General features: G+C 39.2%; 2 protein-coding genes across 2 annotated transcripts; one reads left to right on the forward strand and one right to left on the reverse strand.

Moving 5' to 3' along the window:
• Positions 1–4,352: 4,352 nt before the first annotated feature.
• pth1r (parathyroid hormone 1 receptor) lies at positions 4,353–47,361 on the forward strand. Its single transcript, XM_080033741.1, has 13 exons — positions 4,353–5,540; positions 23,409–23,511; positions 28,789–28,899; positions 29,143–29,264; positions 32,615–32,709; positions 34,426–34,612; positions 38,183–38,336; positions 38,719–38,779; positions 42,002–42,068; positions 42,218–42,312; positions 42,817–42,958; positions 43,907–43,948; positions 44,038–47,361. Exons 1-13 carry the CDS (start codon positions 5,472–5,474, stop codon positions 44,398–44,400), a joined length of 1,611 nt encoding a protein of 536 aa, XP_079889867.1. The 5' UTR covers positions 4,353–5,471; the 3' UTR covers positions 44,401–47,361.
• Positions 47,362–47,624: 263 nt separating this feature from the next.
• On the reverse strand, positions 47,625–58,091 carry tmie (transmembrane inner ear; the record flags this gene model as incomplete). The annotated part of the gene is made up of 4 exons (XM_080034823.1): positions 47,625–47,944; positions 53,279–53,428; positions 54,589–54,706; positions 57,981–58,091. 4 exons carry the CDS (start codon positions 58,089–58,091, stop codon positions 47,625–47,627), a joined length of 699 nt encoding a protein of 232 aa, XP_079890949.1.
• Between the last annotated feature and the right edge of the window lie 7,643 nt (positions 58,092–65,734).

Raw genomic sequence — 65,734 nt, forward strand, 5'->3', positions numbered from 1 at the left:
ATCTCAGAAAAACAAAGGTTTATTATCTCGAAATGCAAAAAATACATTATCCAGCCAGTAAAACAACATGATTAACTTGTATGATTAAAGGTATGATTCCATGTCCAATTATTATCGGGGTCCACACAAATGAATAATCATCATATAAACATTTTTCAATCCTATAGGCAAAAGGGTTTAAAAGAAGGAATGAACAACAATAAAATTAATAATGATCATTACAACATCAATGTTACATCAAAGTGCCCAAACTTAATATTCAGTAAAGGTCAAAGTCTAGAGAGTTCAGATTCCAGAGTTCTTTAGTGCAGAGGGGAGGCTGTTGAGCTGCCTGACAGCCTTGTGAAGAAGCTGTTTGCCACAGTCTGGTAGAACAGGCTCAGGGGCTGGAACATTCTCCCAGATGGCAGAAGGCTGAACAGTCTTTGTGAGGTAGGCTGGGGTCATCCACAATGCTGGTTGCTTTGCGGGTGAGGAAGGGTTCCATCCAGCTGTTCAAGATGCTCTCATGATGGGTAAGAGGGTGTTGACCAGGAGAGGTCCTCACCCCCATGAATTTGGTGCTGCTCACACTCTCCACAGCAGCAACATTGATGGTCAGTGGAGGTTTGAGGGTGTGGCCTCTGCAGAGATCAATAACATCCTCCTTGGTCTTGTCGACTTTGTTATGGTTACGATACTGGACCAAAGAGCAGACAAGAGGCAGTGTAGGATTGATGAAAAAAGGTTTATTGAATGAGGTGGGGAAGATGGTAGTGAATGAGGAAGCCTGGGGGAGAGCGAGGCAGGCAAGCTGGAGTGAGTGATCCGGGTTACTGCAGGCAGAGGAAAACAAAGTTAGGATGTGATCAAAAAACAACTAGAGACGAGAGAGAGAGAGCGAGGTAGCAAAATACACTGGAGCCAGGCACGTATAATTACCACTGTAGTGGGAAGTACGATCAGGCAATCGCTGCAGGAAACCAGGAATAGATGTAGGTGGGTTGATTACTGACTCAGACCAGGTGAGCAGAAACAGACAGGGGGAGTGGGAGTGGCAGTAGAAGGAGGAGGAACGCACAGCAGCCAGCTGTGATCACCACAGACTTTTAGGAAGAAGTTGTTATCTCTGCACTCACCTTCTTCCTGTAATGGTCTTGTAAAAAAATACTATTCAACTTAAAATGCTATCACTAAAAACAACAGATTTACACTGAGAAAACTATAAAACTATAATAAAAAAAACATACCTTAAAGTTCCTTATCAGTGATCATATAGTCAGATTTTTTTGTAGCAAAACATGTCCTGTGTCTTGCGACACATTGATCCATGATTGTATGTAGCAAAAATGTTCTGAAGAGGGACAGATGTTCTTTGTCATCTGGTATGTCTTTAAAATGTTTTCTTCCCCTAAAATATTTTGTATACTATCTATGGTTGTATCATCTGCATACATAACTACTCTTTAAGGGCCAAACAGCTTCCCTGTGGTAGCCTACACCACACATTTTAAAAACTAGGCAAGGCAAGGCAAGGCAAGGCAAGGCAAGGCAAGGCAAGGCAAGGCAAGGCAAGGCAAGGCAAGGCAAGGCAAGGCAAGGCAAGGCAAGGCAAGGCAAGGCAAGGCAAGGCAAGGCAAGGCAAGGCAAGGCAAGGCAAGGCAAGTTTATTTCTAAAGCACATTTCGGACACAAGGCCATTCAAGGTGCTTTACAGATGCAAAAACAAAATACATCAAGTATAGAGCACACATAAAAAAAAGCGAATGAGAAACATGAATATAAATAAAACATTTAAAAATAATAAAAATAAATAAACATTTTAAATTACAGGTTAAAACGGAAACAGTAAAGTCTTCAGACCTGATTTAAAAGAGCCGAGTGTTGAAGCGGACCTCAAGTCCCCTGGAAGTTTATTCCAGAGCTTGGGTGCATTAAACTGAAGGCTGCCTCTCCCTGTCTAGTCCTTACTCTGGGGACTGTCAGTAGCCCAGTCCCAGACGATCTGAGAGCTCTGACTGGTTCGTAAGGGATCAGCAGGTCAGCGATGTATTTAGGCCCTAAACCATTTAGGGCTTTATAGACCAAACATCAACACATTGAATTATGAAGAAAAAAAAAATATATATATAGGGGAGAACGGGGGAATCTGAGGCATCGTGTAATGTGAGCCACCCCCTGTATCTAGGCAACGGAAAACATTTGTGATCATGTGAGATATATGTTTTCAAGCCCCTCTCATTTCCCCATGGCCCTGAAAGAGAGGACCTCATGGTGTAGTGGTAAGCATGTTTTTTTCACCAAAATAGGTATTTTGCATGTAAAAGTACATTTTCTTGCTGTCAACTTAATCAACTGTTGTGCCAAAGCAAATGTATTCACGTAGAAGAACTTCTATCATACGTGTTGATGAACTACCAACATATGAAACCATGTGATGCTGATAACTGAAGATTAGCCTGAAATGCTAAGAGAGTAGTTTTTTCTCAAATTGTGGTGGTAGGGGAAAGTGAGCCAAATGCTGTGCGGGAAAGTGAGACACTGTCTCACTTTCCCCCACCATGAGGCACAAGTTAAGTTTAGTCTTAAACATATTTTAATGTAATATTATTACATGACATATGTTTTATTTTAATGTCATACACATTGTAGAAAAGCCATCATGCCAAGGAAATACACCAGGAAGACGACCTGGGGCAACCACACGGGAAGAGCACCTTCTCATCTTTCCCTGTAACCTTCAGGGCTGGAATGTAGAGTAGGCCTAGTTGTATGACAGGCTGATGTTATAATCCAGTTGGGTCTTCTCCTGTGTTCTGAGTCCCAGGCTGTTCTCGCTGGTTCTGATTTTCCTATGCTTTGACCCCCAGACACTAGCTGGCTCTAAGGGTCCTGTGTTCTGACCAAGCCCCAACCTCAGCGATTTTTACCAGCCTCCAATAAGGAAGTGACCTACAACTGTAGTAACCAGAAAGTGCCACTGGGGGTGGCGCCAAGACGAGCAGTTTTTCTTTGACTCACTTGTTAGATAGGCCGTTTTCAAAGTCTTATTAAACCTATTTACAGCCTGGGCCACAATTCACCCCCCTCATAACAACACTGAGGGGGGTGAATCATGTTATCAGCGATCCATTGACGATGGCTTTTACGCAAGCGATCAACCCAGAGTGAACACGCTCAGAGTTGATTGACCCAACGCTGATCCACTGTTCTGAAACCGAAAACCCTGAGTTGAGCAACTGAGTTGAGCAACTCAGAGCGCAGGATTAAACCCAGAGTTTGTAAAACCTGCTACCTGAAACAGGGCTCAGGATAATCTTCCTGGTACATTAGACTATTTCCCACCTAACAGGTGTCATTTTTACCTGCAGAAATTCTTAGAGCCTTTTTCTGCTTTTTTTTTTTTTTTGTCGGTTTCATATTCAAACAGTTGGACATCCAGTCTTGAGTTGGTAAAAAAGAGCACATTGCACTAACCGCTGGCCTCAGAGCAGTAGGTAGAAAATACCTCAGCATCAGAAATGTACTTACTCAGATTCTTCAAAGCAACACAAACTCTTTTGGAGTATCCCATCGTTTGACCCTGAAAGGTTACCATCAAACATGACTCCAAACTATTATCCTTGTGTTTGAACTGAAGAGACTATTTATTTTATGTTTTTTTGAAGGGGGGCAAGAAAGTCCTGTTTCTCCATAATTTTAATATATTTGTTCAAAAAAAGAAGGGATAATAAAAGTTTACGAATAAACTGCTTTTTCTATTAATATTATCATTACTGTTCTACCCATGCAGTAGCGGTGAATGAAGGACTAACGCAAATGTCAACAAAACACATGCGTAAAATAACAGGTCAGGATCCGCCATGTCTCAAAATATATGGGTGAGTAAAGTATGTTTTACATAGCCTGAGAATGCAACACCATGGACCAGTGTTTCAATTCCAAGCAATGTTTTAAAATTCTTAGCGAAAGTTGTTAACTATAGAGACTCCTTAAATCTTCATGTAAATTACAGGGATGGTGCCATACAGTCCTATGTCCCTGAGATAAAAATGGACATCTCCTGCATTATGTCTCGGTAATCCAATCCTACTAGATGCAACGTTTGAGAGACTGCAGGGGGAAAAAGTGGTTTGGCAAAGGCCCTGCGATCTGTTGAATGTAGAGTTTGTTTGAGGGGTGAGAAAATATGTCATTTCGGAGTCGTGGTTTATTCCAACGTAAGAGAGTGCGCACCAATGAGAGGCCGTTACGCTCCACCCTACCTGCCTCTTTTCCGCACCCCCCTCCCCTTTCCATCCACATACTCACTACTGAACAAGACCTGCCGCTTGCCACATCTGGAGACGCTTCCCAACACGAGAAACTTCAACTTTTGCATTTACTCTGCTGCAGTCAGGCGCGTGCGAATTGTCTATCCGTCAGGGCGACTTTGGCTTTCTCTCGATAGTAAGTAGAGACTCTTTAAGTGAAGTTGGCGTGTTTTTTTCTCTTTCTCTGAGCTTTTAACATCACGTTTCGGAGTTTCATACATTCAGTCGCCGTGATACTGCCACGCTTGATGTTGTCATAGCTGTACGCGATTTCAAGGCACAACATAAGCTACAGATTTCCATGTTATGTTTTCTAGGAATTAGTAGAAAGAACTGTAAGGAATACAATTTTTAAAAAAAATAACAAAAAAGAAAGAGTGTAGTTGCGGTGTTGATTCGCGCAAATATTTTTAACGAATCTATGAAAAGTTTGTAATTTCACGCTCTACACTGTCACAGGGTGTTTATTATTATTATTATTATTATTATTATTATTATTATTGGTAAATGCTGTGTTTAATCCCTGTCGGAGATCCTGCTGGTTCACTGTCGCCTACACGACATTGAAGGGCTGCGTTTATGGTGACATGACTCAAATTGTAAAACAAAATTAAAATAAGCCTATAACAATTCAATGACTGGTGATGGAGTGACACATTTCGTGCTTGTTTTCGTCCAACACTGATCTAACGTTTGGAAGGGAGGACTGGAACAAGCCATAAGCCGCGCAGCTCCATACTGAAGTGTTTAAGTTAGTCTGAGGGGAAATTTAAAAGACCTAAAAATACAGAGTTGGTTTCTTCCCCTACAAAGAATCATTTGAACTTCCCACCGCAGAGCGAGAGCGACATAAATAGTTCTGACATGTGGATGTAATTTCAGAAGGGAGGGAGAGAGACAGATGCAGAGAAATAAAGAGAGCGGGCTGAGCGTGAGCATATAGTCTAGCCTAGATTATAGGAAATTAAAAAAATCGAGGGGGCAGAGCGAGGCGATCACAGAGTTATGATTTCACGAGCCGCTATAAGCATCGCGAGGCCAGATGGGAGTGAGAAAACACAACTCGCTCCACTTTGAAGAGAGTTAAGTAGCGTCAGTAGGCTAATCTCATCCGAGCATCTTCAGCGTCTGTTCGAGCCCCGCAAGGACTCTTGGAGGTAGAGTTGCCTCAGGTCAGGGATGGGATCCGCTCTGCTGCTCCACAATCTGGACTTTATCCTCATCTCGCTACTCAGCGGTTTGTGCCTGGTAAGTCATTTATTTCTATCCTTTTTACAACATTTTTTTACACGCACAGATGCAAATATCCAAAATGTTATCTTCATGCTGCACTTGTGGTCCAGTGGTGCATGCCTCCTCTGTGCACACCTCCTTGACAACATGTCAGTGAGCAGCTAATATCGCAGCTGTTCGTATTAAAGGGTTTTGTTTGGGGAAATTTAAATATAAATTGCCACTCTGGTTTTAAATCAGACAAAAACCTTTGATCATATCTGCAGAATTCACCCTCATCTTTTCATTTCCCTCAACACCTGCTCATTGCAACTCATCTCACCTCTTAATGGAACACCGTTGACCTCGAGAGCAAATGACAAAAATAGAGAACCAGTGTAAAGGTCAAAGACGTGGTGCTGACACCACCCCTGCACCTTTAATTGCCTCTGTGCTGCATGTCACAATCCTTCAGGACTGGCTATGTTGCCATGCAGGCGGAATTGCAAATACAGTGTGTGTGAGCTTAAGCTCCTGTGATTAGTGATTACACTCTTGTTCCATTAAACGCAGCTTCCCACAGCTACTTTACAATACAACACAGTGTTTGTCTAAAGCAGAGCCTGGTAACCTAGTTATAGGCCAGGCATTGTGTTTTCTACAAATAGGCCAGGCATTGTGTTTACTACAGGTTGTCTCATACAGTAGCTTTTTGCAAAGCTCTCACCTGCCTGAACTGAACCAATTATCCCAGTCAGAAGGGGTGTGTGTGTGGAATCATTTCATTCATAAATCCAGTGGCACCTGAAGAAGCTCGCCTCTCTGATCAGCTTTCGCCCGACATTGTGATTTATAACTGCCCTCGCGCATACTGCCACACACACACACACACACACACACACACACACACACACACACACACACACACACACACACACACACACACACACACACACTGTTGCAGGCAGCAGAGCAGCGTACCAAGTTGGTTCTGTGTGTTTTGGCTGAGGCTGTTGTGCATTCAACAGGCAGTTCGCCCAGGCTCTGAGGTACAGTGCATTTTCCCAGTGATGTGGTCCATCACTGTACCGCAGTGGACCTCTAGGCTCATTGGTTTAGATGGCAGAGGAAAACAATTATAACATTGCTGTGTATTTATAGCTGATTCAACATTCAGTCGTTAAAAGGCTCTGTCTGTCAATGGTGTTTACCCATTTTTAACTTTGGTGTTTGCTTAGTCTTCTTGTCCACAAAAAAAAAACTAAATTTTTTTCTTCCAAACTGTGACCAAACTGTGCGTATATTTCACTCAAAGCAAATGTAAGGAGTGGAAAGTCCCTGTCTCTGTTTGATAGAAACAAAAATATTGTTTTAATTGGGATGTACAATTGTCAAACTCCAAGACCAAAGGCTCAGTATATGTTTGATAATCTGTTCTGGTAAAATGCAAATATTCACATTTTTATCTGAATGTAATAGGAGGATACATAACAGGCAAAGAGTCTCTCATTAATGTTTTTAAAAAATATGTTTTTTTTTACTTCAAGCAGGCATGTTGCAGTGACAGCTCACAGACAACGCGCTGCCTCACATAGCCTTTGTTCAATGTGTCTGGCTGCCTCACTTACTCACTTATTACATTTATTAAGCAGAAGCACTACTTTCAGGAACCTCAGTGAGCATTTCATTTCTGCCTCATGACTGTGTTTTCCTCCGTGATGACTTGCATGTGTCTGGACCCTCACTGGAAGGACTTGAGCTGTATCTGTATCTGCCTACCATAGCCAAGCATTAGGTCAGCTCTGGACACCATATAAATGTGGGGGGACTGTCGTGTTTTGTAGTGCACACAAGGCAGTTTCAACTCTTTACTAGATGTGGAAAATGTCTGTTGTTGACGACTTTTGCCAAGCACTGTTTTTGTAGAAAAACAGTGGGCTGGTTCCACAATGTGGATTGCTTGTTTTTCAGATGAAGTAGTTAGTACCATGTTGGGCCTGTAATCATCAATTTCAAACATCATATTTGTGAAAGTAAAACAAAACTGAAAGACTGACAAGGAACTGTTCAAATAGCCTTGGATTAAAGATTGATCAGCAGGAAACCACTCATTTGATGTTCATAGACATGATTCAATCAGTTTGAAACTACAGGAAAACAATGGCAGTCTACAGTTTCATCAAAATGCGTCATGCAAATGTGCCCAAATTTGCCTTTTTTAAAAATTTTAAATTCTTAAATGTGTGGTCCTAAAAAGTACTTACTGCATGGCCCAGGAACCGACCCTTCAGAGTAGCTTCATCCATGTGAAATCACCCTCAATGGAACTGACCAACACAGATTACAGCGCGGGATGATCTCATCCCATTCTGTCTCTGGTAATTAGGGGCAGCGGATTACTTTTCACTGATTCATATGAACTTCCAGTGCATTTGTGAAATGAGCCTTAATATTGAAAGTTGAGTATTGAGTTTGTGTATGTGTGTGTGAAATGAAACATCTCCTTAAATTTATTCCAAAAATGTAATTTCTTCCAAACTGCAGGGACTGTTTAATTTCTCCTTTTTAATTATACTTCCTCCCCTGCTTCATTCAGAGTTATTTAGTTGGAAACTTTCCCTAATAACACATTTTGCATTTGACCCTGCTGTGTAATGAATTTGTAAGTGATTGTATTCAATAATGCTCTTTATTGTCTTTCTGTATGAGAATGTTGTGGCAATATTCTAGTAATATTTTATTGAATCTTATAGGAACATGAACATTTAGCAAAAACATATCTTTGATTTATTTGCTTCACTAAACACTAAAACTCATTAGACTCCATTAGATACAAATGATGTATTAATTTCTTTGATTGTATTCTGCATATTTTAGCTGGAATTGTAAAATCTGTGTAGGTCGCATTATTTCTTTTTTCCACATTGCCCACCTCCAACTGCAATGTTTGAAAAACAGATGCCACCTTAACTAAAATGACAGGTAAATAGGGACTTAGCATGGCTTCTTTTGTTGTAAGATAGATCACCTCTGATCAATACAACTTGGCCATTTAATAGAACAACATGAATAAGGTGTTTAAAATAAAAGGCTTTTCTTCTGTAGTCATGGCTTTTGTATTTATTGTAAGTAAATCCATTTCAAAAGAGCACACAGCACATGGGTGAATACTGGTACTTCATGCTGCATTTACTCAGATAGTTCAGACAGTGGCCTTATTCTTGAGTCCCTCCCCCATGTGGCCTCTTTAAGACACAGAGGTACAACAGAGCCCTGCCAGGACCAATTTGTACATTTCTTGGCGTCATATAATATTCCTTTCATTTAAGGAGAAGCTCACCCCCAGATTTACACAACAGGTATCATCATTTCTGCATTCTAATGTTATGATGGACTCAGTTTGTGTGTGTGTGTGTGTGTGTGTGTCTGTCTGTCTGTAATCCTAAATCCCTGGTGATAGTCTCACCAGTACCAATTGATGGCAGTTCTCTAAAGCGTGGACTGCCAGGTGCTCATGCTATTATTCCAGTTGGCACTGGTGAAAGTAAACAGTGGATTGCCGTTATTGTGTTGTTGAATTGGATAGAAAGATTGTGTGATCTCACTCCTGCAGGCTGCCCAAGCTAATGCCCGGTTGAGTGAACTGGAGAAAATGACTACAACACATTGTTGTTTCAGGTATAGTGGCAATCTAGGACTTTATGATCGATTCACGATTAGTTGTCGCACACCAGGTTAGATACTGGAATTAGAATCACATCAACCAAACACTTCAAATCACTACCTTTCTTCATTAAAATGCTGACAGTCACCACAATACATTAGTAGATAATTAATCATAATTGTCTTTTTACTATAGCTATACTGTGATACTCAATCTAACCTTAAATTTCCCTCGACAGAGCAATCATATTAATTCCCACTAGAGGCTCGATGTGAATTAACACTTAGAAGGGGTGATCTGACCTGACACCTGACTGTGTTGGAGGTACGGATAGTGCTCTCTGGAGAGTCACTACAGTGAGTGGTGCAGTCCCTGAAACACCTGAAAAATAACATGTTTACACTCCCAGTATCTTGAAATTGGTGGACTGTGAATAAATGGAAACCAGTAGCCGTATTTAAAACTGCAGGATTAAGGAGAGGTATTCTATTGAACAGATGACTGATTCATACCCACATTGCTAAACTGTGATTCCTCCATCTAAATTGTCAGATTAGTGAGATCCTGGTATGTAATTTAGTTTTTCTCAGCAGGTAATGTGGATTTAAGCATTATGGAGGTCAAAACTATGTATCGGCTGCTGTACATGTGGATTTTGAGTCACTCGTTGTCGTCACTGGTCAGTTAACATGTTTGCCTGAAATTTCCTGGGATCAGCTTGGGATTCAGCTCACACAAGGCAACTTATAGTGGGAAAGCTTGGCTCACACAAATGTCGTTATGCTCTGTATTTCACCGCAGAGCGTTACAGTAGTTTGGGAGGATTCCTGAGATACCTGCAGAATAATCTAATTTGCGAAACCTTCTCCAAGGAAGGCAAACATCTCGTGCCAATCTGTTTTTTTTTGTATTGACTGACACATTGCTACAGTTTTTAAAGGGCCTGTGAGTCAGGCTCATATTGGTGTGTTAATAGGAGGGTCTTCAGTTTCACCAGCATGGTAAGGTTATACTATGGCTGTGTTTGACTCAGGAAAGGGCTTGTTTTCTTGACTTACGGTGACCTCTATTTTTTTTTCTCTGAGCTTTTCCAGTTGAAGAATGTTGAAGTATGTGTAACTCAATGCCACTTTTACACCCCGCTCAAAAAGTTACACCTCTAAAAGATAGTTAAATGATCTGCCTCTTCTGTTCGCACTTAAACATTCACAAAGATCCGCCGCTTGTCTGTGTACTCGACAAGTGAGTTTGTATAGGGGCCAACGTCAGCTTAATTCCGTCTTTTATTCATGCCTTTATTTTTTCAACCTTGTCGACTTCATGATGCATTCAAATCAAATCGTCTTGTTATGTCCTTTGATCCTGCGAATGATTCAATCTTCAAAAGATAATCAGTAGCAGTTTGAGCAATTTTTATTTAATGATACTTTTGATAGTTTCGCTGCTATACCTCGCCTCTCACTATTCCTTTTTGTCATTCAGTTCATGTCAAAAATGTATAATTTTAATTAAATACATTTTTTTCTGGTAGATGGGCAGTTTCTGTTGAATACCCATGACATGCTGGATGTGGTGATGGCTATCTCAGAAGAAGTTAAAGCCTGTGTCAACTATTTGGCACATTACAGAGTGATAAGCTTGCTCTCGGCTGTCTGTCTTAGATAAGGTGGTCTGGCTTCTGTATTTGTTCTCACTCAGTTTCGAGAATTTTGAAATTGACATTTTCCATCAGGCATTGCACTAGAAAATGTTGGACGAAAGATTGCTACCGTATTATAACTCAACAATCCATAAAGCCAGGTAGACACTGATTGATTGCCAGCGCTATGAGGAGCTGGGGTCCTTTGTGGTCCTTTTTATCAGCTATCTGCTGTATCAATATTGTGATGCATACTTCCTTCCGGGCAATATGCTCGGAATCCGGGAGTACCTCAGTTGAGTTGACATGTGAAAATTCTCAGCTATGTTGATGCCTTTGCCCCTGACCGATTTGGTTCAACTCTACCCTACCCCCCACTGTTAGAAAGGGTTGAGTTTCATATAAACAGAAGCTGCTAGACTTATTTTACTCGCCTAAATGCAGAAAGAATTACGTTTGTCAATCCGCCAAATGATCAAGAGCAGGAAGAGTACAATTTCACACATCTGATCCAGTTGTTTACGTGAGTTGGAAGCAGCTCAAGTCTTGGGCAGGAATACTCCCCCTGGCACAAGGCTTACGACTGAGAGGAGGCGGGATTTCCTAAAAGGACCTTTATTAGTTTCATTGCAAAACTCAGGGACTTACGGGTTTGTAAGTATGCAGCTCCAGATTTTCCAGCAGCCACGAAGAAATCCTCGCCACTGCAGTACAGGGGAAATCTCAGTCGATTTAAATTCAGATAACAGTGTGAAGTTTGGCCCGGACCTTACTGCGTAGGCTCCATGGCATTTCACACCTGAGCCAACGAGAGCACAAACTCTATATGCGGTTGCGAATTTAGAGTTCAAGTCATTGCACATCTGAAGGATGAAGGACTCAAAAGGAATATAATTGTATAGTCCTGGAGGGATTTCATCGATATTTGGAACTGACATGTACAACTTTAGGCTTATGTAATGCACAATGCTCATGTTTTTTTAAAATCACAATCAAAGTCAACACGTAAACTGTATGTACTGTATGGGATGCACATTTATAATTTAATAAACTAACTGTGTGACCTTCAAGCTGGAACATCTGTTAGAGTTTGTGGCTTGTTTCTGCAATTAATTTTTTATTGGTGATGTAACGTGGCATGGTCATTTTTTGGAAGAAACAGACCTCTCTGTGGAATAAGTTTATTTGGTGGGATTATTACTGATGAGTTTTATTATTAAATGGGTGATTTAAATCATAAAGGCTTCAGTTTAGAACTGTAAAAGCCTATCGAAAATCTACATTCAGCATGTAATGTAATAGAAAAACAAATAATAACGTGAATGTGACATGAATCAGTTTAGACAAGTTTGAGAATGAAAATTGGTCAGGGTATATACCGTATGAAGTTGGAGAGAGCTTACCAGTGATCCCCAGACTGCTACTCATTTCTACGAGGCTAGCATCACAAAGCTACATGAGCCGCTATTACCATATCATGCATCTCTGGCTGAACTGTCAGAGGTTGAGTTTCATTGAAGGTTATGCTGTTTTGTCAGGGAATTTTATGAAAAGTAAAAACGACAGTGTTGTAGGAGTCCAATGCCTAATCAGTATTCTTTTAAACAATTCAAATATAGGGTTAATGAAGCTTATTTTGATAAAGCAAGTCACAGACATTTGGTTTTAGTTTAAATGACCCTACGTGACACGGCAGATTTTGTGTTGGCCTGTGTAGATTAAGAAGGGTTTGCTAACAATTATGCAGGTCAGGAAACATTTTTTAATCGGAACGCCAGGTATTGTATGATTTGCCAAGGATCCGTTCTTTTTTAGTTCACTACTTACCCTTATAAACCATTGATGTACTGTCTTTGGGGCGACTGTGGCTCAGGTGGTTAAGCGGGTTGGCCAACGATCCAAGGGTTGGCGGTTCGATCCCCGCCCGGCCACCTGTGTCATGGTTGTTGTGTCCTTGGGCAAGACACTTCACCCACCTTGCCTTGTGTGTATGTGTATGATTGCTGTATGTCTGAGGAGGTGGTCGGAGGGGCCGTTGGCGCTGAATGGCAGCCACGCTTCCGTCAGTCTGCCCCAGGGCAGCTGTGGCTACTCTCGTAGTTTACCACCACCGGTATGACTGTGTGTGAACGAATTGAACCAGGAACCCTGTAAAGCGTCTTTGAGTGCCAGGGCAATAAAGCGCTATATAAAACCTATTAATTATTAATCTATATGTTAACCAAGGAACATCTTGACATTAGGTAACAGTGTAATTCACCATCTTCATATTGCATATTTAAAAATAAAGATTGTTCAAATTGAACCCATGAAAATGGTTTTGTGTTTCAGTTCTCCTTCTTGGAGACTGACATGTAAAAACCGATTCACTTAAGCTGTGTTGTGTTCACGCTGAGCTAAATGGATATTGACTTGCACTGTTCTTGTCCATCACACACTGTTTGCCTTCTGCCACAGACTCTGCCTTTTACCCATGGGCTCAAGTCAATTTCAGTCAAGTGAAAACATGGTTCAAATACCCCCCTACCATTGACCTTGTAGTAAGTGCAGAGTGGAAAGCCCATGCTGACAGGCCAGTTGTAGGCCTCTCAGTTGGAGTACACCGTGAACAGTGTAGTCCATATGTGCTTGGATTTTCTTCACCCACCAGACGGTCTGAGCATCTTCATCCTCTGCCGTGTGCATTAACATGTGTGTCTCGGATATATGTTTAATCCTTCAAATGCAGTTTTAACATATCTGTGTAGTTAATCCATCAATGGCTCAGCACGCAATATAGTGGCTTTATGCAGTAGTAGAAACACCAAGCCTGTGAGCACCATTTTAAAAAAAGGACAATGAAAAAATTTCAAATGAAAGATATGGGTCTGAGACGAAAAAAAGCAACAGTCACACTGTCTACCGAAATAATTTCAGTTTTGACCCGTCACTCAATTGAAGCTGTAATATAATTTCTATTTAATCTGCCTTAAAGCAGCTCCGAGTAACGTTTAAATATCTTTTAAACAGCCTCATGTTTCCTCTGATAATCATAAATTACCTTTAACAGCAAACGAGACCATCAGTGCAAATAAATACGTTTTTATATAGTTTTTATTTCTGCGTTCGGTCTGGTTTTGCCTTTGGTCACATATCCGTATTGGTCGCAGATTTCAGTGTGGCGCAACAACGCGATTTGAGAAGCCTATCCCTCCAGGTGAGGGAAGGGGAGCGGGAGCTTTGTTTGAGACAGTTATTTGTCGTCATAATGACTGATAACGGGGCTGAACCATCAAAGAAAAAAAAGAAAATGCAATGAAGAAAAGCTAAAAGGGAGAGTGGTAGACGAGCGGGAGGGCGTTGCCAAGCAACGTATACACAATTTCACGGGAGCGAACTGCAGTGTTTACTCCTAAATTAATGAGCGATAGCCTACTAAAACAAAGTTTACTTTGCCTCACCATCATCAGATGAGTCGACCATTATTCATCTGAAATAGTCATTATTTACAACAACATAAACACATTACCTCATCGTAATCCATACTAACTGCCGTCTCTCGTTCATTCGCTTTCTGTTTTCTACTTCGGTGACACTGCATCAACTCATTGCAATCAGGTGTGTGTAGCACTTACTGGCATTAGTTGATGCTGTGTCACTAACCACTCTCACGGAGCCGAAAAGAGTCCGGTGCCCTCACACTTTCAACACACGGACATGCAGTATATTGCTTCCTGATTATTTGAATCTTGCACGCCCGGCACGAGCTAGAAAACAGCTTCACGACAGCTGGCGTCGTAAAAATACTACCGCTTTTGTCCAAAGGGGCCGCCAAGGGACCAAGTTACTCGTAGTGGCTTTAATTATTGTGTTTGGAAAAGACAGTGTGCCATGTGAATGCTTTTACAAAAAGTCACGCTATTAATCATGGCACATGTTATTTATGTTGACCCTCACAGCAGTGCTTCAGGGACATTTGCAACACATGCATATTTGAAATATAATTTTGAAGGTCATAGTCATGCTGTCGCGATAATTTTTTACTATTCTTCGTGCAGCTGTAGTTCATTAAATAACTATTAAGAATAACCTTGTGCTCAATATAAACCGGAGTACATAACAAATTTGGTCACTTCTTTCGTCAAAGATTAAAGAGTGTATCAATTCGTTGCTGTTCTTCTTAATTAAAGAGCATTAACGTGACCTACCTTGGCTTCATGATTTTAAATGATGTTTCTGCTAGAATGGCTCCACTCAAATGTACATTAATCAAGGTGACCATCTTCACCAGATTCACTCCAGGCAGCCCCTTCAATAAGCAAATTAACAGGTTTGAATATTTGCAGGCAGTGAGAGGCACCCTGGATGATTAAGATGTGCCTAATTTGTCTACAATTTAGAGGCTTTATTAGGAAACAGTTACAATTAAGGGTTTTATTCAAACTCTGCCCTGGTTTGTAGCACGCAGCTTTGGGTGGAAAAAAAACGCTGATTGCTTGGAGTGTTGCCCTCCACATGTGTCACCTTTCTGTACTCGGCTTACTCAGATGTTAAACCAAGTATACGGCACTGATTGCGGTGCTGTGCTGTGCTCTCAGCGCTGATGGCACACAGTATACTTAATGAAGAAGTCATTTTCATCAGGTTTGTAAGGTCAGAGGGACAACAGCAGACAAGCTTAGAAGCTGGAGGCTTCAAAGTGTACGTCATGTGTTCAGTCTTACTGCTCAAACTGGTCTAACTGCAACTGGTTTGGTTTTGTGTCTGTGTGTTGCATATCCTACAGACGTTTCCAAATGATCTTCAGATTGAAATTACTTCTGTTTTACGGTTATGTGGTCAAATATGCTTTTTAGGCATTTTTGCACTTCACTAAAACAAACCGATAGTTGTAGGGCTGCAACTAACAAGTATTTTGATCATTTATTGATCCGACAATTATTTTGTTGTGTGTATACATTGTAAAATAATGAAAGATGCCTCACGCCGCTTTCTAAAGTTTTGTCTGACCGTCTGTCCAAAACCAAAATATATTCTTATATTATCATGAAATAGCAAATCTTCACATGGTGAAAGGAATTCTTTTATTTTTTTGCATTTGCATAATCGATTATACAAAATATTGCTAATTCCCTTTCGGTCAACCAGTTGTGTCAACTCTAGTAGGGGTAAGCAATATTGATCAAATATTTTGTGACGCTATGTGCAGTATCACTATATTTAAATGTATTGTAATATTTGTTATCGAACAATACTTTACAATGAAATCAGCCTACCATGAAATATGCATGGGGGGCCATGGGGTAATAATTGGTCTTGGCCTAAGTTAATTGAATACATGAATAATCAGCAGAGCTCTTTGTTAATTAAATTAAGTACATTGGTGAAAGAGATTGTGTAAATCCAATATGTCCATTAATTATTCCTGCTCAATTATTTGCAACACTGCCCACAATGGCCTCACGCAACCTATTAAAGGGACCCCTGTCTCATTATCAGCATAACAACGTCTCATGCAGTTCATATTGCCATATTTTGCTTCTCTTAATTATAGAGATGTTTTTTTTGATATTTTAGAACAGTAGGTTCTATTTGGTTTCACTAAGCTGCGATAAGGTTTTAGTCTTTTTAATCCATGTACAGATTTGTGTGGTGGTTTGTTAAAAACTGAATTAGTTGTTCATGAACCGCTGCCTCTAAGCCACCAATTAACAAAATGAACGGATTATATTAAGTCACCAAAACAATGAAACACCTGTGAAATGTAATGGTCTCCAACACAACAGTCCTTTGTTAAATGTACCATTTATAGCGCCTTGTAAAAATCATAGTGTACAGATCTGTTTACACTAGCACAATGATTTGCTGATTACAATGATGCTCATGGTGGTTGACATGCACACCCATTAAGACTTGGGAAAGTGTTGGTGTATGACGGCATTTCAGCCTATTGATGTTAAACAAATTGGAATATGAATAGAAAAACCCCCTGCAGGCAACCAATTACAATGTTGACAATGAAAACGAGTTCTCCGATGCTGGCAATTAGAGGCTGAAACATTTGTGGCATCAGCGATACGCAGATAAGAATGAACAGAAACAAATCGTTGCACACAAGACGTTCTACCTGACACACCGAGGCAACATAACCTGACTGTCATATCACTGTCATCAATCATTTATGAAATCTTTTGAGTTCAAAAAAGAAATTTACCTTTCGAAAGCTTTCAGACATGTTTAGGCTTTGCTTGCTTTTCTCTTGCAGCTGTGTGTATTTTGGTGCAAGTCTCGTAAAAAATGGATGAGTCCATTAGATTAGAATACACCTGCTGTGGATTCTTATAAATATTTTGGTGCCCTACTTTCGGCTACCTCACCTATCACTGTAGGTCAATGCCATGCAGGTATGTAATTAGTTTAATCCACAAACGTGACACAGCACTGATTATTACAGCTGAATCTAACGAATAGAAAACCCTCCAAAAATACATTTGGAATGCATGGTTGAAGTATGTTTCTTAACATATAAGGTTTTGAGACAAATTGTTTTTTGTTTATGCCAGTGTTTCACTCATGATAAAAATCAAAATGATTGAATGAGGCTTTTTGAAAGCCAATATGAACGCTGACATAACTGCAGTGGTTTAAAGGATTACTGCTGATGCTGCCAAGCTGTGACTGAGAGGATATCATATGTCATTAGTGCTACAATGTGTGTGGTAGAACTTCACGATCTGTTTCATCTGGGGGGGGGGAGCTTTTATGGATTATGAAACCACTTTAAAAAATATATGTTTTTAACCTATAACCCTCATAATCCATGAATAAAATGTCTATTTTTAAACTCATTGCAACCTATTGTACAGCCAGTTATTTGTTGACACTATTGTGATATCCATTACGATATTACGGAATGTCTAGTGCTTTTGATTGTTGCATAACCATCTGTAGTTTTAAGCTTTTGATGAAAATTAAAATGCTGCATTGTATCGCTTTTTTTTGGAGGAGGAGGAGCGGCAAATACTTTATGTATTAAATCACTTACATAACTCAGGAGCGGTCGTTTTTAATTTGAGGGAACAACACAGTCACTGCTATCAGGGCTCCATGAGATACGCTGCCTCGCAGAGCACACACAATGTTTCCATCAAGGACAAAAGTGCTGTTCTTCAGGCTTATGACTAGAGCAGGGTATAATTAGGAACTAAATGCTGCTTTAAGTCAGAATGTGGTCTGCGAGCATTTCCAAAGGACAACCAGTCTTGTGGTTTGTGGTTTTTATCATCAAATGCAAATTGCACAGTTGAGGAGGAGTGGCACTGACTCATAGAGTTTATAATATCCAGGGACCTCATCCGCTAAAACATTCATGCGGTGCAATATGTCAAAAGTAACATATTCATGTTTTTTCCAGATAGTGGACAGGCCATTAAAAAAAAATTCGGCAGGGTTATAATTTTCTATACCCACCTATTTTGTGGAGGAAAAAAAACATACAGGAAAGTCCAAAAACCCTTGGGATCCAATTTTGAATATATGCCAACAACAAGGAAGTGAATGTTGGCCTATGGCGCAAAGAATGGCAACTGACCAAAACAAGTACATAAAACAAACATTCAACTGTATTTCCATAAAAGAGGTGCTTTACATTGACTAGAGTAAATATTATTTCTATATTATTTTATCATCCAAGTGATGAAGTGTGATTTGGACAGGAAAGTCTCACTTTATACACGTTTTTTTTTTTCCTTCTAATTTCATTCTCACTGACAAGATGCATCATTGGAAGAACCTAAAGCGATCAAAAAATATTGTGTGCGTTTCCAGTTAAGATATTTGCAAAGTTATGATCAGGAAGATTTATTTTTTAAGATCAAAACCTGAGGAATTGAACAGAGTGTGTTTATCTGCAACACACATTTTCAAAAATGTACCCTGAAATGAAAACCAGTCAAATATACAACCACATTTCCCAAAAACTGTATCTCCCACTGAACATATTTCTCTAGAATTCAATAGGTTGCTTAAGAATTATGCAATATACGTATGCACCATTTGTCTAGGGGACAGTGAAGTAACTGATTCAAATGGTTTAATTTTTCTTAATATATCAAGAAAAATTAAACATCATCTTTATAACTTTTTAAGGGACATTGTTCAGGCGTGCATCCCGACGAGGAACTCCCTCTGTTGGTTCCAATCTGTATGTGTTTGGTTCATTTTGGATATGAAGATGGAGAGGTTGTCTGAAAACCAAATGTTGCTCTGGCTCTGGGCCAGCAGAGTCAGCTGTTTGAAACAGGTGTCAGGTGACTTGAAATGATTCCCTTTGAATGACCACGGCTTTGCCTCTTTGTGCTGCATATTTGTTTCATTCTGTAAAGCATTTCTCTTTATGGAGCCTTCAGTAACACTCAGAATTAAATAAATACTGTATCGATTAATTCACCAGTAGTGAATCAGTAAGTTGCAGTTAAAGGTTGTGTTTTGATGGATGTCCTGTAATGGTGAAAACATTTAATAAAATGCAGTCATTAAATCTACAGTCCTTAACAGTTATGTATTATCTTTGTTTGTTCTTCCTTTCTTTTTAATTAAACTATTTCAAATACATAGGAGCATTCTACTAAAATGTGAAAATGTACCAGTATCACAGTGAACATGTGTTCATTTTAACAGAGACATTTTCTTTAAACTTTACTTTTAGGGAAACCAGTGCAAAGGTCACAACCCTTTGATGCATCTCCTTTTTGCTAATCCCTCTGCTGTCAATTCCATGCACTTTTATGGTGTGATGTTCTCATGGTCTAAGATTCTTCTAATGAGATCATATGGCTGCACCTTGGCTTGCGATCCATCATAATTAAACTCAATTGAAGTAGTTTTGCGGTTCAATGAAACTTTATGGATACTCAACGTTTTTTGTATTGTGCTTTCTAATGAAAGTGTACCTCACAAGCTCCAGCTTTTGACTCTCTTATTCGCTGTAGGGCATTTCAGGAAATGACTTTGGTCAACCACAACTTTAAAAAAAAAAAGGAAAAAGCTTAAGGCTGTCCACAATCAAGACGGTTGGTAATGTACCGGAAACCCAATGTCTCCACTCAATGTATGCATGTTGTCTACCCCCAAGACTGTGTTTTTGATCCTTTTTTTATCCTTTTGCTTAAAAACATTGAAAAATCACCAACTGAACACTGAAGAGGTTCATTTGTGGTGCCAGACAAGCAATGCTTTTATGACTGAATATAACTCAGCATTAAGTTGCTAAAATAATTTGGTAACCATACGCTTAAATTAGAAAACTAAACTGTAAATGTTCCTTCACTGTCATTCTATATAGTGTCAGTATATAGTCGCAGTGGTTCAACACTGTCTTGACACACCAGCCTAAATAAAGTTCTCTCAATATTGGTTTTATATCCTTTCAGAGATCAGCCGTTTAAGTCATCAAGCCGCAGTTTGCAAAGACAAATAGAAACTTGTGGTTTATTCAAGTGGAGTTTGTCTTCCAGCGTCCAGTGATGAAAACACACATGTTTATATGGTGTGTATTTTTCTAATTTTCATTCTGGCACACACAAGCATTTCACAAAAAGATTACTGTGTTTTGAACGAAATGCTGTAAATAAGAATGTCCATGTTTCTGCCTGTGAGAGTCGTGTTTACTTTGGAGGTTTGGACCGCGGCCAGTGGAGGAGGAATAGTTTTCAGAAATAATCAGGGGGCACACTTATTACCCAGGATTCTTAAAAATGGTGAAAGATACTCCTCTACGGCCCTGTGTGCAGGGGTCTGCAGATGAGGAGAAATTCACGCTAGTTTTCATTCAGAAAGAAAATAAACCCAGAGACTCCATGCACTCATTTTAGTTTAATGTTTCCCAGGGCCTCAAACTGTGCTACAAAAGGTTAAGATATTTGTTCTTAATGTGTTGGTACAGCATACTTACCAGTTTTGAAAACATTGAAAATGGATGTGCACCCTGGGACATTTACCTTTTTGAAGTGTTTGACTGAGTAACAATGATCCAGATGACAAAAACAGTTCAACATACACCATAAAGTAGATACGTAAATATTAAGAATTGTTAAGCTGCTATACTAGTCTACAGTGATGATAATGACACTTGTCCTTTCAGAGCCTTTACCATCCAGATTCTCATTTCCTGTTGGTTTAGCTTTTCACCTGAAGTAACACCGGCCAGATATTTAGAGGAAAATAGTGTTAAAGCCTCATGAGTGTTTCAGTGGAATATTCTATATTGGCATAGTTAGTACAGGGAACAGGTAGTATCTATCCTTGTTCGCCTGCGGTCAAATGTTGTTCCATCTGTGGTTGTTTACTGTGCAAAGCCATAAACGTCTTCATTCTGTAACCTTATTCAGCTCTCAGACTGGACATCCTTATTTCGGGGGCTGAAAGCAGTGAAAATATTGATGGATTGAGGTATTATGGTTTTGTGTGCAGCTGAATCCATGACAGCTCGGTATTTACAGATTAATTTTAAATCCACAAAATTACGCACTTGCATTGTATACACCTCTTTTTTCCCAAATGACTCCTTGTCTCAGCATACAGATTTAGAAGTGCCCCAAGCTGCTTATTTCACATTACAAACAGGAACCAGAAAAGGGTTTAAAACGTCGTTTAAAACTTTTCTTTGCTGCAATAGTTGGTACTGTACCTACATACTGCAAGTTCGAATTCAAAGTACTTGTACCTCACTTGCATATTTTAATTTCCTGCTACTTCATACCACTACTTCAATGCATTGTAGAGAGAAATATACTTTTGACTCCACTATCTAACATTTAAGTTTATTTTGTACCTTTGACACCTTTAGTACATTTTGATGAGTATACTCAACTGCTTTTTCATAGGGAGAAACAGAAAGCACCATACAGTTGATGTATTTACTAATAATTACGTTAAATTAACTTGTTAAACACCTAAACACAACATTAGTGTGCAATCATCCAGGTTTTCTCAGTTTATTCACTCTTAAATCCTAATCTATCCAAGCAACATCAGACAAGGACAAATAATTAGGATCAATTTCTAATTAAAGACATCAGGAAACAACATAATAATGATGTCATATAAAGAATTTCCTTACCCTGCCTTCCCTTTGTGTTAGCTGGAACAGAGGGTTATAGCTTGAATTTGTATTTGTTTTTAAAATCTAAATTTTAAAGTCGAATTTGCCCTGAACACGAATGTACTAACTTTTTTAAAAGCGTAATTTGTGCCTGTATGCATTTGACCCCTGTCTCGTCCTTTCTTCCCTATGCATTAAGATCAATCCACCCTTTTCAAATGCATTTCCCGGCACTTTATAAAACCTGCCCATTTCTTGTTTTGATAGAAATATGATCAGTATTTGATTTCTTTCTGTCCAGACATGTAATGTGTGTCTCAAACTGACAAACACTACTGCAGCCAGGGAGTCAGCTGCTCTGAGCAAACGTCTGTCTTTAATTTGCACTGTTTGCTCTGCATCACTGAACCAAAAAAAAACAAGACTGTGAGTTCTTTTTTGTTCACCGTCCCCCTAGGCACATTGTTTGTTTGTGTTTTATTGTGTGGGATACATACTGCAATTTGCTGCAGTTTGGCTGAAAGTCCCCTACAAAGCCTCAATCTGACTGAGAAGAAAATCTATCTGAGTCAGTGACAATGTCGAATTTTCTGCTGATCTATACTTTAGCTGTAGCACCGGGCTTGAATTTCTCTGCTTTCATTTCCACTTTTCTTATCACGCTTGGTTAAACATGAATGTGGTCATTTTCATTACAGTCACATTTGTCATTGCCCTAAAGTGATCCACGGGCTAACAGGGAGCCAGTCAGTGTGACCTATTAGAATGGAAAATGTTTCCTTCACTGGAAAACCACACCTGACGCGCCACGCCACTCTCAAACAGTTTATTCAAAAGCTGAGAAAATATAACGTGTACGAATAAAATGTTGTGTATGTCTGTGTTGTTACTCTTGTCAGGTCCAATTAGTGACCACACAATGGATATAACCAGAGAAATATAAGCTTGGAAAATAGACAACAGACTGATACTGTTAAATCAAGGGGAAAAAGTATTTTACAACCTCTTTTGTTTAAAGACCTTGTTTCCTGAAGACTGAATTAAATACATGGGTTTGCTATTGAACACTGTTGCTTTCAAAGCACATTCTCATCTGACCTTCCAGGTATATAGTAAGCTGTCTAACATCCATGCCACCCTGTTTCGTTCACTCATATTCCATTTGAGAAAATGTCAGTCACGTACATTTTGAGGAATATTTCTCCCAAGGAAACGGGATTTAGAACATGCTGTTCACAGCATTATGACCGGGCATGCAGAGAGCACTGGTGAGAGAGTTGTGAAATAGCCATATGGAGTTAGCAAAGTTGTTAGATCAACATTAAGCTTTAAAGGAAAAATTAAAGAAGCTATTTAATCGTGTGTTTTTTAAACATTGATACAGTATACCAACATTTAACTGATATTGTCTCATCGTGCTTACTCCTTCCAACATATTCTATGTTTATAACATGCATCCCACTCCTATTAGTACTTCAATATCACCTTTATTAACTCCATGTCAATTTTCTATTTTGGCAGGTTTATGCAGATGATGTGCTCACAAAAGATGAACAGATAGGGCTGTTGTTCAGAGCCAAACGGAAGTGTGAAGGGAACATCAGAGCAAAGCACAAGGTTCCTGGTGAGTAAAGCAGAAAAATACGTGTTTACATCTACAGGATGCTGACATGCCATTTTAGCTAAATGCTTTTATTAGCAATAGCATTCTAACCTTTCCACAATAACAATGCTACAGCTGATCTAGTAGGTATAATATTTTTCATGTTCACCATCTCAGTTGCTAACATTTGCTTATTGGTGCTAAAAAATTAAAAAAAGCTTCTGGTCTCTTTATAACGTTATTGTTTTCATGTCATAGTAGAATTTCGAAGGTATTAAATTGTCAAAGTCATACAAATCTTTTAATTAAATGAGTGTGCTGGATAAATAACAGATAACATACGCTGTCCATCATGGTTTGTCTGTGTAACTGCCTGTGAATCTATAAAGGAAGCTCATTATGTACAATGTGTCAGATGTTAGCATGGCTCGTGTAAAGGCAAGGTCCCACTTCATTAGCCTTGATTAGGTTTCCAATTGTGTGTTTTTTGATTTTTTTTCAATGCCTGCGAGAGTTGCGTCGAAAGTTGTCTGTCAAGCTTGCTTATGTCAAAAGAGACTTTATCGCAGCAAAATGGATTTATTTGTCAGAATAGGCTCAAGTGTATATATGTGGGTCCCCAATGAATTCCAGTTGGAGCGAGAGGTTAATTGAGGAGAGCGAAAAATATCCCAGGGTCTACACTGAGGAGAACCTCATGGATGGCCAGATACAAGGCAAAAGATGCCAATAAGACTCAAACAGAAACAGTAAAGTGTACCAGGAGCAAACAGCCAAACCAGCTGCAGAATCATGATGATCTCAAGAGCGACATGATGGGTTGACTTGTTAGAATGTGACAGTTGATTACAAGAGCTCATACCCATCTGCCAATGTTCAATTCAATTACATTTAATGACCTTTATTTCACAATCAAGCCTTCTATGAGAGCCACCATGATGGTTCATTGAAAAACTTCATGATAAATAAAGATTTTAGAGATTGTTTTTGCTTCTTATTTTTTTGCTGATATGCTCAAGTGAAACATCTCTTTTTGTGGAGCATTTGCCAAGCAGTCGAATGTTACTTGATGGTCACATTATGAAATGTTGCTCTGTTTCCTGTGTCCTCTTTGTGGCTTTCCATAGGCTGTTATTGGAGGAGACCCTGATCCTTGGGTGAATTTGTGTATTTATGGGTGTCTGTGGACCAGCATTTTCCAGCAGACCCCGGCATCTACTGTATCCCAATGTGGTTACTGTCATTTTCCAACTTGATTGTTCAGTGGAGGAGTTTGGATTCCGCAGCCAAACCAATCTTATTATTTCCTCTTTAACCCCAGTGCATTGTGGTCGTGTAGAATTTTTCGGCCCTCCAAACGATACCCCTTTGTAAACGAAACACATAATTAAAAGTGTTTACTTCCAGGCTAAGAACACAAAAGCTTTTGTTGACCGTCACCACTAGCTACATTGGCATTTCCCAACTATTCATGGTTTTGATAAATGTCCACAATTCCCCAAATTGGATTTTAAGAAATATGACAGAATTGCTATCATTGAGCACTGCAGGCTCCAAAAAGCAGCTTGTGCAATATGTACGTGGTTTATATAACAATGCAGTATGTTTCCTTAAAGTGTATATAGGCTATTGACTGTAACATGATGGCCACAGATGCTATTGCAGAGCAGTCAGTCAGTTACAGGCTATTAGGACTCTCTCAAATGAGAGTCTGTGCTGCTCATTTGACCAACTTCAGGATTAATCCATCCTGACATGTCGCAGTGACTGGCAAGCCTGGTGTCACTCTTCAACAGCCAACTCCAACCAAATACAGCGTCTTCTCATTTAGGCTACATAAGTGTGTCCTTTGAATTTGAAATGTCAAGATATTCAAGTCAAGTCAAGAGGCACGCATTTTTGATAACTTCAATTCATTTCATGGCATTTTGTGAAATGTACATATTTGCTTTCTTTCAGGAGAGGTCAATTATGTCTTTCGTAAATATGAAGACGGACAGTTTGCGGCCGATTAGCTTAGCTTTGCATGAAGTTTGAAAACAGATTGCCTGGATCCATCTGAAATCTGTAACAAAATCCCTCCACCAGCCCCTACTTAGCACGCTTTAAACATGTTGTTTGTTTAAACTGTAGACAATCTGAAGTGTGCAGACAACTAATTGAGGTTGTATGGAGAGTTATGTGCTGGAATAGTTTGTTTCCAGGGCAGTAATTGTGTACATCTGTCCATATTGGCCATGTCTCTCTTGTAAAATAGATTGTAATCTGAATGAGACTAACCTGGTTAAGTCATTTTCTGGCTAGCTGTTTTCAGTCTTTGTGCTAAACTAAGCTAATCGTCCTAACCATCACCTTGAACTTGTGATTTATTATAGGCCTAACAACTGATTGATTAATCAAAATAAATGGTGGGATTTACAACATATCTATAATATAAATAATAGCAGTACTGTACAGTAGGCTATACTCTTTCACTGGCATGTCTTTTTGCCCTACGTTAACCTTTCTGTGAAAGGCTTTGGGGGTAGCCTACATTAGAACATGAGATCTGACCTGCATACCTAACGATGCTGACACTTGCCGGATGGGACTCGTACCCATGCTTTTTTCTGACCTCTTCTGGAAGGTTGCACACGTGAACAATCACATAACACTTGAAAGAATTAAGATAAACATAGAACCTTGATAAAGAAAAAGAAAAAAGTCCCTGGTGTGATTGTACTGCATGCCTGGATAAGCACACATGTGCTCATTTAACATGCTTGATTTGAGATTTCTTTACTTAATGACAAATGAGTTGATTCAAACTTGTCTTCATTTGAACCTGACTTGAACTCATGTGTCTCATCTGGTTGTTTGTTTGTAATTGTGCAATGTGGAAACAATTTAAAATCTGGGAAGTGGTTTTTCTGTAATGCATAGGAGTAAAATTTAGGAGGCGGTCGAGATTTGAGATATAGTTCAAGGAAAGCATTACTTGTGCTCTCTGATGACCCATGTAAGTGTTTTCTTTGAAGTGGTTGTTTTGATTTGAATTTTTTTTCTTGCATTGTGGTTTCACCTCGAGTTTGTGTGTTGAGATAAACTCAGAGAATAGCAGCAAGCTTGCATTTTTGAAGACCTTGGCCTTACATCTGTATTTGGCTTGCCTCTGTCCTGCCTGACCACCCCCAGAGTTTCTGGCACCGTAACCTGTGGTTTTCTGAACTATTATAAGAGATGTGGAGTGATGGCTATTTTAAAATGCTAGTGTGAAATGCAGGATTTGCTCTGAGGAATGAATTGATCGTGCAATTCTAGGCTCAATGAGAAAAAGGATTAGATCCTGTGTGAGGCTAAACCCTTATGGGTTATTATGGTTGTATTTCAACATTTTATCCATTTGTTTTTATTTCTCATTTGTGCTTTAAATACACAGAAGTCTCCATTACGTGGCTGAGACAAGGTTTTCATTGAGGGAAAACACTGAGGTTTTGCCTGGAGAGGACAGTGGAGGGATGTGGGTTCAATGCCCCAGACCTTGCAGTGTGAAAATAGCTCAGCCTTCGAGCTTGTGGTCTGGGTGTAAAATAACATCAGCAATCATTATAAAAGGTTGCATGTATCATGAGAAAATGCTAAATGTGTTTTGACATCTGCAGGTCAGAATCAAATGAGTCGGGGGGGAAAGAAAACCTTCATAAAAACCCCAGTGACATCACTCATACCAAAGTCCCCCCCAAAGTCACGTTTATATTTAAATCGTGGTCAAGAAACATACGGGAAATGATATGTGTGTGTTCGGTGTTGAATTCAGTCCTGTTAGTAGGTGGTCCTATAATAAAACGTATGGCAAAAGTGAACAGCAATTCTACTTTTACTCCCAGGACGTGTGGTCAGTGTGATTTTCAGAACTAAACACTGTTTTTTCTCCCACCAAAAGATCTTTAGGCATCAGTCAGCTCCACTCGGTCTACTCTTTAATTTTGTGCTCCAAGTGACAGGCAAATAAAAAGCATGTCGTCATTGCTTCAGATGGTTCTTTGTAAGTTTGATTACAGGAATGAGAAAATAATGGATCTACTGCAAAGAGAGGATAGTTTTAGTTTTATTCATAGCTACTTATTAGTGGTCACAGCGGGGCAGATGTTTTCAATAATACAACATAAATGCCAAGCCATAAGGGAGGCTTATGCCAGGAATATGTGGGGAAAGGGACTTTGCTCCCTACATCAGATGTCTGAGGTCCTCGGTTTAGCTGACAATTACGGGGCTCTGAGCTTCAAAATGGCACTGTTTCCCTTTGAACCTACAGCTCTTTGTCTAAACTCAAGTATAGATATAACAGAGTCCAGTGTAGTGCATTCTTCACTGAAAATAGTTTTTGTGAACTTCAAGAAAAGCACACCGCCAGCAATGAAAGAAGAGAGAAATGCTGAGAATGATCCCCTGAAGACGTTTTACATGTTAATGGTTTCATGATGAGCCATCCTTGTAATTGAAACAAAAATGTGTACAGTGTAATTAGAGGATGCTATAATAGTTGATATTTAGAATTGACATAAGATACCTAAGCATTATTGTTTATTAATAGTATTGACAGTAGAGATATTACAGAAAAAATACCCCTACAACATCTTGGCTCCCCAATAATTAGATTGAAAGCTGAAACAATTAGTCAAATCATTTAGTAGATCTATAGAAAATGTATTGCCAAAAGTTGTGTAAAATCAAGTTGTTTAACAAATCAAAAATAGCATCATTTTCCATATTTCCAGTTTCCCAAATGTGAAGTTTTTTTCCGGCTTTTATATTATTTGGAGTTTCAGACTGTTGGCCAGAAAAAACAAGACATTTGAAGAACATTTAAAAACCAATTGCATACACCATAAAACAATATTAAAATACCAACAATGTAGCAGTTATGTGAATCTGCTACAGCTAACAAACAGGCCTTAATGACCACACTGATTCAATGGACAACTTGTTTTCAGCATTCAGACAATTACAGGACTGCTCCTCTTAATTATATTACAGTAGACTGGGAGTTTGTAATCCGGGTGACCAATGTTTAACTTTTTTTAATTTTTTATTGTACAGTCAAACTTACCACCATAAATAAAGGCTGCTCTACCGTGCCCTTTTACATATATGTTAAGTTCATGTACATATATGGCCTACTTCTTAAAGGACAACTGAATCTTTGAGAAAATGCAGCAATGCTTTGCAATAGCCTGTAGCCATGTAATGTTGTAACCAAGGGTGAACAGCACTCTGTGGCTCTATTCTTAAAAGTCAACTCTGCTCTTGTCTCTGCAGATGGCTACTGCGCACCAGAGTGGGACGGAATTGTTTGCTGGCCTGAAGGGCCTCCGGGAAAGCTTGTATCCACCGCCTGCCCAGACTATATCTATGACTTCAACCACAGAGGTAAGACTGACCCTTGGTAAAGTCAGCCGTTAAAAACCCTGAAGCTCATTTTCAATTGGTGAAGGAGCACCAGGCATCGGATGCTACTTTATACTGGATAATCAGATCTTGGGCTCCCTCTGAAACCTCTTTTTGCATCTTATATTTGTATGCCGGTTTAATTTAGAAGCAAGTTCAGAATGAGTAAATTGACTGTGTTGAGAAATCTGTAATTACAAATAGATCTTCCTTTTTGGTGTCTAGGACTAGCATTTCGTCGGTGTGACAACAACGGAACATGGGAGATGTCCATAACCAACAAGACGTGGGCCAATTATAATGAATGTGCAACATTCCTCTACCATTACAACCATAGCCATGAAAAGGTGAGATCCGTTTCTACTCCATTCACATGCTCATTGACACGGTTACAGTGCCTTCCTCTAAATAGTTAAGAGCAGTAACCTTTGCGAATGCAGCGCCAGATAGTACTGCCTTTTCAGAAACTACTGCACCATGTTCCCACACACACCATGTGGACACCCAACTGAACACTACAATGAGGACCATCACATGAACAATCCGCTCAACACCACTCCCCTGGCTCCCCGTCCTAGCCAACATAGCTCCTCCACACATCCGGCAAGTAGTCCTTACTCAAAGGATGCTCCAAAAGTCTAAAGACTCCCCTCACCTTCCAATTCACATGGACATTTTTAATCCACCCACTGCTCGACTTCCATCTACACGTCCAATTTGGAAGAACCCACCACCAGCTGATCTCACCATCCAATCAGTTTGGGAAAAGGAATGGGAGTCCAAGGACGTCCCAAATCAACATCTGGTGTCAGACCCCACCCTACCGGTCCCTGGCACCAATCTCCCAAGGAAGCAGTGGACAACATTGAACAGATTCAGGACTGGACATGGCCCCTGCTTGGCCAGCCTTCACAAATGGGGCAGCAGCCCAACCCCACAGTGTGCTTGTGGAGAGCTGCAAACAATGCATCACATCATTGAAGCATGCCCTCTACAAAAACTTAAAGGAGGACTCGTCACCCTTCATACAGCAGAGCAAGAGGCAACTGCTTGGCTAAAGGACTTTGCATTCGCTAAATAAAAAAAAGACATGTTACCCGCAATTACAATCCTTTTGAAATTTGTCACACATTTTCGACCAACCCTCACAGTAATCTACAGTGCAGCTGCATTAATCATATTTAATTAAATGTCCAGATGATGGCGATGGGAGATAATGACAGAATAGCAATATGGATGCTTTGCCAAAATAGGAGGCAGCAATTAGCCTAATGACCATGTGTCCTAGTGTCACATTAGTCTCAGGACTGTCTTATTGCCTTTTGACGAGTATTATCTCATCTTTATATATTGTTCAATGAAAATAAACTTGTCTAAATACTGAATGTTCAATCTAAATGTACTGCGTGTGAAAAAGTATGTGGACATCTGAAAATGAGATTGTTGAACAGGCCGATCAGCATCTTTTACACTTAACACAGATAGCCCTTCCTTTTTTTTTACTTAGCTTTGACCCCTGGGTGCAACATAAAACAGGACAGGCCTTTGGGTAACTGGGACCACAAAGTTGGAAGCGCACTATTGCCATTGTAATATCACCGGAACCAAACCATACAATAATAGTTTCAGAAAGAGTACAAGAACATACTTTTGGCCGTATTCTGTGTGTTTTATAACTACATTCTTGAATACTCTGATGCTCTAACCATTCACCCAGGTTTTACTCTTGACCATCACACCCTTACAGTTTTAACAAGTAAAAAAAATAAAAATAAAAGTTATTATTACCATCTAAGCAATATCAAAGAGTGTAACCATCTGTAACATAATATCCAAACATAATCAGCACGTGACAGTCAAACCTTGGATCATAAATACCATTAGTACTGACATCACAATCTCCTCGCCAGCCCATGCTAAGTAAATTGTTTTGTGAACCTAACACTGCACTACCACCATCCCCATGTGACTGACAAAGGTACATGTGACCCCGTACTTGTTGCTCTTACTATTGTTTGCTTTTATTATTGTGTAAGAGTTGGATGTCAGAACATAACACTGGAACTGAATAGGACTACAGGGTATTGTAAGAAGTGTGGAAACGGCTACAACCACCTTGTAAATAGAAAAATAGCACATAGCACATTATTGTTAATATACAGTAGAACATGTATTTTTTTCATCTTGTTTACCGTTAATGACATTGTGAACTGTAATGATGCTGACATACCATTTGGCAACGCATTTCAGTAGTCTCACATATCAAAATATATTAAGGCTTTTAAATAAATGAGGTGTATTACATTGTCAGAGCTTATCGTTATGTGACTCTGCAGCTTGTTGTTATGGGTTATGGAGGGTCTTTGACTCATCTAATAGATAGGGGGCATTAGGGTAATGGAGATATCAGTCAGTCGTTGATAAATGGATTAAATTTTTTCCAGCAGTTCCACATACATTTTCCTCTCCATGTGGTATAGAGGATGTGGGCATAACTTCATCATGCAGCAATTTTTATCTGAATGCAGATGTTTACATCGACTGGCTCTCGAGGGAGCGGTTGCTGGAGTTAACTATAAAATGCATATGCAGGAACGAAAAGCACCACAATGCACCGTTGCCACACCGCGGACCACCACCGCTACCACAACTTAGACACCCGTTTTTCTGGCATAGGATTCTGATACTAAGTGATAACAGCAGTGGAGGATCTGGTTACTTAACACGGGGCTTTCGGCCCCTTCAGCATGTTGACGCACGGCGAGGGTCTGCTCAGTGGCTCTCCTCACAGTGTCCTCTGGTTGCCAGCTCGCTGCTGGACGGTCAAACTGCCCCACCCAGACTTTTTTAAATTTTTTTTAATCAGCCCGCCACCCACGTCAAATGCTGTTTCCATCAGGAGCTCCTGCGTGCTAAAGAAAATTCCGTCACCAAGTGGCAATGCATTTTTAAAAACACTGAAGTTAACAGATTCTGAGCTAAGTGTTGGGTGGGGAAATGCCCGAAGTTTCCTCTTTATCTGTATATTTATGGTCTGCATTTAAAAAGCACTTTTTCCACCGAAGCCCCTCAAAAGCGCTTTAAAATGTATTGATGCTCATTCACCCGTTCACACATACTACAGTATATACACTCATGGCTGTGGGCAACAACGCTGGCCAACCCTGAGGAGCCATTTGAGACACTCGGACATGTGGCAGGAGGTGGCGATCGAGACGCCAAACCTATGATCAGTTGATAATCATTCCACCTCCTGAGCCTAACCCCCCCCCCGTTTATTACATTTACTTTGTAGTAAAGAAGTATATATTTCCCATAAATAACAGGTATTCGTGATGTATTTGTTGTTACATACATACAACATTCAAAGGATTTTTTCTTTTTGCAGCGTTCTGTGGTTGACACTTTACTGTAGATATTTCCAATACACCATATTTCCTGCATACTGTTGCTATTGTTATTTTTATAGCCGCAAATTATTTGTCAGGCAAGTGTTTTTCTTTCCACAATTTTTTTTCTATCATAGCAGCTAAGAAAGAGAGAAGACCTTCACCATTTTCTTTACAATTTTGACAAGTACCAGCTAAACTCTAGCTCCACCGTAAATTGCTGTCATGCTGTGTGGTGCTTTCAGTCTGTGCTTTTATCCATTTTGCTGCCCTGTTGACATTCTGTTAAATTATCCTCTCTTCAACAGGAGGTCTTTCACCGTCTTTATCTCATCTACACAGTGGGCTACTCTATCTCTCTGGGATCACTCATGGTGGCTGTCGTAATCTTGGGATATTTCCGGTGAGGATAATTCCAATCAATACTTTAAAGGAGAGATGCTCCCTAGAGAGGGCTTTAGATACAGGGTCAGAAATAAAGGTTAGTGCAATTGCAGAAGAGATCAACATGGGGAGTCTAAATGTTTAATGGAAAGGTGGCACATTGCACTTTGCCAGTTTCTTGTCGCAAAGAAGATAGTATGTTGTTATCGGATGACTAAATGTAAAATAACATAGGCTTCAAACGAACAGCATATGTTATGTCACATAAACAAAATGACGCATGCAAAGTGTATCAAACATTTACCCTTTGAATTTGACTTTTAACAGACTTTGATATGTCTACCTTTGAAGAGGAGTGTGCCTTCAGGCTTGCAGTATTGTTCTCCATTGTCTGACATTTAGGCTCTTTGTTATCTTCTTGCTAATTTCATGTCTCTATGACCAACCAAACCAAAGCATGGATATTGATTTTGCAGTTCCACCGAGTTTACAAAGATTACAGTTATTAAGCCACTAAGTGTGTGCTTCTTTCCCTCTTCCCCCCCCTACTGTACATGTTTTTAAAAGTGAAATACTCTTACTATAACTACCATCAGCTTTGCTTATCCTACATAAGTAATGTAGTAGATAAAGGTTTTGCCTCAGATTACATACTTATTGGCCCTCGTGGCAACAGTACTTTCGTGGAGAAAAACCCTGAGACAAGGTTCGTGGCTAATTAATTCAGGGCAGATCTCTCATTATTTGCTTATTTTGTTTAGCATAGGGAGTATCAGGAATCGATGTTGAAGGGCGATGTTTACCAATGTTCCTTGCAGCGTGACTTACGGTACAGGCAGGCAGTCAGAAGGCTTTAGGAACGCTCCCAACTGGCACCAGGAAATCTATGGGCCAAATGAGTTTAATAAGTTATCCCTGGGGCCCATCTGACATTTTGGCTCCGTGCTCCGGAGCCCTAGCGCCATGTCTCCCCTTCAACATGTCAGCTTTTAGACAGGAGAGCTCATAAATGTTTTCCAGGGAGAAATAAGGGATATTTCACATTAGGCGTTCAGTATGTTTCACCAGGGAAATATACACGCTGGATTCGTTTTCTCCCACCACTACCAAATCAATACTTTTTGAAGGCTAGCTTGTCGAATATATACAGCTCATTAATAAAGCATGAATAGCAGGAGGCTAATATCAGTATCCAGTAAATATTTTTTTTATGAGACTTCGTTATATTCTAGCTCAAGTTGACTGCTAAAAGTATTCCATTTAATACGATCAATTTTTTTTAATTTTTTACTTGACTTTGTATTGACGTATCCTTCACAGCCATTAATGCAGCAAGCTGACTGTGTGACTTGAAAGTCTCCCACTCCACAGTGAAAGCTTTAGACAGGATGTTTTGGTAAAGTCTTTGACAGATACACTTGTGCTTGTCTGGGAGGAAATGCGCTTGCTTTTCCCCGACACAAGCTTGCAATTTTCTTTTTTTTTTACTGCTCACTTTGAGTCGAGCAATTGTACGTATATTTGTGTATTTCAAGCCTCTAAATCTCAAGAATGTGTTATAGTCAGCGCAGAACTCAGCTGGCTCTAATTAGGATGAGTATTGTGTGTGAACATACTTCTATTACATATGCTTAAACGACGGTCTGCAAACATGGTACACACAGAAGCACACAGACACGTACAGTCTTTTTAAACTTCTTTTGACCTTACCGCTCTTACTTGTTTCTCTCCCTAGACGATTGCACTGCACCAGAAACTACATCCACATGCACCTCTTCGTGTCCTACATGCTAAGAGCTCTGAGCATTTTCGTGAAAGATGTCGTGCTCTACTCTGGATCGGCCTTAGAGAACATGGAAAGAGTCACTGTGGAAGATCTCAAGTCCATCACTGAGGCTCCCCCGACCAACAAAACACAGTTTGTAAGTACGGCAGCACAGCTAAAAACACCAGGATCACACACAGATATACAAAAGTATTAAAAAAATACATTCTTAATGAGTGTGCTATAACGAGAGAAAACATGGCAGCTTTTTTTCAAGTAACATGCCGGTATCATGGGAGGTTTGTGGTATATAAAACACACCATAAACAAGTAAGGCTTTTTCTGTTTTTTTTTCTCCAAGCAAAAATCAGAACAGAAATCCTCCATGCTTGATTGCATTACATGTGCAGATCATTTGACTTGAAGTGTAGTTGGGCGTGAAACATTTTTGCTTCCAAAAAGGAAGTGGTATTTTTCAAAGTCTCACCTGCTTTTCCAGTGCTGGCTGGAGCAAATAAAATGTACTGTTTGTCAGCATGCCAAGCTTAAACCAGGCCAGTACTTGACTTTCAGTGTGAAGTTTTCAAAAAATGGGTACTTTTCACGCATGCTTTAATACGCAAACAAATATTTTGCACAATATATTTCGTGGGCACTTTTATCCGTTGGCTCTCCAAACTACAAGGAAAATGCTTCGGTAAAGTAAGTGACATGTGGGCACAATGAAAGAACATGGACATGTGTACTACTGTAGTGTGTACAAATGTGACCTGGAGCCCTAATGAAGATGGAAATTGGACTTTTCAAATACAAATTGGGAAAAGCACTACCCAATGTAAATGTCAAGTCTTTGTAAATTTATAATTGACCTTTTATAACCAGGCTTGTTCACAGATTGAAGTGTAGTGTTTGATGCTTAAAATAGCTGTTCTTTATTAACCGTTTCGCACATTTTATTAGATTTGGTGATCATAATGGGATCAACCTGCCTAATTCCTATGTATCTGTCTTTTGTGTTTTGGCTTATTGCAGCTCGTCTGTTCTAGGTAGTGACACTGCACAGAGGTATAAAAACAAAGCTTCACTTGCATTGAATCAATAATCAGAATCTTGATCAAAATATATTTTATTATGAATAAGGAAAGATCTACCCTGTTGCAAGACCCCGGCTTATTCTTAGAAAGACAATGATTAGACTGATGAACACTACGATGAGGAAGGACCACTGAGAATAATTGACTTCTAAAAATAATGACAAGCCAGCAGCAACGATTAAGCTAGATAACATGTGGAGATTGACTCCATTGATCGCTGACTACATCAGTATGGACTCGTGGGGCACACATCCTATCAATCCAACAGGGGCATAATACTAAGGTTATTATTACTAACCCCTTTTCAAACGGAAATGATCTATGAATAAATCAATATTATTTTCACTAAATATATTTATTTATATTGAAGGCTTAGTCATAGTCCTCCTCATTTTGAACCTGGAATTTTGTTTTCAATATAACTTGATCAATAACTAACTGTGAGGTGTGAAAGGGGAAATTTACACAATCGCAGCAATCAAAACATATAACTTCAACCCAAAAGCTGTAGGTCGATGCTGTGATTGACACCTCCGGTTTTCCAATCATCTCTGTTCGTATTATTTCTAGTCCTAATGATCATTACATAGCTAGCAAATCAAGGCTTTTTGTTCCCAGATTATGCATTCATGATATTCACTAGAGATGCACGAAGCCACTAGAACCATTTATTAATTTACTTTTTCTTTCTTGTAGTGCCATACACTCCAACTGACAGCTGATTACAACTCCTATAATTTCAAAATGACATATTGTGCATTTTAAATGTTCAATAGCTTTTCAGTTTCAATGTTGTACAATTGATTGTGATAGCCCTTTTAAGGAAATAGGCTCAGAAAAAAGCTTCTCAATTTCAGATAATGACCCGGTATCTGAGATAAATTACAGGCTGAGAACAGCACAGGCACTAATGTCATTTGTAAATGTGCAAATTGTGGGTTGAGTGTACTGTGTCTGCACCATGTCTGCATATATGAAATCAAGCAACCTTCTCTCATGTACAACTGCTTTACTATGCTAAATTGCTAATATAGTCATTCATGTCCGCTTTTCCCAACATTCTCTTGATGACTTGAATTCATTAAAGGCCTACTTCACCGGTTGGAATATGAAGGTGTATTGAACTCGGAGATCCTATGAAGTATAAATGTGCAAAAAAAAAATTGAAATCGGATCATCCTAGCCTGAGAAAAGGCAGAAAGAGTGTTTTATGGTCTCACTGTCTAACCCTACCTTTCTCTTTCTGTGACATCACAGAAATTTAAATCCAATTTCACACACTTGCCAAATTACTTAATTGTAGACATAACACGTCAAATCAATACACCCACATACTCCATAATACATACTATATATACAGCATGAAAATCTGTACAAAAATTGCAAATCCATATGGCTTGCATCCAGGCATGCAAATCAATCCCATTCCCCACAGATGGCCTGTCCACACTTACTGGAAAAGTCCAAGGATCCCCAGAGTCCTCTAGGGACCACAAAGCCTTTTCTAAATGTTATTGCAATTCCTTGTAAAGTTGTTGGAATTTTTCAGTCTGGACCAAATTGATGGGCCAAAAAATCCAACAAACCAACATTGCCATCCTTAGAGCCACACCATTTGTGTGATCAAAACTTTCTTTATTGAAGCATAACTGGGGTTTTGCAGAAATATCAATTATTTATATGGATAAAAGTTATAAGACAAAATAACTGACAAGGTAAGGCAAGGAAAAGTATTCGAACAGCAAAGCAATCCAAAGTTCTTTGTGGCTCACATAAGCCTTTATGACAAGATATGCAAAGTGATCCATGCCAGAGTTATAAGAAGAAGAACAGAGAGTTGGAACAGACATGCAGTTTTCTCAGGTGTTCAGGGTGTTTGTTCTAGAGATATGGTGCGCAACAAAACAAAATGTTTCTCCACAGTGTGTACTTTTGACACAGGGGACTCTAAAGCACACCTGTCGTACCTGAGAGGTGTTAATGGTTGATAATGTAGCAGGCAGCCTCTCAGAAAGTGCATTTGCTTCCAAAACCATTCAGTGCTTTTTTTCCAGTAGTATTGTACCAACAATATATTCCCTGACCTGCAGGAAGCCTGTGCGCTGATGGACTGTATTTTATTTCAGGTTACATCAATGAGTACGTGTTCAGTACTCTGCAGTGGAATATTAGTACAAACTATACTGAATGGATACATATTCCTCTTCCAAAGCATGTTTTTCGCTCCCAGCTACTAAATGATGTGTGACTTAAGTGTAAATGTTATGGTGTTTTTAAAGGCTGTGTTTTGAGTTTTGCTTGGCTCCATTGCACTGTGTACTCAACAGCTGCACTCCCTGCACAGCCGCATCCGAATCGCTTCACGCCGTAACAAAAGCGGAAAATGGGAAATTGTTCAAAGCTGTGTGCTACTTGTTTACATAATTTATTCAAATCTCCCATAGAGTTAGAAATCAAAGTGAGAGCACTACTGTGTACAGGATGCATATTGACTTTATTGTTTACGAAAATAAATTAAGGATGAAGAAAAAGAAGATACAAAATCTATTTTAACAGGTATTTGTATGAATTTGAGTTTTTGCCAATATGGGTTTTCATTAAATCTTTTCTCCTTGTCTGTTGTGTCTATACAGATTGGCTGCAAGGTGGTTGTAACCTTGTTCATGTACTTTCTGGCAACCAATTACTATTGGATCCTCGTTGAGGGTCTGTACCTGCACAGCCTCATCTTTATGACCTTCTTCTCGGACAGAAAGTATCTATGGGGATTTACTCTGATAGGATGGGGTGAGTTTGCATTTGTATGCACGTGAATAGATGAAGTAGAATGCAAATTCAATCTAAATGTAAGGTATTTAATATTTGATGGCCTGATTAGTATGAAATATCTTAAAACATTGTGAGGTGCGGCTGTGAAATCCCTTGCTGATTTTGCATGAATTACTAGGTGAGGACAACAGAAAAACATGGGCCATACGGTTCCTGCATTGTACACACTGTGCGTATAAGTTACATAAGCACAGCGCATACAATGTGGATGCTGTGCTACCCAGGTTCTACCCATGTGAGCCAATTATGGACCGCTTATTATTACATAATTTACAGTGTTTTTGCACAGTGATTGCTATACTATCACAACAATTAAAATATTATAATTTTTTGGGTTTAGGAGTTCCAGCTATGTTTGTGACCGTTTGGGCAACGGTGAGAGCCACGTTTGCAGACACAGAGTAAGTGATCAGAATATATAATATACAAATTATTCTTGGAAAGCTTTAATGTAGAAATACTGAGGTCATAAGTTCCTTAAAGCAAGAAGGTAGATGCAAAGGCTGTATACAAAATCAGTATTTCTTAACTGATCTAAGCGTGCTTAAACTGTGAAATTCAAAGATTACAGGTCTAAAAATATCTTCACAGTTCCTGATTACGATGCCATGCATATCTATAGAAAAGTCTGAGGACAGGTTTGAAGCTGAAAATACTACAATTGGAAGCACCTTCAACTTCTGAGTGGGCAGAGCGAGTCAGGGAGAAAACTGCCTAAAACCTACTCTGCCGATAGCCCCAAACCCCTGTCTTACTCACACTATCTTTAAAGTCTCCACATTGGTCCTGTATCATGGTTGAACATTAAGGGCTTGAGCTAAGAGCTTACGGCTGAGCTGGTATCCAGCAGCTGTCCAGTGGAACTAAACCACTTCTTGGTCAGCAGGAGGGAACCGACACATGTCTGCCTTACTTCTAGGTCTTTTTGGGTAGAAATAAATACTAGGCAAGACACACGAAAAAACACAGCTTTTGCATTTACATTCAGCAGTAAGAAGTAATTGTCCGCATTTGACTTAAAATCTATCAATAGTTCATTGCACACTGGTTAATATCAACCCAGTATCAATGCTTGTGTAACTCATATCTATGAATCTGGTCACTAGAGGCCACAAAAACACAGAGGAGATGACCTCAGTGTCCTCATTGGTAGCTACAGTTTAAGTCAATGACATCTGACAATTTAGGGGCCAAGTGAACTGTTTTAATACAAACTCCAAAAAGGCACACATTTTGATTTTCCAATGCCTTGGCCCAAACTAAAAAAAGACTCTTGCAGAAGCCCTTGAACATGAAGAGAGCTCTATGTGAGCCCCAAGAGTAATGAATCAATTCATGAGGATTGAAGGTCGGAAACATATTGTGTACATATTTATTTTTGACAAATTGAATTAATTTCCAAATGGTTTCATGTGGTATTCATGTCAACACCAGATCAATCCGAGGTAGGATGGAAGATGGAGTCAAAACTTTTTTTAGTCTTATTTTTTTATTTTTTTTATCCAGCATTTGGTAACACTTTATAATAACTATCCGTTGTAACTCATTAATAGATCATTAGTAAACTCTTAATTAATGATTTATTAATGATTTGTTAAGTGTTTGTTAGCAGTTTGTTAAGGATTTATAACAATGCCTTACAGACAGTTAATAGACCATTAATACACTTTTAGTTAATTGGTTATAAATGACTTGTTAAATGACAGTTAACCGTTTGTTAAGGATTTATAACTGTGCTTTATAGCATCGCAAAGGGCCGTTAGGACGGATAATCCATGACATTGCCGTGATGTATGGACATTAAATGTCCCTCTGAAATTCTGTTTATCCAGTGTTTACCACAAAAAGTTCCCAAACCTCATGGGTTTGTATGTTGTTGTATACTTTTGTATACTACTGTTATGCCATGTGATGGCTCAGTATGTGTGTTTCTATAGATTAAACACAATGTTCAACATTTCATCTGTGGTGTTTCTTTGGTAAAAAACAGTACACAGAACAGCCTATGGGTGGAACAAGGTTGAGGTACAAACATTTTATATTTTAAATATCATGTCAAATTTCTGTACCTTGAACTTGTTTCACCCATGTGCAGTTTTACAAAGTTTCACTGGTATTTTATTTATTTATTTTTATTTATTTAACCTTTATTTCACCAGGAAGGTCCCATTGAGTTACAGTAACTCTTCTCACAGGGAGTCCTGGCCAAGACAGGCAGCAGAAAAGAAGTTGCAGAATTTGCACAAGGCCACACACACACACAAACAAAGTACACCACAATTGACACTATAATGCTAAAATGACACTTCATAACAGGCTATATAAAAACAAGCTAATACATACAGCTAAAACAAACAAATTAAAAATAAATAAAAGGCATCAGGTTAAAAACAGTTGCAGTGTTCTTTTAGAGCTGATTGTAACATGTTTTTAAAGGTACTGAGTGGTGGGAGTGATTCCAGCTTTAGAGTGGCTTGAAGTTCATTCCAGACCTTTGGTGCATATGATGAGAAAGCTGTTGTACCCAGTTGTGTTCTTGTATTGGTATCTGGTATTAGTAGAAGGTTAACAATCTATTAACAACTGATCTGTAAAGTGTGAGTTAATATATTAGTTAAAGGCCTACTTCACCGGTGGGAATATGAAGGTGTATTGAATTCTGAGATCCTATGTAGTATAAATGTGCATTTTTTTTAAAAATCGGTTCATCCTAGCCTGAGAAAAGGCAGGAAGAGTGTTTTTTAACCCTATATTTCTCTTTCTCGTGACATCACAGAAAGAGAAATATAGGGTTAAAAAAAACTTACTTTGTAAATATTACTGTGATGTCTTTTACTGTGACATCACAGTAATATGTACAAAGTACGTTTTTTTTAACCAGTTTATATTACATACAGAGATATGATTTAGTCACGAGAAAGATAAATATAGGGTTAAAAAAACACTCTTTCTGACTTTTCCCAGGCTAGGATGAACCGATTTCAATTTTTTTTGCACATTTATACTACATAGGATCTCAGAATTCAATACACCTTCATATTCCAACTGGTGAAGTAGGCCTTTAAGTATTAGTTAATAGTTTATATATGTTATTGGGACGTTATTCTAAAGTTGCAACTATTCCTCATTTACAAACAATTAATAAATGAGGAATAGTTGCAACTTTAGAATAACGTCCCGATAACACATATAAAATATTAACTGATACTTAATAAGTCATTAGTAAGTAATTCACGACTAGCTTGAAAATTATCTATCGGCTATCTATAAAGCACAGTTATAAATCCTTAACAAACGGTTAACTGTCATTTAACAAGTCATTTATAACCAATTAACTACAAGTTTATTAATGGTCTATTAACTGTCTGTAAGGCATTGTTATAAATCCTTAACAAACTGCTAACAAACACTTAACAAATCATTAATAAATCATTAATTAAGAGTTTACTAATGATCTATTAACGAGTTACAACGGATAGTTATTATAAAGTGTTACCCAGCATTTTGTTAAATGACTGAAGTTTTAATGTAAGTTAAACAGAGAGGGATCTTGGATCCTCAACACCGAGCTGCTTATTCTTACTTATCTCTTGCTAATCCACCTTGTTGTTTATCTATCGCAGGTGTTGGGATTTAAGTGCAGGCAATTTGAAATGGATATACCAAGTGCCAATCCTGGCTGCTGTAGTGGTGAGTACTGGCTCACTGCATGAACCACCTCCTGATGGGAAAGGAACATTTTTCACCACACCTGTGGCTCTGCAGCTGTCATAAAGCACACCTACCTATGTTTGCAATTACACTTAATCATGTCAATTATGTTTCTATTTTCTCTTCAGGTAAATTTTATGTTATTTCTGAACATCATCAGAGTCCTGGCTACTAAACTACGGGAAACTAATGCTGGAAGATGTGACACAAGACAACAGTACAGGTACTGAGTACTAACATTTAGCAAAACTATTATTTTCATGTATTTCTAACCCCCATCGGTTCCAGCTTGATGAAAAACATGTAGGCATTACGCTGATTGCATTTGCCTCATGAGACAGGTTAGAAAACTGGGATTAAAAATGGTAATCTTTATTAGCTTTAGTAATTATCCGGTCGGATTATTTTCAATATGATAGATTGTTTAGTCCATAAAAGATTCCCTAGGTAACACTTTCAAATTGTTGTTTTTTTGTCTGACCAACAGTCTACAACTCTTATATAAGATATTGAAATAGTAATAACAGGAAAAAAGCAGTAAATCTTCATATATGAAAAGGCGGGAACAAAGAAACTTTTACATTTTGGCTTAATAAATGATTTCAACCTTCACCTGATCTCAAACCTGTTGCTTTCAGCTAACGTTCTAGCCCCGTTATGCGCCAAAGATATGGCAACCTACTGTTGTATTTTGTTAAGATTATGAAATACTATTTTACTGTTACAGAAAACTGTTGAAGTCCACGCTGGTGCTGATGCCCCTCTTTGGTGTCCACTACATCATATTCAACGCCATGCCCTACACAGAGGTGTCTGGGGTCCCATGGCTGATCCAGATGCACTATGAGATGCTCTTCAACTCCTTCCAGGTAATAACTGCTGTGGTCAAAATTCCAGAAATGCTAAATGAACTTTTTAGGGGTGCATCACAGGTCCAGATTAGGGGTGTGCACGTGTACACGTGTACACGAGTAACCGTTTAGTAAATCATAACCGTTTAGGAAAAATCAATAAACGAAAACCGTTTAAAAAAAAATCTTCAAATTTTAAATGTTCTTTTTTTTCAAAGTTTTTAAATATGTTCTGGAGACACGCATTTATTGATTTTACATCACTAATAAACTACTTGGGGAGGATAAAAGCTAGTCTGCCCAATCTGTCTGTCCCTCGGCGTGTGTGTGTGAGTGTGTGTATAATCGCAAACACACGCGCACACACACACGGGGAGGCGCCGTTCTCGGGCTCGACTCACAGCCACGGAAGAGTGATGAAAGATAACCTAAAGATTAAAGTTACCCGGTTGACATGAACTACGCGCGTAAGTAGCCCGAACTTTATAACACCTGTTCAACCTGCATAAACGTGGACATGTAGAAAGCGATAGGCTATATTAATCAGGAAATTAATGAAGCGCGATAATGAAGGCGCACATGACAGGCGAACGCGTATGTGTGTGTGTGTGTGCGCTCGCCTACAGGACGGCGGGCGCACGAGGACAATGACGTCACGGTTAACCGTGTACACGAAAAAAATTCCGTCGTGTACACGGTTAGACATTTTTGTAAACGTTCACACCCCTAGTCCAGATAAATAGGAATATATCCTTTCAGGTTAAACAAATCTCGAAGACGTCAGACGTGATAAGGTTCAGTTTGCATCAGTCCTAATGTCCAGTAACTTATTATTAATTTGCTTGTGTTATGATAAAGAGGAGGAGAGGTGTTGGTTTATACAGCTAAACTGTCGTGCTAAATGCACACTAAATTCACACTCAAAATTTCTGATCTGAATCTAATCATTCTTTCCTCGTTTCCCAGGGATTTTTGGTGGCCATCATATACTGCTTTTGTAATGGGGAGGTAAGTACTCAGACATTTTTCACTATGAATATCCTGCATGATAATCGAAGCTTTTACGTGCATGCTAAACCACTTTTTCTCTTTCTAAGGTGCAAGCTGAGATCAAAAAGACCTGGAGCAGGAGGACTCTGGCCCTGGACTTCAAACGGAAAGCTCGGAGCGGCAGCAACACTTACAGCTACGGGCCGATGGTGTCGCACACCAGTGTTACCAACGTCACAGCCAGGGGACCGCTGGCCCTCCACCTCACCACCAGGCTGGGGCCCCCGCCTGTCAACGGGCACCGGAACCTCCCCGGCTACGTTAAGAACGGCTCCGTCTCTGAGAACTCCTTACCTTCGTCAGGACAGGAGCTTCACATTCCAGACGAGGAGCATTCGGCTCACACACGGCCCTGCGAGGACCAGAAGCCCTCACCCGTAGTGGAGGAGGAGAGGGAGACAGTCATGTGACCTCTGGTTCGCTGCGTATCAGGATGAAAAAACTGAAAGAAAAAAATATATATGTATATATCATGAAACAGTCTCAGGATTGGATCGGAAGGGGATGATGACTGCATGCATCAACACTGCCAGTTTGTTTTTTTCTCCTGTGAATTGAGCCGGAACATTGTCGACTGATGAGGCTCAAATAAAAAAAGATGGGATCTTTTTTTGTTGTGAGCTTGATGGCCTTTCTTTGAGGGATGATGAGTCCTTAACTCTCTCACCAACCACCTGCCACAGTGAATGTGCAAAAGGATGAAAACAGACTCCCGTTTCTCTTATTTCTTTTTCACTGTCATGACTGTTGTTATCTCGTTTCTTGATAGCTTTTTTGCTGGCAAATGTTTTGTGCTCAGCTTTTGCGAATCAATTAAACCGGGTTTAGTTACAGTAGTCACCAGGAACAGCCTTAATCATCTTTGTAAAGCCAGGTGGATTTTGGATGTGAACAACTTCGTCAGCAAGTTTTCGAATTAGGTCCCAGTGAGTAAACTAAGCGTGGGCTCAGCTCAAACAAATGATTAATGCTACTACTTTGAAGCATCTGTTCATGCTTTCAGGCATCGGTATCTCATTCGTTCTGCATTGACTTTAATCCACTTCAGTGTAAAAGGGAAGGTACTCAGGTAATTGAAGTCCTCTGTTGTTGTTGTTGTTGTTGCACACATTTTTTTTCCTTTTTAAAGGGGTGTTTTAGCACGGTCAGCATTTCTCTAAAGATGTGTATTTGTTACAGAGGCTGTGTTCATTTTGTTTTGTTTTTCAAAATGTTGTACAGTTTTTTTTGCTATTTAGAAATTCATATTTTTTTCATTTGAACAGATGTCGAGCAGTGAATGTTTCATATTCAAGATATCTCCAAAAATCCCAAATACTCAAACACACCCACACCCACCCATACCCCTACACACACAACATGATTCCAAAGTAAGAAAATTTCCTCGAAGACTGACATTCTCTTTAGGTTCAGTGTTAGTTGAGGTAAAAAGATCTTTATGGAAATCTGAAGAATAAAAAACAGTATCAGATGTTCTCTGACGTTTTTTTCAAAGTAAGAGACTCCTTTCAAAAACACAGGGAGCAGGAAATAGTCATATATTCCAGGGGAATGTTAATTAAATGAGGAATCCAAGAAACTCAATCCAAGAATCCAAGAAAATCTCAAATTCTGCTGGAATTCCAAGGGTGACATTTGTGGTGGTGGATATGAAGGAAAACCCAGAAATGGATAACACACAGTCATTTTACAGATGTTCCAGTGTTATGCTGCTTTTTGATGTATATATATATACTAGTCAAAATGTTTACAAATATCAGAAAACACATTCTAATTGTGAGCTAAAAGTGTTCATGTGTATGGATTTTTTTATAAAGATATATGTTTCAATGTTTATTTTTCTTCCATGTGTTTGTTTACGGAATGTTTGCAATATTTGATTCTGTATATAGTCCAAAACAAAACTGGTGAATAGGTGACAGAAGGCATTTTAAACTAGCATTTAAGGAAGCACTCCACAATATATTGTAACTGTAGCTTGTTGTTAACCGCATTTAACCTGAGTGGTGTGCAGGTTAGGAAACGTGACATATTATATCAAAGAGAAAATGCATGGTATGCTGCCAGAGAAAAGGTTATTTTCTGAACATTCTACAGTACTTGTATTTTCATCCACCATCTTGTTTACAGTGACCAAAACCTCTTAAAGTTGCAGTAAATGTACCATTCAAATAAGATGCATTTGGAAGAAGGAACATGTCTCAAGATAGAAGTGTTGAGATAGATCGCCCACAAAGTACAAGTAGCCTATATTTGACCTGATCACGATGAAGTTAGATGCATATTTTGTATCCCCGGTGTGTAAATGCTCAATAACAAAGTAAATATGTAACAATCCGTAGCTGAAAATGCCATTGAATCACGTTTGACTAATGCTTGCCAAAAGGATGGACTATCAGATTGATGGTTTCTGTCTTTTTATAGCATGAGAATAACTACAACCTTGCAATAATTTCAGAAATATTTGAGCCAGGCAACTTCCAATTGTATTTGAAGGTCAGTCTGAAGAATGCATTAAAGTGCTTTGAACAATTAGCAGTGGAATCCTGAGAGGTCTGAGACTCAAATTGGACACAACTTGAACATTTCCAAAGGGATAGCTGATTATTGCGTTTCAAGGTTGAGTGAACTGACTGCAACATTAATACCATGCGGCTGCAGGCCACAGTGCCAGAAAAATGAAAAGACTGAGCTTTAGGTAAACCTTTGTTACTACAGTACAGTATCTCACCGTCAGTTATTTTGGCATTTAATTTAGCATATTATATTTACTGGCTTCTTCTTGCTGGTAAATTTGCATTCCTCACCATTTTCTGGAAGCTTCATTTTGTATTTGTTCATCATTCAGGATTTAAATTGTACATACAACATTCTTCTTCGTATTTAATCTGGCTTCCCACTGATTGCCACTGGGAAGTCAATCAATATGTAAGCGTTGTGTAATTCGGACATTCCTCATTAAAAAAGGGGCTGGTGTTAAGGCATAAACATTTTTATATATATAAAAAAAAGAAAACACTTGGAAAATGATATTTGAGCACTTTAATATGCTATAATAAAGTTCTGTTCTGATTGTATCATGTAAAGTGATTGTTGTTTTGGAATCAAAGTGTACAGTATAAGGCCAATAACCATAGAGCTAACGTTGTCTTTCTTTGATTTCAAATACCTCTCATGGAAGTATCAAAAATGTGTTCCATTGTATTTTATTTATCTCGTAACGAATTGTACTCAGTGGAGTTGACATTGGTCTTCATGCTTTATAGATGCCGTATACGTGGGCAGTGTTTGCTAAGACGCGCCACACTTTTTCTCGTCACTCTGCAGTGATCTAGGCACGTTGTAGATATATCGGTGTGTTAACTTGGAATAAAAATACAAATATGTTTTTCTGGTTCTCTGATGTTCATCGGTAAATTGTGAATAAGACAATAAATATAGAATCTTTCTGTACCTCTCTCTCGCCACACTCGTGATTCAGACAAATGGTGCATTTCTTATGTACAAGATTTTTGTTTATTTTAAATATAATATGATACAAATTTAATTTTTAGAAAAAAGAAAGTGTGCAAAATGCTTGCAGTGAAAAATATGAAATGTTCTTCTTATCCGCTTTTGTCCATGGAAGGTAGCTTCACTTTTGAGCTTTCTTGGCTCCTCCCCCTTTAGCCGCTCCTTTGCCTCCTTTTTCTGCGGGTTTCTTCCCTTTCCCATCACCGGCGTCTTTCTTGGTCGCTCCCTTCTCTCCCTTCTCTCCCTTCTCTCCCTTCTCACCCTTCTCACCCTTTTCACCTTTTTCACCCTTCTTCTTTGTGGATCCCTCCTTTTCATCTCCTTTACCTTCTTTGGCACCCTTGCCCTCCTTCTTGCCCTCTTTGGTCTTCTTCTCTCCTTTCTCGTTATCCACCTTACCGGACACTGTTGTCACCTCCTCTTTAACTTCGGCTTTTGCAGCTGCAGGAAAACATACACACACACACACACACACACACACACACACACACACACACACAAACAAAAAGGTTAAAGTTTTTACAGCATCAGGCATCTTCAGGGTTCTGCCTGTAAAGTTAATTAGGAAGGGAGAATCGAATCCAACAGGATGTCGGGCTAAGTGGGTTAGCCACATAATGAAGGCACATGTTTTTATCTGTTCAAATAAGCATGGTATGTTTGTTGTTTTAATAACATCGTTTGAAGTGCCTTCCTGGGTGAGAAAAAAATCTTTACAGTAATTTGTGTGTGTTGAGCAAGACGATTTTGTTTATGCTGGAGGTGATATTGTCACGATGTTCACAGCTAACAACGGTGGTGAGGAGGAAGACGTTGTGGCAAGGTGCATTTAATGAAGCAAATATAATGCATTGGGAAGGGGGGAAAGACAACATGGCTCTGTCCAAAGTAAACAAGCATGTGCCTACCAGAACTCATAAAGTGTGCTTCTTACTAGATATTGTTAGTTTAGTTGTTTATAAAAGTCAAAGTGTATAAACGACAAAGTTGGGGTTGAGTTTGGGGTTGAGAGGGATTACAGTGGAAAACTAGCAGAGACGTTACAGGGACAACTAAAGCAAAAGCAGTGACTGCTTCTTGCTGGTGTTAACACATCGGTGTTTGTACTCATTGAACGAGCAACAACACATTGATGGCCCCTTTCACACATGCACTATAAGACTCTGAATTTTACTCTGAACGTCATTTTAAACAACAACGATGACTTAATTGTCTGCAAAACTGGAGGGATGTAGACATCTGCACCCCTTTCAGGTGGTTCAGGCAGATGCCAAAAGCATCACCGCACACCCACCTTTTGTGTCATATGCCGCCTCCTGCAGCCTCCTACCTATCTAAAATTGTATTTTCCAAGCTATAAAAATTGTATTTTTATGGCTAACACTTCCTTTTCTCTGCATTAAATCACCCCCAATCTTGTCTGATAATGCCTAAAATTATACATGCAAAGATAATTTTGAAAAAGGTGGCCTGCGTGTAGAAATTATGAACCAGTCAATGTTCAAAAGGTGTTAATCTTTAGAAACTGTTTATCTTTAGAAGCAACGCATATCTCACAGTTGCCTCGCACAATGCTGCACAATGCCATGTTTTGTTCTTTGTCTGAATGAGATATCTGGGTCCTTTCATGAAAACTAAAGGTAATCTTTGAGAGAGAGAAAAAATCGATTGTTTTCTAAAGCTACCTTCTGTTTGCATTAAAACAAACCTCTGAGGTCATTTTGTTTTGGAACATTTGAGCCCCCAGCAACATGTGAGCCCACAGCATTTTCTTTCAGGCACCAGACTTGACTGACAGCTCTTCCACATGAAAGAAGAAGCACCCTTAAGATACAGCTGACTTTGAGCCGTCAGGGTTGAAAAGCCCCCTTCTCCAAAAAAATGTAAAACTGCCTCTGACAGAGAAATAACAATTTACAACTGACTTTGATGAAGATCAACCAGAACCATAGATGTGATGTGTGATTTTACAGTTTAGCGACTATTGCTTAAAGCTGTGAGGATTGCGTTAAAGAAAGATTCCAGGTTGAGGCCAGGTTGAGCTTCATTTGCTATTTTATATGTATTCCTAGAAAAAAAGGAAACATTTTGCCGATGCTCTACAGCGGAGCCAGTGGATACACAAAGAAAGGCCAAGAAAGCCAATGACAAACACACCAAATGTCAAACATTGCCCGAGGGGCTCAGAGTAAACCTGTGTTGGGAGGTTTACTCGGAGTAAAACTGTGTTGGGTGAATCCAGGTGACTTAAGATAATCAACCAACCATCAGAATGTTTGCGACTAGATTTCTTCCCGTCTTGACAGAATTCGAAAACCGTCTTCCACTTTTGTCCTTGTGCATTTCTTCTCCATTTATGAGCTCTTTTGTGTTTCATCTTGTTATTGTTGTTTCTTTATGTATAGAATAAACTGTATATACACAAAACATACTGTATATACTAGTGTACTTTTGACAGAACGTGAGATGATGCATCAGTCGATGGAAGAAGAGCCAGGATTGGTGATGGCTAAATAAAGAGCTGTTATTAAAGGTCAGATTTTGAAATAGAAACGACATTGTTCCAGTTTTGGTTAAACTTTAAGTTCTGGTCTCATTTGCCCATGTGTCATTTTCTTGACATACTCTGCATGGTAGTGGAATAGTTAAAGGTTAACACTGCCTTATACAAAATACATTAACCCTCAGTCTAACATAAAATGTCAAAAGTGTCAGCTCAGGGACGTCTAAAGATAGCACACTGCATATGGCATTGTGACATAAAAAGAATCCAAGTTCAGTCTGACTTTGGGTACATCTTTCTCCAAATTTTGTATTTAATCTCGGAATTGATTATTATCTTTTAAAAACAAGTATGACTGTATCATTAAAACAAGTTTCCTCCAAAAGAACAGAGTGGGACTTGTAACCAGACCAAATTCCTCTTCGCAAGTCCGTCACTCTCCATTTGGCGTGCTGTGAACCTCAAATGAATTTTTCTTGCCTCCCAGCCAGAGCTAAAGATGACAGATGTGTGCGAATTGAGTTTGTGTTTTTGCAAGAACAGTTGCATGTGTTTTGTAACACACTGGTAACAGTAAGGATGCACTTTGTAGTACATTAGAGGTGTTTTTATTGTGAAGTTAAAGTGGCAAATAGGAGGGACTGATTCACGACTGATTCTCCCTTCCCATTCTCTCAGTGTGTTAGCTGTTGGACCTGTGAGGCTTACTGCTTTATTTCTAAATTTGTATTTTATGTTTTAAACCAGATGTTTTTAACAGCTCAGTAGGTATGTGTACAAGGAGGCGCAGAGAACGTTTTGTAGAGTTGTAAGTTGTAAAGATAACTTAGATCAGTTTACTGTATAAGCTCCATTTCATTGTCACAATATTGTCCTTGTTTACTTTTTCAGAACAATTTAAAAAATGTCATCCCTGAATGCAATAAATTAAATTTTTCTGCAGCCATGTAGACAGATTTGATAAACTCATCTTACATATGAAACATTTATTCATGCACACGTCCGAATGATAAAAAAAAGGGCATTTCTAGATCCTAATTTGTCAATTATTTATGGTGTTTTTCCATTTTGTAAGTGCTTTGCATAATCAAGCTCTCATTAAAAATAATGAACTTCAAACAGTTCTGATTATGCATTCGATTTCATATTAGGATTCCCCTCTTAACATTCAACATCACTACACTTTCACATTCAATTATCTGCATGCGGCCATTTGGTTTGTCGGGTATAATTGCATATTTCATGGCCTTGTACCCTATGTCAAAATCCCTGGAGAAAAGCATCAATTTGAATATTGGCTAAGTACGTTCATGATGCCCTCATCCCTTTGTTATTCCTGAACCAAATATTACAGTCAGCCTCTCTCCCAGGCACAAAGTTGATTAGTTTTATAGTCAATGATGAAGATTTGGGATTCATATTAGATTATCCCTTGGTGATTACACTAGAGACTTAATGGATATATATGGATGCTCCTGCCACAGTGTGTTGACTACCATGTGATCTTATTTAAGACAGTTATCATGCACAAAAAAACGTAATGACAGCTCAATGCTCCTTTGTCCCAGAGTTAATTACACCGCAACTAATGAATGGATTTGTGCACATGAATGCATACTATATCATCAACAGTGACAGGACAGGACAGATGTCAGTGCCTATTCTTCTAATTTTTTAACCTGAAAACATTACAGTTGAGCAGCTGAGATTGCTTGGATCCACACACAAGGCAACACACCAGATGTCTGGGAGAAAGAAGAAATGGTAAAGAGTGAAAAGAAGAATGTTTCACCATATGAGGCCAGCATTGTTGACATCAGTGATCATATTTATTTGAGACTAGGAGATAGTGCAAAGATTATTTTCAATCTTAGGAAAGCAAGCAGGCAGGGGAATAGTAGAGAGCACAAAAGGGCATGCTGCATGCATTACACCGCCCACTGCTTACAATGATCGCATGTTATCAAACTCATCTGCTCTCGACATTTTCATGCAAAAAGGCATGAAGCAAAATATGTGCATTTATATTAAAAACATCTAGGGCTTGAGAAAGGAGACAGCCTCACAACATACAAAGGTATAAACTACAAAAGTCTAGCTGCTCAAAAGAAAACCTATTTGCAAAAGCAGTACACTCTTTTGTAATCTGTAGCCACGGTAAAGGTTTCATTCATTTCTCACTCGACTTTACAGCTGCACTACAGCCCCACTATCAAGGGGAAAATTCAAATTGCTCTCTATATTCTGGCAGCAATATCCTTTATAAAGAAACAATCGACTGGCTGTGTGACAGACGGCTGTCAGATGAACAAGAAGGACTTTTAAAATTGGCTAACATTGTCAATCAACATTGTTATCTAAAGTCATTTGGCAAGGAGGAGTGTCTGAGAGAAGATAGGAGCAGAAGAAAGGGGAAAATAGAAATTATCCCGTCTCGGACAAAGAGAGGGAGCTGGGCTGCTCCTCGCTGAGCCGAACTACTGAGAGCTGGCTGTTGCTGGCACTTTGAGTTTGGACCTGCTCAGAGACCGTCTGTACTGCAGAGGCATCTGGGGGGGTAGCTGGAAGAAAAGAAGGGAGCAAGAGAAGAGAAGAGAAGAGAAGAGAAGAGAAGAGAAGAGAAGAGAAGAGAAGAGAAGAGAAGAGAAGAGAAGAGAAGAGAAGAGAAGAGAAGAGAAGAGAAGAGAAGAGAAGAGAAGAGAAGATTTATAACAACACAGGCAGCACAGAACAGGGAAGAAGAATTGAAACAAGTGCAGCGTGCTTCGTGAGGTGAAAAGAAGAGACAGTACACATTTAGGGAAGTGCATTTTGCCCTGGAAAAAGATGTTATGTAAAAAGACAGCTGTCCTCTTGACCTTAATCAGAGAGGGGGGACTCCAACAGCCAGGAGTCTTGTTGTAAGTCTTTGTAGTTTTAACAAATACACTTCTTCTCTGATCATAGACAGAGACTGAAATCCAAACTTTAGCTCGCCATCCACAGAGAGCTGGACTCGCCAGTTATTTCTCCTGCTTGATCGGTCTTCAAAGTGAGCATTTAAAACTATCATTGAACTTCACAAGACTTCAACTTATGAAAGTGCAGCATTTTTTTTTCATTTGGAGGTACCAGCGTTTCAAGTTGCCCTACATGCATCTTCTAACGGAGAACTAAAAGAAACTGTGGCACAACCAGCAATCAACCTAGCGTTTCCATTCCCGGAAAGCTACATAGTCGATGTCAAACTTTGCTTTTTATTGGTGAAGAAGATATCAGAGAGAGGTACTTACAACCTGGGATCTCGGTCAGCTCATTCAGAGGTGGCACTGTCTCTAATGTGTTGGCGTATTTCTTGGCGGCCTGCCTTTGCGCGTTCCGTGCCTCTATTTCCTTTTTGGTTCTCGGGATTCGACATTTGAATATACAACACAGAGTGATAACTAAAATAGAAGGGGACAAAAAGTGACATAAGGAATTAATTGGATTAGCATTTATAATTGCAAGATCTTACGTATGATTAGGATGGGTTTAAGTGTCAATATGTATGTATACATGCAGGTGACAAATCAAAAGAGAAACCAACATAGAATGTCTAAGTAGTAGTTGTTGGGCCACAATTTGATGTCAGAACAGCTTTGCTGTGCCTTGCAATTGATTCAGCACGACTTTGTATTAATTTGCTTTGAGATAGTGTCCACTTGTCCACCTCTAAGTGGACACTTGGTGTATGCTTCACATGCACTCATCAAATGAAAAGGGTGACTCATCAGAACAATTTTCCCACTTCTCTGTAGACAAATGCATATGCTTTTGCACCACTGAACTCTAAAAAATGCACTGCAGCCATGCCATAATAATCCTCTCTGTGTATTATTATATGTCTATTATTGTTCTCACAGTCTGACCATGTCCTACATTGACATTGTCAGTTACCTGAGGAAGAGGGGCTCTTTTGTTTTTCCTTACATAGGGCACTAATGTACTAGCTTCACGGTCATCAAATGTGCACCGTCAACCATCATTTCCGACCCAATTTACTGATGGCTTTCCCATGGATCTCAATACAGATGTCACTTCAGTCACTGTTCCTGCGGATAAAACACCGGCCAATTGAACAGTCATTGTTACTAAAAGCTACTGCCATCTGTGCCCCTCTTGGAAAAGGCTAGGCTTGCTATACATCTACGTATATACATGACAGAGCATTGGATGTTAATGGTACCATGCAGTGCACCTGAGTAGAAGCAATGTTTCCCCACTCATTCTTTTAGGTTTTACCTCTAATGTGTCACCTGTTTGTATGATTTTAAGTGTAGTGTAATCTAACTAACAGCTATATTTTTTTTTTATTATTTGCCCCAATTGTTGAGATACAGAACATATATCTGAGATTGCAGGCCTTTTTGAAATTTGAAATTTTTTCCTGACATTACATCAGTGTAATTGTAAACACTGTGCTTCATAATCACACTGTGGACACATAATGGCATGCACGGACATCTATTGCCTACGGTTATTTCTTTTGACAGCTGTCTATTTTAGGACAGGGTTCAGGGTTTGTGAAGGTTACAACAAAGCAAATTGAATGAGTTATACAGACCAACTGCTAAACCGAAACAAGCAAAGATGGCGATGACCTGCCATAACCGCAGCCCCCAGAAAACAACAGTCTCCGAGGTGACGGGGTCGGGTTTCTTTGGGGGATCTGTAGGTAGAAGCTGTGGAGGAAAAAAAGAGAGGGATTGTTGTTCTGCACACCACAAATTATCATCCACAAACAAGTCATTCAAACAGAGAGCAAAACCTCAGGAAGTAAACACTTTTCTTTACCCTTTCTGATAAAAATGAACAAACGAATAACTTTGATTGAATCCTATATCCATGATTTTTGACTCATACATTAATACGTGTTTGAAGTTCTCTCAAGGCCAGACTGCACAAAGGAAACTGCAGTCTGTAATCTATTCACATGCATGCATTTAACTTCCTCATACAACCTCAGCTTTCATTCTGAATGTTGTCAGTCCATTATGTTATCTTTATTGGTATGGTTGATGTAGTCATTTCATATATACTGTATATTTAATTATTCTAACGTATGGCATTTGATTGAACCAGCATAAAGTTCCATACGGAGATGCTATAAGAGAAGACAACAGAGCATGACATGAAGGAAAAGTGGTTTGTTTTTTTCAAGGCACTGGCAAAAAAATAAAAAATGCCCTAGAAAAAAAAAGGTTTAAGGGGCTGCCATGAAAACAAAAAACACACATAACAGTTTTTTTTTGTTCTTTCTCCTCCCTCCTCTCCTTTGACACAAACAAGTGCTGACATCTACAGATATGAGCGGAATGTTAAGCTATCTGTAGCACAAAGTTCCGTTCAATATGTTTGTTTGTTTTTTAACTTTTCTTTTGTTGCATTTTTCTGTCCAGAGCGTGGGATTTGGAACCATAAGTGCAAAAACTGTGCGTGTCTTTTAGTCAGATCAATGCCTTGGACCATTGCTTTGCCAGCGGAGCATCGGTTCCCTGATAAAATCATTGCGAAGATTCCTCTCTGTTGACTATATCGATCATCTGAGTGGCTAATACAAGGTTACCTTGGAAACTCTATACCTTAGTCCATAAATATAAATATATAAATAAATACTGTATATATATATAGCCTATAGCTATATTTTTTTTTAAACATGCCATCGCAAAAAAGGATATTTCTTTGAGTTCATGTGAAATAAATAGGATGTTAATGATAACTTAAGAAATTGTGAATTAAATATTTTCCAACATCCAAATATATATGTCCAAATATTTGTATGTGAAACTTGGGCAAAAAAGAACCTGTTGTTTTGGCTGTTTGTCAGACCTGATAGGCTTCAGGGAGGCAACATACTATCTATGATTACAACTTGTCCTCAGGGCCTCAATACTGTTAGTCTGCTGAGGAGGAAACAAACGGGGCTGCTTGCAAACTTAAACCAGGATGCTGCCATGACAATGTGACTACCTTTTTATTTTATTTATTTTTTGCTGTTTGTGCAACTCCCACAGAAGGATTAGCCTTGATGGAGATATATACCTCTTAAATAATAATCATTTTTGCCTCAAAAGGGATTATGTAATGATAAGTCCTCTCCTCTGGAGGGTCATTTAGTGTGGCAGGATTAATGGCTTTAAGCCTTAAGTTTTCTTTTGCTGGAACACCCAACAAAAACTTAGCAAACAAATATGCATAATGACCTCAAGTTACCTCATGTTAATCATTATATACGTACCCACATTCATTGCATTTTTTTTTTCTTTTTTGTTAGGTGGTTGTTTGGTTGGTTAGCTTGTCCTTTCCATATTCAATGCCATTTTTTCCCTCAAATAAGTGCTCAATCAAGGAAGATTAGCATAACTAAATGGAGTATTAACATCTAAAAATAGAAAAATTTGCACTGGGTTACTGGATTAGTTATTCCATATGTAAAAGCAAAGTTCCACTTAAGTATAATTTACGAATGGATATCCTGTGTAAAGGATTAAAACAACTCTTTGTAATGCTACAAGTATTTCCATTTCCTAATATTTTATTTTGTTATTTTGCATCTTTTATTGAAAATGTGTTGAGGGTTCTACCCAAAGAACAGGTTAAATAATCACATGATCAACATGAGAGTGAAACCAATGTTACCTGCAGAGGCTTAGACTATCGATCTGGCCTTCAGGATAAACATTATGAACATTATATTTGTTCACCAAGCTGCTTTGTAGCAGTATCTTGTGCTTTCTCTGAGCATCTACAGTATATGTATTTGTTTACTGAAGAGCAAAATCCAATGGATGGCTATGAATGGAAAAAGAACAGGGTTACATTTGTAAAAATATTAATAATATTAACACAATTATTATCTGTTGCCTGCTTATGACTGTATACAGGGATGTAATCTAGATGATTACATAATACATTTCCCCTCGTTCTTTAAATCATATAATCAGTTTTGAAAATGCACTTTCATACACAACCATCCCTTGTTTAAATATAATGTTCTGTCAGTGATATTAATATGAATTTTTTGGAGATGGGACCGATCTGATCCAATATCGTTATCGGTTTCCGATACGTCCGTAATTAACTTATCGGATATCGGACTGACTTCACGGATACACACACCGATCCATATTCCACAGTCTGGTCAGGTAGATCCAGGTGTATTTTCACCAGATTGTCTTTGATAAATAATGCTGTTTTTCCATTATTGTTGTTGCTGCTACATTAACATACAGCCCAACTTTATTTGTCCTGTTCAGATTTAAGAAGACATTTATTACTTATTTGAAAGGGTTTTTGATATCTCAAAACAGTTAATAGTTAATCAATGGCTTTGGAATTAATTTCAATTTCATGCATGTATGTATATTGTTGGTTACTTATGTAATATGAGGTGCTGTGTTAGTTGTACTACAGCCATGTGTAACTTTACAAATTATACCAACAAACAAACTGAGAAAAAAAAGAATTGGCACACCCCTATGTCTTTTTTCCTTTCAGTAATGTTTTCTATATATGCTGTATGGAAAGCAAGTACATTTTACATCATTTTAGACCTTGTTGTCAAGAATTTTCAGCTGCTTTGGTGTCATCAGATCATTGTAGCATATAATATTATCTGTAACCCTCCTCAAGCTCCGAGAGCACAAAACATGAAGTACAGTAATACTGGGACTTGTCATATTCATCCTTGTGTTTGAACCCATTTAAACACATGCTGGGCTGTTCATGTCAGGCCGTGTAATGTATCAGGTTTCGACATATGTTCGCTCACTTCTCCTGATGAAAGACAAACAACAACAACTGTGGAAACCAAACACTATGTACCAATCACATTAAGCTACTACCCCTTTGAAACAGCAGAACACCTGCGTCTGCCATCACAGAGACACCCTCAGGATATATATTCCTGAGAGAGAGAGAGACCTGTGGAGGACATGCTGCGTATCAGGCTCTTACCTCAGGATCCGGGATCTGGGAGAACACGGAGGACAAGCACTGAGAGAGCAGCACTGCTCCCCAGCCCCGCAGCAGGAGCTGAGGTGGACATACAGGCTGATCCACAACCATTCTCTCTCCCCCTCAGTCTCTCTGCAGCCACCCTGCCCCCTCTCTCCCCTCTCTTCCTCTCTTCTTCTCTCCCTTCTTCCTGCCTGCCTGCCTGCACTGGCGCCGTACACAGGACAGGACCACAATGGCCCTTTGTGATTAATGGTCACTATGGTGGTGAAGGCTTCCTCCCATCCACAAATGTGTGCTGCTCTGCTCCTTCTAGCCTGGTCCCTTCCTTCTCCCACAACACTGCAAGAAACCCCAAAAAACACACAAAAACACCAGTCACCACTGCAGGCTGCACAACACCACTCCAATACAACGGAGGGAGCCAGCCCTGCAGTCAAGGTACATTAATTAATTAATAGACCTGGTGTGGTTTACAGCCAGCTCATCCTGCTGGGTGCAGGCAGTTAACACAGGGCGGGGGCGTGCGGGGGGGATGGGTAGTGGAGTTAACCAAGAGGACAGTCAGTGAGGCGAATGGCTGTGAGCGTCATCATGTTTATTGCCTCAGAATCTGGAGTGTAAAAATCCCCCATCGACTCATCCCTGCAGTGTGGCAAAATGTGAACAGCCAAAGTGCTGTGGAGACCAATGTTTTCCATGTGCAAAGGAGTGAAGGAGGGAAAAAGAGCAAACAACACTGGACTGGAATTGTTTTTCGTTGCTGTCATCTGTATTCTACCCCGAAGTGAAATAATTATTATTACATAGGATTTTTCTGTTTAGCTGTTTGTTTCTAGTTGTGTACAGTTTGTGGTCGCTCTAGAATCGATTGGCTCTCCTCCTATGATGTTTCCAGTGGTGGAAAAAGTATTACTTGAGTTAAAAAATAAATAAACCAAGCTAAATGAATATGCAATTGAAATACATAATTAATTTACAGAAGATAAGAAAACAGCATTCAAGTATCCTTTGCCAATGAATATGTAAAGAACAAACTTACCAACCAACCACCCAACAAATAAAAATGGTATATCTCTCAGTCTGTTGAAATGTAAATCTGTTTTAAAATGTTGTACCACAGGCGCTCGTGGTGTAGTGGTTACACCGTCCCCCCCATGAGGCTCCGAGTAACTTTCAGTTTTTGTTCATTCTTGCACCCTCTTTGGACAAAAGCAGTAGTGTGTTTACTACAGTAGCTGTAGTTCCAGGGTGAGCTACCCATGACAAAGGCATTACAAAAAACTATATAAAAAAGCATTTTTTTTGCACTGATGGTCTCATTTGCTGTGATATGTCATTTATAATCATCAGAGGGAAAATGAGACTGTTGAAGAAATATTTGAATGTGCCTTGCAGCACCTTTAGATAAAGCATTGAAAATGCCCAAAAAAATAAACTTAAAAAAAATTAATTTGTGCAGCACTGATGGTGGTTTAAACTATACCCATGTATTAATTTCTATGAGTTTATTCCAGGTTTAATTTTGACTTTCTTTTTTCAGCAAATGTATGCAAGCATCTTGCAGCCTCATCATTAAGGGAATGAGTGGTGATGAAAACCTTTTTGTATACCCCTTTTCAGAAATAGCACCAAGTAATTGGGTTTTTGTCAGAAGTGTTGGAGGATCAGGATGCAATCACCAAACCAGTATGCTTCATTAAAGGGCCAGCTGTATTGTTAACTCACAAGATTCACAAGATATTAGCATAATTTGAAAAAAAAAACACTGCAAATATTAAACAGCAAGAGATAGATTCACTGATTTCACTAAACATATGCGGCATAAAGAAAGCTGAAGATAAAGACAACACAACACAGGCGTTTCCAGTGGATGCTATATTCTGGACAAATACGGCAAGATACCACAGGAATGTAGGACTTTAAATGTATACACTGTAAACAGAATATAACCAGAGATGGAGCATAGCGTTAATTTCGGGCAAGTCAAGCTGTCCAACTCTGCTACTGCAGCTGACCAACAGCTGATTCCCCTCCAAACATCCGATTGGCAAATCACCCAAAGAGGCGCCTTATTTGAGCTGCTCTACCTGTTGCTGCTCCCTCTGCAACTCTTTGCAACCCAGCACCTCCTTGTCCTGCTGTATTTGTATATCAATGACATGTTCTGTTGTCATTGACAGCAACACTTGCTCTGTTCTGATTCCATGTAGCTCATGGATGACAGAGGGATGGCTCTCTCTGCCTCAAGCCTTCAACATATGGATTTGTTGTGTATCGTTTTGCAGATACTTGGCCTATTTCCTTCCCATAAAAACAAATTGTTTCCCATGTTTGCAAAGACTCAACCATTGGTGGCTGTCTGTTTTCTCTGTTAGACTAGTGTGTTGCATCTATGACATGTTGCATATATTTTTGTTTCAAAAATGTTTAAAATAAATGTGTTTCATAGTTGAACTCTTAGAGCAACAAGAACATTTCTAATGCACTGTTATAACAAGAAACTTGATGAGGCTTTAAGGATTTTGTTCACGAGAAATGCAGTGTCTCTGAGGACCATATCTATTTGGTGCAATCATGGTTCTAGCATATCTACGGCTGCATGAATGCTTTAGCAAACCTACAAAATCAAAAGATCCTTCTTGGTATTCTGCTACACTTACTATCTACATCTATTTTGTCTCGCTTTGATGCATGCATCCTCAAGACTCTGAAGGACAAATCACTTGTTTGATTGTAATACAGGGAATCAAAAGGCCACCTCCAGTCAGACAAAGTCTGAGTATGTGACATTCTCGTCCTATGGCCTTCTTCTGAGCTAGATTCTGTGTGATGGAAGAAACAACCTCTGAGCCATTAACGCCTGGTGAAGGGGGTAGAGGACAAGCATGCTGCTACAGCCTCCACACAGGGTATGGAAATGTCTGATAAGTTTAGCAACTCTGATTTTTTTTTTTTTTTTTATTTTTTTTATTACAAAATAACAGGCTATCTTTAGTGCCAGGAACTAGCTTTATGAGAAAAAGAGAGAGCTAGCTTTCTCTGTTGTTCAGCATGCAACAGCTGACAAAAATAAAACAAAACCTGCAAAGACTTTGAAATTGCCTAGTAGTCTATTTTAATACTGCAGCTCCTTTCGGAGGCTCCAAAAGATCTGGATATATTGGAGCATCTTGCCAAGATGCAACTAAAGGACTAAAGGAAAACCAATATGATCTTGGTTTTCCTTTAGTCGTTCTGATAACGGTAACACTTTACAATAAGGTACACAAAAAAAGAGTAGTTACCCTTTTAAAAAGGGTAGTTTACCTTTTAAAAAGGTAAGTTTACCTTTCAAAAAAGGTAAGTTTACCTTTTAAAAAGATTAGTTTACCTTTTAAAAAGATTGGTTTACCTTTTTAAAAGGTAGGTTTACCTTTTAAAAAGGTAAACTAACCTTTTTAAAAGGTAAACTACCCTTTTTAAAAGGGTAACTACTCTTTTTTTGTGTACCTTATTGTAAAGTGTTACCCTGATAACAATTGATTGCATATGTCATGTCTACCACCTTTAATGAGTGCACCATCTGAAGAGCTATTTGAAGAGCTGTGCGGACACAACAAGGACCCATTAAGTGCTAATCAGTGAATGTTACTGTTGTGTCAACACAAAGCTTCACACATTTAGATTCATTAGGGATACACAGATCGTATTTCACTGAGCAATAAGCAGCCTCCTAGTGCGTTGACTCAGGCTCAGCTGGCATGTCCTACCCTTTTGTCTCCACCAATTCTCTCTCTCTCTACTGTGAACCAGTGGCGGCCTTAACGATCTGGGGGCCCGTTTCAAGACCTAGTGTGGGACCCCCCACTTTTTTTAATTTTCTTAAAAAAATATATAGGTATAGGGGAGAACGGGGTAATCTGAGCCACTTTTTACATTTGCTCCCCTCTAAGTGAGCTAAAATGATTTATCACTCAAATTTACACATTTCCCATTAATTCAGGATGTTTCCTAGAAATGGGCATTAGCAGATTTTTTTCAAGACAAAGGGCAGTGAAAATATGATTGTTTAAAAAAAAGTTGCCATGTGGCTCACTTTACCCCAGCTGTGGGGTAAACTGATCCACTTACTTTTTCCACTCTGAAACTACCATAACAACACATATTGTAACAGTAAGAATGTCATGATCCCGCTTGGGCCCCTTGGCCTTGTGTGTGTTTTCCCTTTCACCCTTGTCTGTGTGCTGGTCTAATTGCAGGGTTGGAGTCAGGTGTGCTGGAGTCAATTACCAACATTCACAGCTGCCTTCAATCATCATCAACTGCTCTACATATACCCGGTCCTACCTTCCAGACACTGCCAGATTGTAGCCTCTGTTTTCACACAGTTAGTGCTCTCTCTTGCTCACCTGTTTTCAGCTTCGCTTTTTGCATTTTTTCCTGGTTAACCCCTGTTTCTCTGCCACAGTTCTCCCGGCCTGACTCCAGCCACCAGCTCCAGCCCTAGCTCTCCAGCACTACTCCTCGGACCCCTCCTGCCTGCCTGCTCTATAGTCCAGGCAAAATAGCGTTTTTCGACAGACAAATTGTAAAAGAATTTTTTTCAGCTCAGATAATTTCTATGAGGTGTCCAGAACAACATACTAAAAGTCCTAAGAAATCCTAGTTGAGGAAATATGTTTAATTCTCATCAATCCGAGATGTGTGCCAATAAGGCGAGACACCAATAAATCCCAATAGGGCTATTTTTTTCCTTTAGTCCTATCAAAATGAAACTTTACACAATGAAAGTATCCATGATAATTAACATTTTTTGTATTGCAAGTTTCTTTGAAAATTAATTGTAATATGCAAATGAGCTATACACTAATCGTACACGCCCAAAATAAACCCAAATAGGCTTAATTTTTTCCTTTACTCCTACCACAATAAAACTTTACATAGTAAAAGTATACTAGAAAAGTCACTTTTTTTGTATTACAAGTTGCTTTTTAAATGCATTTGAATATGCACATGAGCTCCACACTTATTGAATATCCAATCATCCTACTGCCAATGGGTGATGGCGATGCTGTTTTTAGACTGGCCTCTAACCTGAAAAACTGCCTGGCTTACCTGCCAGGGGTATAACAGGTGCCTCTCATGAATTAGATTAACCCCTCCCTTAGCTAGTGTCATTCTTTACTTTTTTCAGTGCCATTCCCTTTCCTATGCCAAATAGACGAGACTGAAATGGCATGGATAGAGGAGATTGTCAGACACCTTGGGACCAAGTAACTCCTTTGTCTACTTTATGCACCATACAGTGCTGCTTGAAAGTATGTGAACCCCTTGAGCCTTTATTAATTTTATTTATCAATACCAGTATTTTTTATATGAAATAACAGATTTTTGTTTATCAATTAAACATTTTTCTTTTCCAGAAATCAATTGTTAAAACAGATTTAAAAAAATTATTTGCCAACTTTTGTATGTGAAAAAGTTTGTGAACCCTGAGCTGCATTGGTAATCAGGTGGGCCAAATTTGTGATGAAATGGACCAATGTAATAAAGAAATTGGGTGGCACTAGATAAAACAGAGATCAAACCAGGTCAGTGTAGGCCCACCAAAGTGAACCCATACAGATCAGACTTGCCAAAAGGGAAAGACAATCTCAGAGGATCTCAGGAAGAGAGATGTGATGTTGCACATTTGTCTGGGGACAGCTATCAATTAATTTATTTGGTTCTTGTGCCATAAACAGCTTGTGTGCATTAAGATCAGCATGATGAAACAAGAGTACTAGCAAGTCTGTGTCATCACCTACTGAGACTGTGTCTTTTGTTCTGGCAGAGGCAATGGCAGTTTGGACAATGAGCACATCTGCATCGTGCTTTGTATGGTTTGTGATACACCATTTTTTGTCTTACAAGTTTCTTTGAAAATGAATTTTAATATGCAAATGAGCTATACACTTATCAAATATAGGCTACCCAAATTACATCCGCATAGGCTTAATTTGAACCTTTACTCCTACCACATTAAAACTTTACACAATGAAAGTCTACATGAAAAGTAAAACATTTGTATTAGAAGTTAACTTATAATGGTCAAGGCTTTCCAGAAGGGGTTGGTCGAACGTCAGAACAGGGGTCACATCATACTGCAGAGCTTGAGTTGCCACAAACCTCAATGTTGAGTATATGCAGGATTCATCACTGGGATCAAGATCAATCATTGGAAGGAATGTTACTGAAGCTCTCCCAGAGTGTTCATCTAGAAGATGCAGGATCTGCATCATACCAGACCATGATGGCCTTTGAGAGTGAAGGAGGAGGGTTGTCTTCCACAAAACATCCAGCTGTGATGTTTTGTTATCTGCTGGCAACAGAGCCAGTGGCTGATACACAATAGGCTCACGTATAGGAGGAATCATAAAGTACTGAATGTGTATGCGACCAACTGCAGCAATATCTGCAGCAGTCACTTGGATCTTTAAAAGAAAAAATGAAGCCTATGCGAATAGGCTTATATTTGATTAGAGTATAGCTAATTTGCATATTAAAATCAATTTTCAAAGATAAAAATGGAATATCACAAACCATGCAAAGCACGATGCAGATGTGCTCATTGTCCAAACTGCTATTGCCTCTGCCAGAACAAAAGACACAGTCTCAGTAGGTGATGACACAGACTTGTCAGAACTCTTGTTGCATCATGCTGATCTGAATGCACAGGAGCCGTTTATGGCACAAGAACCAAAGAAAGCAACAAAAACAAGACGGATATGGTGCATAAAGTAGACAAAGGAGTTACTTGGTCCCAAGGTGTGTGACAATCTCTTCTTTCTCCATGCCATTTCAGGCTGTGATTCTACGTCTCATCTATTTGGCATAGGAAAGGGAATGGCACTAGCCTGGAAATCCAGACCTGCCACTAGGCGCTGGCAAGTTAAATGTGCTGCGCCTGTTGGTCTGGGCACTCTCCATTGAAGCTCATTAAATATGTCAAGAAATCCTGAGCTACATTTCAATTGGTTCTATCTGATATGGGCGGGCCAGAGCCCTATGTATGGTGCTCTGGGGCGGACGTAAACGGATGACGACAGTGCGCCGTCGAAGCCGTGATAGTAAACATCAAAGATAGCTGCGGATATGTTGTTTGAGTTTGAGACGGCTTTGGCCTCGACCCTTTAGGTCGAGGCCAAAGCCAAAGGGGGTGGTAGGATGGCCTAGAGGAAAAGGTGGCCGACCAGTAACCATGAGGTCGCTGGTTCGATCCCCGGCACCGGACAGGAGGGTGTTAGTTGTAAAACTAGCAGAGGCTGGTATTGCGTCTACGGTGCCCACCATCTCTACCATTGTGTCCTTGAGCAAGACACTTAACCCCAAAAAAACTGCTCCAGGGGCGCTGTACTGCGGCTGACCCTGCGCTCTGACCCCCTCCGAAGTGTGGTAACTTGAGAGGGGATATGCGAAAAGACAAATTTCAATGTGCCTCGTGTACAACTGACAAATAAAGATAACTTAACTTAACTTAACTTAACTTTACAATTTGGAAGACGGCACTCAATCTTTCATTAGCAAGTAAGAGGAATATTCTGTTTTGCAGACGACCACGGCAAAAGTTAAATTTAACAGTTAATCCCGCTGTTCGCTAAATGAACGGGGCTTAATACGGCACATTGTTCATTGCTCTGATTGGTTGTAGTGCTATCAAATTGCGTGCAGTGGCATTTGAAGAGACAAATCTAATTCATGAGAGGCACCCCTGGCAGGTAAGCCAGGCAGTT

This window comes from Ammodytes marinus (assembly GCF_949987685.1).
Source record: "Ammodytes marinus genome assembly, chromosome: 9".
Classification (NCBI taxonomy): Eukaryota; Metazoa; Chordata; class Actinopteri; order Uranoscopiformes; family Ammodytidae; genus Ammodytes; species Ammodytes marinus.

Excerpts from the sequence above, each read along its gene's own strand:
- pth1r (XM_080033741.1), top strand. The coding sequence starts at position 5,472 with ATGGGATCCGCTCTGCTGCTCCACAATCTGGACTTTATCCTCATCTCG. Across the intron at positions 29,265-32,614 it reads ACAACCATAGCCATGAAAAG|GAGGTCTTTCACCGTCTTTA; the intron begins GTGAGATCCGTT and ends TCTCTTCAACAG. Across the intron at positions 32,710-34,425 it reads GTAATCTTGGGATATTTCCG|ACGATTGCACTGCACCAGAA; the intron begins GTGAGGATAATT and ends TTCTCTCCCTAG.